Here is a 72,089-nt window from a genome sequence, read left to right on the forward strand (position 1 = left end):
TTGGTCGTTTCTGTTCTTTTCCATCCCCCTCCTCCCTGCTTTGCACTCTGAATGATTAATGAAGTTACCAAATTCCAATTAGGTTAATTAAGACACATCAGCTACAAAAATCATAATTCACCCCCAAAGAAAAGAAGACTTGCCTTGTCTTCTTCCAGCACTCTAACATATTGGATGAGAAAATAAATAATTACTGAGTCAGAGGGATTTCTGAATGGTATCAGTAAATAATATCGTCCTGGATCAATAGTTATGGTTTGCACATGAGACTTTCGTCGATACTAACTTAATGTAAGTTTAGTATCGTTAGAAGGACACAGATTAAGATAGTTGAATAATTCAGCTTTGACCAGTTAAGCCAATTTTTAGGCTGTCCAGAGTTAACGTGGTTAGATTAAGCCACATGGTTTCATTGAACCAGGATTCCTATTACAAGTAGTCAAATCCCTTCAAATGCCTCCCGTCAAAAGACCACTTCGTGTATATTGGGGTGACCTTTATATTCATTATTCCTTCCAGAGGTGGAAAAAAAAAAGGAACACGAGTTGGCTTAGTCATTTTGCTTTCCTTTGCAGTGAGCTGGAGACATCTGACTCTGTCACACAGAAGCCAGGCGGGGCAGGGCCTGCGTAAGTGAGAGTGTGGAGATTAGTGAGGGATTTTTAAAAGCATAGGAGAGGTGTTATTAATCCTTTGAAAGTGTGAGCTTTTCTGATATGGCAGCCGGACTCCTGGGAGAAATCTCACAGGGCTCTGTGTACTTGATAAGGAGGGTGTAAAGTAAAATGCAATGAACTTAATGACCCAGAAATGATTATTAGAGGAAATTAATACCATCTTCAGGAGATTTGTGGCACTTAACATAGCATTTGAAAGAAGTAAAGGTTCCTTTATATGAAGCTGCCTTTCATTTTAAGTACAAACACGTGCATTTGCATTCTGTCACATGAAGATTAAAGATTTGGCTTTGAATGAGCAAAGGCTATTTAGCTTTGGAACAGGAGCCCCCATGGCAATGGTGGGGTGGGTTCTGCGAGATGTGCTTCTTCTCGAGACCTTCCTTGGTTCTCGTTGCTACATCCATTTTATATTTTGGGCTACAATTTTCATCATTTCCAAAGACCTTCTCAGAATTGCACACTTTTCATAGAGAAGTTTCTGTTGATATCCCGTTTTACACCACTAGGCCTAAACAACACACACAAGCACATCTCCGTCCCTAAAGCCCACTTCCTGTCCACTTATCTCCAGCTTATCTCCTGGGAGACAGTGACATGAGGGGAGATGATCTGCAGAAGATGTGATTTCTCCCAGGAAGTCCTCCTTGTCAATTTCATCCTCCCTGGGGCCCTGGGGTGGCCACCTGCACCTTCAGCAAGAGCTGAGACATGAGATTGCCTGGGCTTCACTTCTTTTTCTGAGTTTCCTCACTGTGGAGTGAGGCACGGCCCTGCTGCGCCTCCCCAGGGAGTGCTCACCAGCCAGGGTTGGGCAGCCTTTCCCAGCAAACAGTCCTCCTTACTCAGTGGAATCGTAAAACTTTAGACCTAGGAAGAACCTAAAGCAGTATTTAATGGAAGCCCTTTCTTGTTATAAAAGTGACCCAACCAAGAGAGATTAGGAGAGCTAATCAAAGCCACACACCTAGTTAGCGTTAGAAAAAGAAGGAGAAACCAGCCTTTTCTCATTATTATATTAAGCTTCATTATTATCATTTTTCTGTTTTTAATTTTTTTTCTGGAACTCTTACTCAAGTTTTGTTAACCTTTCCTGGCAGGTGAGAGTGTGGAGATTGCAATTATTTTTGAATGATAAAATTATGTTAGGTAACTATTTTCACTTGCAGAAAATAATCTTCTATTCCTTCACTCAGAAGGGACAAAATGGCAGTCAAGATCCACACCCAAGAAGCAACCCCAAAGGTTCTGAAACTCTTCCCAGGCCACCCGAAAGACCCAAGCGCCTTGTGTTTTGAAATCCACCACCTACCCCGTTTTCTAGAGGCCTCATTCAGAAGGGAGATTAACAAACCCCAGTGATTCTTCATACTCTTTATTTTAAGACAGCCTAGAACTACAATCTGCTGAAAGGATATTGGGTCTATTTATTATACAAATTAGTTAATTTCTTTTTCATGGAATTTTGTAGATTCTAGGAGTGAACCCATATGGAATAGAACCAAGTTTCTTGCTAAGGCGTCTGAAGAGTGTCTTTGTCAAACAAAATTAAGCCAACATATAATTGTCATTTGCTTTATTCTTATGGAAATTGAACATTAGCATGTGTATAATTGATCTGAAGTCCAGACACATCAAAGACACAAATCTATGTATCTATGTGTTTTTAATCTAATTATAGGGACCTCTATATGTTATTACTCAAAACTTGTTTTTGCTTTAATTTTTTTTTTTTTTAATTAAAGGAAATGTCTTTTATTCCATGCCCCTGACCCTGGCTTTTAAAAATCTCTTTCCTTTTTCCCTCAAATGACCGGAGCTACAGTCACAGACTCTCTAGGGCCCTTGAACTGAACACTTATTCTTTTAAAAATCATCAACATGGGATCGGTTGCCAAGTGGAGAAGCCAATTCTTGTCTCCATGCTCGAGGAAGTGTTTTCTTTGTAATACTGTTGGCATGGAGGTGAGGGGCCTGGAAGCTCAATATTGAAATCTCAGTTAAGAGAGCTGCCATTGGATACAGTTTATTTTGGAATGAAAGCAAATTCATCCAGAAACTGGACTCAGAATATTCACATAGAAGCGCATAGAATGTTGTAAATGTGACCACGTGACTGTCTCTTACGGGAGAACCACAGGAAAGTCAAACATACACACTTGTTTTGCTATGGCCGGCACACCCAGATTTGCTATTGATAATTTGCTATTAATAATTGCAAATAATTATTTGCAATAATTATCAATAATAATATTGATAATTTGCTATTAATAATTTTACCAAAGTAGGAAAGTAAATTTAGAAATTAGAACAAAATATTGTAATTGACAATATTTTGGTTTAAAATATTTTAAACCAACAAAAATGCACATATTTATCAGATCTGGCTAGATACTTGGTTTCTATTTCTTCTGACAATTACAGAATAAATAAGAATATTTGTTTTAAAAAGGCGATCATAAAAGGAGATTTCTGAAAGAGGGACTGAATTGAGTTCTGGTTCAACGTGAAGTCTGTGTCCTTTCCGTGCATTTGCTGGGATGCAGCTCTGTGTTTTGTGTATAATGTAGAGAAAGTACAACGTGTATGTCTCTGCTATTGCCTGTTCGTGCTCAGCAAAACATAATATGCTATGAAATATGGCAAGATATTCTTTTGTACGTATAATTCTGTGAAAGGGGAACAGATGCTTGTTTTCATAGTTTTTTTTTTCCCCTGCTTTTGATGTTTCTAGAGGGATTAGTCTAACCTGCTTTTTATTAGGTGTTACTAAAGCTTTTTGAGATAAGTGAATTAGTATTTTCTCTTTCCATGCTGATGCTTAAAATCATTTCATTTGGAAAGAAAGGTTCATAGAGTCGTGTTGCTGACCTTCCAGATGAAGTGTTTTAGGCCACGTTTACGTGGATGTGAACAGACTGCGTGTCGCTTTGCCACCTGAGTGACGCTGAGTGTGGAGCACGTGCACGTCTGCTCCTGTGTGCATGTGTGTTTGTGCACGCTTGTGTGTGTGTGTGAGAACAAAAGGTGTTTTCCTCTGAGATTGTATGCCCAAACTACTTGAATAATAGCTTTTATATGAACATTTTCCATTCTTACAATTAATTTTAAAAATCTATCTTTAATCTCCAAGCGTATAACACTGAATATAGACGTCTTTTTGTAAATTATTTTTCATTTTAAGCCAATTGCTACCAAAAAAAGTCTGTCCATCCAACTATCTTTTAATAGTTCTTACACTACAATTTTAAAATGTCTGAAGTAGAACACTTGATTCCAGTCCTCGTAATCTCAGGAGTGACACCAGTGAGCTGTTAATATGCATTTTTCAATATAAATTTTATGTGCGTTTAAAGGAGGGTGATCTGATGCATAGCTGGGTGTTTACCATAATGTGGACACATCTTTCTCTATCAAGTTCTTCCAAAGGCAGTTCTTCACCCACAGGGTACTAAAAAGTTTTCTTGAACATTTGTGCTGACTGCACATACTTTAGGGTAATCACAGGTACACTAATATTTACTGAGTGCCTACTAAGTTCCTGACACTCTTTCAAGTGTTGGGAATATATCCGTCAATTGATGAGTCCTGAGGAGACCAAACTGAAGGAATGACTGAACATAATCTCATTTTAGTTAACCCTACTAGAATAGTCTCCTGTAGAGGATGCACCAACATATTGTGAAATTCCTTTCTATCATTTAGAATGTTTTATTTTAGATAGAACAAATTGAGAAGTTGAAAGACTCCAAAATAATCCAAAGCAACCTATGAGCAAATAGGAGCTTTGATGGTTATACAAGGATATATACGCATCAGGAATTCAGAGTAAGGGAAAGAACATGCAAGTTGACAGTCAAGCTTTAAGCACTGAGAACTGGTTTTATATGTTGTACGTGTTTGGTATGTTTGCCCATCCGACATAGTCATGATTGTTCCTTGTTTCTGTCACCTAGCACATGTTTATGGAGCGCCTGCTCCATGGTCGGCCTGGGCCAGGTGCTGGGAAGGAAGTCTGGGTCACGCACTTCCTAGCTTCGTGCAGGGGACCCTGAGCTGTGCAGTCTCAGGGCTGCAGCCCTCGCTGTGAAGGTTTAGGCGTCCTCTTCTGCACAACAAAGAATGGAAGGAATCTTAGGGATCAGTAGGTTCCTTTTAACTCACATGTCCTCGCTCTCTCTCCAAAGAAGAGAAAGGAGGCCCCAGCCCTGGGAAGCTGGGATTGTCTGTGGAGTCTTGGAGTTAGGGGTTTGTTTCCAGGGCTCCCTGCTAGGTGCAAGTACCTGCCACATGCCCATGATGAGAAGAGTTCTGATATTTTTGCCAAAATCCTTTGACACCTCACTGTTCTTAGGCAATGAGATGTTCTGCCTAGTTTCATCGTGGAAATGTTGGAGCAAGAAGAGATCTTAGCGAACATTCGCCACTTATTTGATGGATGGAAAACTTAAGTCTGAAGGGACTTAGGAGAGCCTAGCACTCTTGGCTACCAACCAATCCTACCACATGGATTTTCTAAATTTGAAGTAATAAGCTAAAGTTTTTGCTTATTTGTTTTTAAGACACAGAGTCTCTCTCTGTCACCTAGGCTAGAGTGCCATGGCACAATCACGGTTAGCTCCAGCCTCAAACTCCTGCACTCAATCCTCCTGCCTCAGCCTCCCAAGTAGCTGGGACTCCATGCATGTATTGCCACATCCTATTGATTTTTAATTTTTTTTTTTTTTTTTTTTATAGACAAAGTTCTCACTAAGTTTCTCAGGTTGGGCTCAAATTCCTGGCCTCAAGTGGGTCTTTTGCCTTGGTGTCCCAAAGTGCTAGGATTATAGGAAGGAGCTACCACACCTGGCCCAAGGCTAGGATTTTTAAATCATGAAATAATTGAGAGTAACACTTTCAAAGATTTTTATCTCTCTCTTGTTCTTAGATCATAAAGTAAAAGATTTGCCTATTTTTGATAACTGAGGGATATTCTGTTATGAACTCCATGTAGTCATTAATTGTGGGGTCGCTGGAGAGAGCTGGGCTCAGGTTGTGGCAGTGTCATTTATCAGGTGGATGATGGGGGGCACAAAGTTAACCTTCCTGTGCTCTGTGTCCTTACTGAAAAGTGGCAGTAATAACCGTTAGTACCAATCTCACTGGGAAGCAGTGAGAATCAAGTAACATACTGGGTCTGCAAAACACTCCACAGAGGGCTTGACAAGCAGCAAGTGGGATCACTGTTGGAGGTTGTTAGTATTACAGTTATTGCTATTATAATTTGGATGCCATTTGGAACTTCTCTGCCACTTGGGGGTTTAGTTTGAATCTTTAACAGCTGGCTGGCAGAAACCGAAGTTTTCCCATCATTTCTGTTATATTCTCAGCAACACATTCCTTCTTTATGGTGCCTCTGTTTCCGCTCTTCTGAGGTGGATGGCATCTTGTTTGGCTTGACGTCTACCTTCCACACATGCACACTGAGCTTTAATAAAGGTGTCCCTTTACTGAAGATGCCAGGGTCACAGCAGAGGGATTACGTGGCACTCTGCGTAGGTCCCGACTTTAGTCCTTCCCTGCTCATGTTCTGCTCCTTCCAGAGCCAATGCACCAACATGTGCTGTAAGTGCTTTCATGTACCACCTGACTGGGTAATTTATTCCCTCTGAACAGACCATCTTTTCTCTTGCAGAGTGGACCCTGCTAGAGGACTTCCTTGCTTGTCCTCCTGGAGCGCTGGTGCATAAACATTCCTATTTCCTTCAGCTCCATTCCTGGACCACACTGGATGCGAGTGGACTACTTTACTGCTCACACATAGTGCAATCAGTGTTTGCCCCACTCCAAAGCAACTCACCCCGCTCTTGCTTTGGGAATTTTCTTCATGCCTTGTTGCTACCAGGCAGGCTACTTCTTGTTGACTTGAGTGTGCCATCGCTGGGTGTGACACCCTCCATCTAACACGATGCTCTCAGCCTTGGCACAGTGGAGGCCGAGAGCATCCCACGTGTGTGTGTGGGTTATGCAGAGGTGCTTCCACTCTCTCCTACGGAAAGAAGGCAAGCCTTAGTACCTCAGCTTTGTGCAAGTCTCTTGGTGACTGAAGAACTGGTTTTTGCTTATTCTTGATTTTCTATATCATACTACCTAGCCAGGATTGACAGATCAAAGTGATAGTAAAAACTTGTAGCAATATTTTTTGGGCATCATTGGAAAATGAAGTGTTTCCTATAAATTCATTTTTCAAATAATAGAAGCTTATTGCTTTAGGTAGTGAAATGTTTAAACACCTTAGGAATACTTGGTAGAATACTATTAATAATATACAATATGGTTTAAAACCTAGAAAATGATGGACTCATACAAATAGGAAGGCAGAATAGCAGTGGTTGATGATACAAACGAGTCAAATTTGGTCCACATTTCTGGATCTTCCTTCCCTCTCAGACGAGAGGCCTCACCTTGAGTCCAGTCCTCTGGTTCATATTTGGGACTTGAGAAATGTGCCCCCCTTGGAAAGTCCTTAGGACAGTGCCAGGCACTTCTGGGAATGCTTAATAACCAGCTCTTTCCGCTCTTATTGTTGCTAAAAACAATTATATTTTTATAAATCAACAACAAAAAGCATGTATGCAAACAACCTGCTGGGCAAATGATAAAATCTAGTAATTCAGAAAAGAAATAAAAAGTAATAATCATCTAAAAATATATTTAACCCTACAAATAATGAAATAACTTTAAATTCAGATAAAATGATAGGTGATGTTCCACCCGTGAGATTTAAAATTTCAGATGGAATTGACAATAGATGAACTCTTGGCTGGGATGATGGCAAATTTGGCAGCATTGGTAAAATGCTCACAATTCAAGCACTAGGAAACTATTCTAAAAGTTTTCCTGTACAAATATGTGAAAGTATGTGTAAAATATTCTAACTGCCAGACAGTTTGTAATTATAAAATATTCTAGGTCATTTCAAAGTTATAAGGAAGGCGCTACTGGAATGCTTTAGGTTTCTCTATGCATTGTGATATTATGCAACAATAAAAAGGACTGGAAGTATATGAACTCCATATATATGTGGCCATAATATAATAAATTAAAGAAAGTAAATTGTGAGGACCACTAATATTAAGTACGAATGAGAATTTGGGGAAGGTTTAACCCTGATCTAACCCCATTAGGGGTCACTGTCGGGGGTGGGCATGAGGGCTTAAATAGAAGATAGGTATTTCATTTCACTTTAGATACTCTTATTTTGAATTCTTCAGTTCTTCAAAAAACCACAGGTACTTATTCCTTTTCAATGACCAAATTTATAATTTATTAGAAATAAATCTCTTTATTGCCTTGAAAAGATTCAATATTTAAAAGTTAGTCATTTCTGGTATTGTGTATTAATATAAAAAATACACAACTCTTTACTTTTACCCTAAGCCAGTGTTTTTTCAGGTCATTCACATCCCACAGATAGTTATTGGGGAGTGGTCATCTTGGTGACAACACATCACATTTAGTTAAGTATTTAGGAAAATAGTGTTCAAAATTAAATAGAATGTTTAAAAATCAAAATCCATATTATGATAATGTCATAGATTGTATTGTAGGAAATCTTTCACTTGGTCACTGCATCTCTTTTGCTGATAGCCGGTATGGTTTCTAAATATACCTCCTTACCTAACTGTGTTCCATGTTCACGCTTTGTGCCTGTTGAACCGTGTCGTGTTGACTCACATTACAGTTGTCCAGAGCTGGTGGTAAGGGTTTGTTGGTTCCTTATGATGGTTTTGGGTATTTGGACCGAAAATGGACACTGGATTTTCACTAACGCCACTTTAACACTGAGAGACGTTGGGCCGGGGAGCAGGTCACATTCACAACTGGAAGGTTTAGAGTTGACGATGATTATGAACAGGGTGTGAATCAGCTCCGTGCATTTGGCCCTGAAAAGTGGTTCTTCATATTCATTCTTGAAGTTCTAAAAAACACACGCCAATAATATAGGATTAATTTACTTCATTAGTAAATCATGACATTTGATGTCTCCCCAAAGAGCATGACTCTTGGCCATCGGGATCTTTGTACCACAGCTAAATCTTCAGGAATCTTGACATTACAGCCTCGACTTATAATATTTGCCATATTTTCACACTGAATGGGGAGTTCAGGCTACTCCAGATACTGAATACATTAGTGTAATGTAATGTTAAGTAAATACTTGACATCATAGAAAAGATCATGAAAAAAATGTTTTCATTTCATTCTTCATGTAAAAGATCTGTGTGAGTACCTTGAATGCACACAGAAAATGCTCTTAAAAGCAGAATTTTATGTTGCTTATTTATTCATGTAGTAGAAGGCAAAGAAAAATTGTGTATTGAGTAGCTAGATTGTATTTTGTTTCTTATTGTTTTCTCTAGCATTGCGATTTATTTTTAGATCACTATCGGTCCTTTGAGAATAGGAAATACCTCATACATTAGCATTTAGTCCAAAACTTTTATTCATGAAACAATGATTTTCCTTACACATTTATATTTGGGGTTTATTTGTAGTAATCATAGTGTATTTTTTCTAATTTATACCTTGGACAACAAGTAGTCATTAGCTAAAGGAAATATCTCTTCTCATATACTGTGAGCACTCAATGAAAAGGAGAATGAAAGCTTTGAGCACTTTTCCCCCATATACTTAGCACATGTAGGCCCTGACCTAATTCCTATTTGACACATCAGTGTGTTTTCCCAAATGTGAAGCAGAACTCACACAAGCGCGTCCTGAGAAGTTCTTGTACTTTTGCCTTCAATGCTGTTGACATCACATGACTTTCAACAATAGCATCTAAATGAGAAAATGGGTTTTCTCTTTAAACATACTAGTCATCATCTTTGCTACTGATTCTTCCTGTTTCTCTTCAGTTGCGTGGATTTTTCTGTCTTTCTGAAAAAAGTAAGAATTCAATGTCTAGAATTTGGTCTCTTTTCTACTGTTAGCAAATTGGTCAGTTTCATGCAGAAACATATCATTTTATATTGGTTCTGCAAAATCTTGATTGACTTACCCAAATGTCACTCTGAATTTTTTTTTCTTTTGAACATAACAAAAGTTTCACTGATTTCATGGCTTTATTGGAAATACTCCTTGGTAGATAACGTACCAAACAGCAGGGGAAAGATAGGATTCCGCAGAAATTCCCCAGCCTTATTCTTTTGTTTTCAACTGTTTTATAAAATATCACCTGTAGTTTCAATTGCCCTAGTGCATAACAATTTATATTTCGTATTCCCACTGGACTCTATTCACTTTTTATGCTTATGACATTCATTTTAGTTATTATCTTTATGTTTCAGCTTCTATTACTACTGGTACATGCTAGTTTAAACCACTTACATACTCAATAAGTATGTTTCCATGATAGTAATTAAATGAAAATCTGAAAAATATGAAATGTGATGTATGAGCGATTTGAGATGTTGAGATGAGATGCCATGCTTTATGGTAATGTGACGTTAGTTGAGTTAATCTAAGTAAAGCCATTTTTGTAGTGTGTATGTACAACTTTTAAAAATTTACTGATTCTAATACATTTAAAAAGATTTTGAGAGAATCCTAATCACTGTTACATCTAGATTTGGGAAGTTTATGTGTATAAAACAGGCTTTTCTTCTGCATCTACCAAGCCTGTTTGCAGAGACGGAGCTCATCTGTTGCTAGCTGGCCCAAAGCAGCCACCAATACCGTTTTCTGATCATTGCCAGCTATCATTTTCTGTCATTTTCATTTAAACACTCTCCACACTGATTCCTTTACTTCTGATCCAGCCTTTATCACTGAGTTAAAACTCAAGGGAAAGTTAGATACGTGAACTCATAACCTTATTTTATACAATAAAAGACAGTAGGTTATAAACTAACCAGTGTGGCCCCTCTCAGGAGGCAGCCTTGCGTGTGTGGTGTGTCTGCCCTTTCATGATGCTCAGAAGCTGCCTAACGGTATGTTAACTGCCTGATTCAGTTCCAGTTACCTTAGCTGGAAATCTAATTCCCAGGACTTGGCGTGATACTCTCTAATACCTAACATCCAACTGTTCCTCTGCTAAAATTACAATTTATTCAAGTATTTACTTGTCAAGCTTACTATGGATTTGTAAGTATTAGCTCATTTAATTCCCAGAACAAGCCTACAAGGTAGGTTCTGTTCTGTTATGCATTTTACAGATGAGGAAACTAAGGCACAATGTTTTAATTTACTTGCCCAAGTTCAAACATCTAGTAAGTATAGGAACAAAGACTTGAACCCAGACACTCTGGCAGTACGTGGTTTGAACCCTTATTTCGTGGTATAGTCAGTCAACAGACTTTTGGGGAGGCTATAGATGATATGCAAGAAAATGAGTGACGCTGAAGGAAATCATATAAATGCCTAGTTACTAAAATTCATTGAAGCCTGAAATATGAATCATGACAAATATTTGCACAAGTGACTTAGGGAATTCTGCATTGGAAAGGAGTGAAAGGATTAGAGAAAACTGGATCTGAGGGGGCCTTTGCAATCTGAGTTGCCTGGTACAAAAGTCTTATGCAAAGATGAAGGGAAAGCGAAGAGACACTGTTTGGACATGTATTAGATCATCTTATTTCCTCTAGTTTTTCATTAATAAAATAATTATCTGCTTAGAGGTGATTACCAGCACATACAAGAACAGTTCCTAAACTAACAAGCAGGAAATCTGTTCTTGGCCCGCTGCTGCCTTATTTGACCTGTTAAAAGCATCATACCCTCATCTGGGGGTCCAGAGCATGACGGTACAGGGCTTTACCCCCAATATTTGAAATAGCCTTATAACAATAAAAGGAGGCCTCATTTTTAAAAATGCTTAAAAATTCACTTCAGAATTATTAAATTGACAAAATTTCTCTTTTGGTAGAAGTCCTCTATGGAAATACATGTTTGTAGAGCTGTACACATTGCCTCTGGGTGGATATGTGTACATGTTAATTGTAGGAATATTCTGAAAGAAGCTATTGGGGAAAAAGTTAACCCAAGAAATCTATTATTAAAAACATCTTTGAGTATAATAAAATCACATTAATTAAAACCCTAGAAGATAATTTTAATTTTGCTAGCTTGATTTTTTTTTACATGAAATTCAAATCAGGTTATTATTTTCATATAGATTAGTTTCAAAATGATTCTAAGAAATGATACTAAGTAAATCAGCACATCATTGGATGCATAGAAATTCAGAAAAGAAGTCTGGGCTAGAAATATGAAATTAGTTCTTGGTATCCAAATGTTTTTTGAGCACATGAATGGAATTAGATAACTTGGAAGGAATGTTCTACAGACTCAGTAAGTGACTCCACTTAATGAATCATATGGAACAAATCATTCAGTATTCAGGGGACTGACTTAGAAATAGTCTTTAAGGAACTATTACTGACATTAACTTCAAAATGTGTAATTTTCATCACAACTTAATAAAAATCTTAGAGAATATTCAATAGTTTGATAAATGTTTTACAACATTCTGAGAATGGCTAATGTTTACAGTGTTCCTAAAAGCTGCATTTGTTGGTAACAAGTAGCTGATCATCAGAAACTCACTTGTCATTTTTAAAAACACATTGCCAATAAAATCAACAATACAAATGATGTTTAAAATCATCAGGTCAGTTCTATAAACGAGTTAAAAACTTCTAAATGTGTCTCTGTATTGTATAACATTTGTGACATTATTTGTATGTAACAGGAGAAGGAAGCTTAGACTTGACCTACAATTGCAACGGAATTTGTGAAGGTCTCTGAGCTGACAGAGCCCTGTGCCAAGGTATAAATTCCTTCCCCCCACAAGATATTATTCTTACTTGCACTTTGCACATGCTGTGGAGAATCTCCCTGAAACCACTTGTGAGGAGTCCTACTGATTATTCATATTAAAATGTCCCCCTGTGGTAGGCGGTGTGTCATCTGCTGACTGTTCGATATAAGCAGTGTGCTTGTATAGAGTTCTTTGTAGCAAGTGGGGGGAAGAAAGGATCACTTATCTAAAGAGTACTTGGTCCCTGCTGAGTAAAAAATAAAAAACAGGGGCAACCTTGCTGTTCCCAGAGCAGCAGGTGGGGGAAGAAGGCACAGGCTTGCGTTGGAAGTGAGGTGCGCGCAGATCTTGGAGCAGGAGGCAGTGGTGGCTCAGCCCCTGCCACACACTCCCTGCAGTGGCTTTGCTCGGCACCTGCCTTGGCAGTCAGCTCTCCTGGAAGTGGCAGGGGCCTGGTGGAGTCCCTGATGTCTATGACTGGCTTGACCTGGGGTCTGAACTCTGGAGTTCCAGCCTAGATTTTGATGTGTGAAAGACAAATCAACTCCCTTCTTTTCGTGTCTCTGCTGCACCTTTGTTCAAGGCAGAAATGCTTTGGGGAGGGAATACAGGTTAGTCACTTGTCCCAGAATACTGGAAAGATAATCCTTCATTCCTCCTGAACTGGGGAAAAAAGTCTGACCTTTGCATAAATGTGTGCCTAAAAGGGAGGTCAGCTTAGTAGGAGGGTTGAAATAATGATAGAATAAAAATAGGTATTTCTCAAGTGACAAGGCTGAGGAGTGGCTAGGCTCTGCTGACTGGACAGGGACATCCGGAGCTGAGGACACAGAACAATGTGCCTGGAGACACCCAGAACCCACTGCATACTTGCTTTTCTGCATCAGGATGTGGGAAAGTCTTAGGACTAAGGAGGGGTTTGATGGAGATTCAGATGTAATTTCTCTTGCTCCCAGGAAGGTGGCGGAAAGATACCTGCCAGGTGGTGGCAGGAAGTGAAGAAAGCCTGAGATTTGGTCAAACCACTGAGAAATTCTTGTGTCTACCAGGGAGTGTTAAAAAATGCCGCAGAGGCCAACTCACTCCACCAGCTAAATCAGTTTGGAGGCCCTGAAATCTAACGAGAAGCACACCAGAGTCTCCAACCCTAGATCCACTGCCAGGACAAGAGAGACCTCGGTAAGCTCTCCTCTATTACCCCTCAATTTTCTAATGTAACACGGGAGTAATACCCATTCCTTCTTACGTTATGAACATGTTGTGTAGATTAACATGATGGAGTTTGAAAGGTGTTATTTAAATATAATATGTTATTAAAGTATTATCATTCTAGTTGCTAGTGATTATCTAGAAAGCTTTAAATCACCTGGTTATTTCCGGGATTCAGTTTTCATTGTCGGGTGCTAGTTCTCCTTTCAAAGACATAACATTTCTTTGTCACATAGCATAGACTTGCTAGTTTTGCGTTTTGGAGTTGCAGTCACAAGTCTGTGTTTCACCCAAGTGCATTCAGAATTGTGGTGACAAAGTCTTTAGATGCAGGTTGCTGTGATAATTTAAAACAGGGAACTGAGTATCTTAAAATGAGTTTTCACTTTGTCTGAAAATTTTTTGGGGGGGAAGGATATGGTGAAACATTTGGTTGAGGCTAGTTTAAAATATCACATCATTGTTTAGCTAGAGGTACAATGAGCTTTGAAAATCCACAGAATTCTGACATTGCAATTCCATGTGCCTGGCAAATGTCTGTGTACATTTGGCCCAACGGCCTATTTATTTTCCAACTTTTACTATTACAAGCATTTCTCAGAAGCTGTCTTTTCTTTGCTGTTTTCTTTACAGATATTTCTCATTCAACAATGCTGATTCAGATCTTCCCCCACACCAGCAGAAGTACATCTCTAGTAGCTCAAAGTTCTTACGGCCCCACTTTCCCTAAACTTCTTCTGCCTTTTGACCCCTGTATAATCAGTCTTGGATTGTTTCCACTTTAACTTATTTGGTGGCTGAAGGGAACGTGATTGAATGTCTGTTTACTTCCTGGCCCAGGTTCTTTCTAGCCTGTTATACGATCAGTGGTTAATGGAACAGACGGAACCTGGGGACACGAAATGATAGCACAGCCCTTACTGGGAGTTTCAGAAAGTGTTTTTGATACTACATCTTTAGAATAGCTTTTAAATTTTTTCCCCATTAATCTCTCTGCATTTACATACTTGACAAAGAATCAGGAGAACAACTCATATTTCTGGACTTGTATTTGCTCTTACATAGATAGCTACAGTGGTTTTTCCTAAAAGTAGCAGCGTACATACCCCAAAAATGCAGACTACTTCCCCCCTCCTGGAGTCTTTACTAAGACTTGAAACTCTTGTCACTGTCTTTTTGTTCGTAGTGACTTGGTTAGCTGCTTCGTGAATGTATAAAAGAGCACATTTTATGAGCTTGGAGAGAGCTCCAGGTGGAAAGTGCTCCTTTTGTGCTTCCGCTGCTGTGTCTGTGCAACGGTTGACAATTTACAACTAATGAGTTTACTTAAAATGCGGTGAACCTAAAAACTGATTACGTTTCATTCTTATAGACTTCTGTTTTTTCACTTTTCTCCATATTATGCACCTTTCTTTACCAGAACTCTCATTCTATTAATAACTCTACATACAAATCAGTCAGCAAAAACTTCCCAGTGTAAGCTTTCTGCTAAAAAAATTAGTCTTCTGTGCTAAGTAGAATAAAAGAAATAGAGGGTAGTTTTTTTAGTAGCTATGGAGATTGCTATTATTTATACAATGGTGGAGACACACCATGCCCCACACAGACAGGACAAACGGGGATGCAGTGTGCAAGTTCTGCTCTCTCGCTCTCTCTTTTTTTTTTTCTTTTTGCATTTTATGGCTGGGGTTGGGTTGGAACCTGCCACCTCTGGCATATGGGGCCCGTGCTCTATCCCTCTGAGGCACAGGCACTGCCCAAGTTCTGCTGTCTTAACTACTGAGCGCTGGTCAGGCAGGAGGCAGGCCCTTCTGTCAGGCTCAGGTGAGGGCAGGTCACCAGGTGGGGTGTTACCCACTCTTGGTTTCTCACGTGAGGATGGGAGCTGCATGCCTCTCCTTCTGTAGCTCATTCTTGTCTGTGACACAATCAAGTTCTTACCAGGCCACTGTTGTCAGCTCCTACTGAGAGCAGGGAAGAAGGAAGCCCGTATCACAGCTATTGCTGAAAGGTTTAATGTGCTCATAGAGATCAATTTGAAATGACACTGTAGAGCCCAACAGTTCCTGGTGGCTATTTTCATGTATTTGATGATTCTGCATGCTCCTTGCATAGAAAGCCTTTCTTGGGAAATGACCCTGTGTTATTGGTTGTTATTCTAAATGAAATGACAAGTGGACCGTAAGTGTAGAGCACTGTGCAAGGTACCCTTTCGGTAATGACTGGGGGATGGTCACGCAGAGAATGAACCATGCCACGGTCCATCAGCCCATAGTTTATTATTTCTCTGCAAACTTTTTCCTTTGTGAGTGGAAATACCACGCCAGGGAAGGAACACTCGCTATGTGATTTAACTAGCATGCTCACTTACCAACTGGTGCCCGTAAGTTAGGATTCATGGACTATTTCTAAAAGCCTGCCACAGGCTCCATTTTTAACAGGTCGGAGTTTATCTGGATGACGGAAGCTCAGTTTACTGCGCGGGAGACTCTGGAAGCTGGTGAAGTGTCACTGCAGCTGCCGCGAGCTGCTAGTTATTAGACAATTTTTAGAATATGTGTGCTTCTAAAACTGTCTTTTCTCTTTTCAAAGTATACTGTTGTTTAAAAAAGAAGTAGTTTATACCTTCCGTGTGAATGCTTTGTCATCTTAATGTGTGACAGCCCATGAAATGACTAAACCCCGTGTCCTTGAATCTCACCTCACTCTTTCCTCTCCCACATTCTCTATTCAAAATACGGCTCCCAAAGCAGCTTAATTATCTACTGTTTTATCACGCAATCACGCCAATAAGTTATGTTTCATTTGTTCCTTCTGTCTGAAATTATAAAATCTAAGTAAAAAGTAAAAAAAAAAAAAAAAAAAGTGAGTCATCCAATGTTTCTTTTTTCCACTTAATGCCAAATATCCACATACCTGATGTAAGATATATAATTTGAATGAGTTACCCAATTTTTCTTTTCATCTGGACATCAAGATTAGAGGGAAGGGGTGAGGAAGACGACAGAGGAGAGAGACAGAGAGAGAGAGAGAGAGAGAGAGAGAGAGAGAGAGAGAGAGAGAGAGAGAGAGAGAGAGAAAGAACACGAATGTGCATGCCAGCCCTCTGCTTGTTATTCTTAGAGGCCCTCATCTTGTTCAAGCAAATTACCCCATCCCCTCCTTGGCTTCCCATCTGTTCTTTTCTATCTCTTCGATGTGTTTTATTATTATTATTTTTTTCTGGAATCACTGAGTGATCAATCAATTAACAAATTCCAATTGCTTATTCAACCTCTACAGAATGCATAGCAGAGTACAAATTGGTAAAAGAGGGGAATCTTGACCAAGAAGGATTTACATTTTTAGGGTATGATTATTGAAACACCAAGTGACTCAATAACATGCAAATATTGAATATTTATGAATGTAAAAAAGTATAATTTAAGCTAAATATATAAACACAGATATGGAAGAAGTTTGGTGTAAGATTTTTTTAAAGTTGCAAATTATAGTAACGGTTGGCAAAAAGTGAGCAGTTAGAGTGAAACTGAATTTTTCAATCCCTAGAAATTGGAATGAATGATTGTTATTCAGAGGGAAGGGGACTAAAGTATTTTTAATTCATTTTTTTCTTGAAGCATGTAACTATTACAATTCTATAAAGTAATTTATTGTGCATATTGTCTAATCCAGTAATACAGAAATCATTTGCGAGTTTACTTGATGTGTGTGGTCATGGACTTGGATAGAATTATCAGTACTTTCCTCTTGCTACTATCACTGCCCACTAGGAGACCAGAAATAAGAATGACTTTGCTGTTACTGTTGTTATGTGTTCTGGGAATCTTGACACACCAGAATGCCGTGGAGGACGCCATGTTTTAGGGTTCATTTTCTTTTTTCTTTTTTTTTTTTTTGTGGTTTTTGGCTGGGGCTAGGTTTGAACCCGCCACCTCTGGCATACGGGACTGGCGCCCTACTCCTTGAGCCACAGGCACCGCCCTAGGGTTTGTTTTCAGTATAAGACTTCATGAAGCTCCTCCCTCTCTCTTTTCCTTCTATCTTATTTCTTCTCTCCCACCTTCTTTGTCTCTCTCCCTGTTTTCCTCTCTTCCATTCGTTTATTTCACAAATGAGGTGGGGCAGTACTCGGTCACTCAGACTCATCGCTGCACCCCACCTTTAGCCCCTCTCTCCTCATCCCTCAGCCAATTTCCCAATCAATTTCAGTAGGAACAAAAGCATCGACAAGTTGCCAATTGGGTATTTATTTTAAGTGAGGAACATTTTGCAATGATTTTATGCTCTCAGTTCAATAGGAAGTATTCACTTTATCTTGCCTACTGTGTATGATGTCTTAAGTCTGAAAAATGTATCTCATATGACTGTGGTACTTGTTTTGCAATTGGAAAACATTTTATGGTTCAGTCTTTCCTCAAAGGATAGAGAAAGTTATTTTTAGCTGTCAGTAGCAATCCAGATTGTAATACTTTCAGATATAGCCATCTCAGCTCTTTCCTAACCTTTCTTATCATTGTGGTAGGAGCTGTGAGGTGCTGAGTGCACGGCTGGCGGGATTTCCTTCCCTGGTGACATCAACAATCAGCAGGATTGTCACCTCACCTCATTACCTGGATGTAGGAAAATGTCCTGGATGAAAATCTAAGGGGGTCTTATCTCCAACTTTGGGTGCAGATCTACAAAGGAAAATGGAACACAGTCGGAACTTACACTTACGACAGTCTGTCTGGTTCATGTGAAACTGTTCAGAGATTTACATTTTGGGCAAATCATGCTGAGAAGGGAAAACGTAAATCCATTCTGTACTCTCACGCGGTCCAGTCCCTGTCACATCCAGCCCTGTGAGCCTGGACACCTTAGCTGAGAGATGAGCTTCTTGTAGAAAAGTATGTTTTCAGACATATCAGAGTCTGTTACAGGATGCCTCATGTTGAAGACCCTGAAACAGCGATTCTCAACCTGTGGCTGGCAACCCACAGGAACTGTATTAAAGGGCCGTGGCATTAGGATGGTTGAGAAGCACTGCCCTAAAACATCTCGGTGACTTTTTTTCCTTTCCAGTGGTCTCTCACCCAAAAGCATCGTTAACTTCTGGAAGATTTACTAAAGCCGATGGTTTTACCAGTGTTGAAAATCCTTAAATTAATGTATTTTCTTTGAATGTAATTATATATATAAATATTTTATACATGCACATATATATGCACACACGCACCTATGAACTATGTTTGTAAAATGTGAATGTGTCCAACTGTTCTGATTGAAGCAAAAATAAAGTAGAAACATGTCACAAAGACACAGATAACGTATTTTTATTTTCCTGCGAATTAAATGTATATATTTCTTCCTCTACAAAAGGAGAAATAAATCCTCCAAATTATATTATTCTCTCTGATGCTGTGAAATGTGAGCTTAACTTACTCCTTGAGGAAAATGATGTATTGTTAGGACAATAACTTTCACAGTTTAGATTTGATTATGTGCGACCACAGGATAAGTGTCCAGTCTTGTCCTGTCTTTGCTACATTTTTCATTCAAAGTGGCGGAGTTGTTGGCTGGTGGATTATGGCACAAATAGAAGCATATCACCTGTGGATTAACAGATCTCAGGCAACAGGCGGTTAACTCTGCGGTGACTTTCCCTGTCTCTCTTCTGACTTCTCCTCTCACCACGTATGCCAGGAGGGCAAGCCCATCCAGAGGGCACACATCCATACAGTTTCACGAAATGAATGGGCTTGAAAGGGGATGTACAAGGGCTTTTCACCAGCAAAGGGTGACTCCTCCCACAGCACAGCATTTTCAGTCTTCCTTGAGTTAAAAGACTACAGAGAAGAGCAGATAATCTTTGTTTTAAAAAACTGTGGGATTTCCCATTTAGCTAAAGGAAAATAATGTGTGCAATTCTTTAGAATCTCATCCTCAACATTTTAAGACAGAGTAAGTATATTTATATTTGAGGAATGTTATCTTTTCAGCTTATGATACCTTAAAGTTTAGATTATGCGAAAATGAAAAATTTATTATTTCTTCTCAGTATTTTCTAAAATGCAAATAGGTTACAGGGTGGGGAGTTATTCATAAAAGAAGGCATTCATAAACTCCAAAAGTGACGCCCCCCATTTGATGTCATCCAGCAGTATGTGGCCTTCAAGAACGTTGCCCCGGTTCATATCATAAGGAATTGACCCAGGATTCATAAATTTTTATTATTATGATACTGATTGTCCCATTCATTTTTACTTAATTTTCTATGACAACATCTCTCTCTCTAAATAGGTAGATGTTGGAATATATATATTCCATAAGAACTTTTTGACCTCTATTATTACTTTTCATTGAATTTACAGTATTAGATAACACTGTTGATTGGTACCTATTTCATTTTACTACTGCAGGAAATCCAAACAACTCTCAGGCTCACCAGGAAAGCCCTAGTTTAATGTTTATTGTTAATGAATGCTCCTGAGCACCTGGTTTTATGGTTGGTAAGAAATCATTTCTTTTAATGGTCCAATTTCTGTAAATTGCCTTTAAACTAGTAAGAGGATGGTGTATAGACAAAACTCAAGTTACTCCAAATATTTGGTCTAGAATTTGCTTTTGAAATCCAGTGGATATTAGAAGCAAGAATTTGAAATCCTCCATTACAATAGGTTACTATTAAATCTGTGAAGGTCAGATAAAAATGCTTAATTTGTAAGTTGGTACCATAGACTTAGCCCTGAAATGTTGACTCAACTATGTGACAATTTCCCTGATCATTTGAAAATAAATGTGTGTGTTTTTTTTTAAAGTTTTTTAGTAAATAAAGTTTAGTAATGATCACATCTACTATTTGGAGTAGGGATTATAAAAAGTGATATTTTGGATTTACTCTAGAGCTTTATTTTCTCAGTTTGATTAAGAAGGGCTTTTTATAGTGGCCAACATAACTCAACTGGACAAACAAAGAAGAGAAAATGGCTCTTGGCCCAGTATGTCCGAGAACCAGTTGTTAGCACTTTAAAAGGTAGTTCTGTGGTCTTTGGTTCAAATTAATGTTCCATACATAGGGGTTTACATTTGGTTTATTTTTGGTTAAATGCAACTATCGAGTTTGCAGTACAAAATGTTTCCTGAGAAAAGCTCGTAAAAATCCTTTGTGCCTCGCTGTTCAAGTGAATCAGAAACATATGGGTTCAAATTTCTCTGAAAACACATGCTTCTATGTGTTTGAGAGGACAATTTTAGGGTTTTGCTAAGCACAAAGCTTGAGATATGTGGCTTCAGGAAAGAATTTCACATGTGTGAGAGGTTTGTCTGCAGAGCTGTGTTCATTCTTCCCTCCCAGAGACCTGCACTGGGAAGGTCTGGTTAATATTTCTGTGTTTGAGGGGAAAATCATGGTGTGAATTGATTTTTCGAGCCGCAAGTGGCCTTGGTGACCACCACAAAAATTTTAGTTTAACCAATATTGTTCCCTGTCTTTGCAATGGTGAACTATTTCCTACTACATCGAGCCATTTGGTTGAGAGGACTTTGCAGTTGGCAAAATAAAAGATAAAATTTGCTCCCTGGGTTTCAGCTTCCTGTTCTGTCGTGTAAGGAAGGAGCCATGGCCTGGGTTCAGAGATGGGTGAGAATAATGCTTCAGATTCAAAAAGGTTGTTCGGAACATGTTTTACTATCAACTCAGTAAACCAGGATCACAGAAGCAAATACAGTCATGGACCAAAGTGAGTGTGTGTGACGGTAAAATGTTGTCTTCTCTCTTAGTTTTTTAGTGGATATGAAACTTATGGTTCCGGTAGCTTTTGAGGAGTTAAAGCCCCAGAGCAGAGGAACCAGCGCTTTGCTGCTCTTTTGTAGAGTTACTTATTTGGCGAGGGAGGTAACAGAGCCCACATCAGCAGTCAGTGGTCCACGCTGTTCCCGTGTATGAACATTCTCGCTGTGTCACAGACACCTGCTTCACAACTTATTTCTTCCCATGTTAGGGAGTCCACCCAAAGTCTCTGTGGAGCAGATCTTCCTTTGTTTACCAGAGTTTATTTTAAAATGCAGAAAATGAAAATAAGGCCCAAGCTAGATTTAAATGCCTGCTATACCTGCAAGTGTACATTCTGTGTCCACTGAGACATGCCACTGAGAACTTCTGACTCAAATATCTTGACATCCACTTACATAGAAGCAGGAAAACATGTCCCAGGAGCAAATGACATTTACAGTTCTAAGTAAGCTGGCAAAATGTGATTCACTGAATTCTCAGTCTGTTTGGGACTGTCTCATTTGAAGGATGACAACACTTGATTAATTCGGCATGGCAGGGAGATGAAGGGGCTCCATAGAAGAAATTCTCCAGATTCAGAAAGAACATTCAAGTACCAACGCCCTGACTATCTTTAGAAAATATTTTGTCTGAATGTATCCAATGCCTCCCTACTCTCTTTATTAGATGGAGAGCAACTTGATCTTTCCACCAGTCAGGGTCACTGTTACAAATACAGACACCCCGCCCCCGAACATCCATTGAAATTATTCGCTCATTTCACTAGTGTGAGGACATGAATACTACTTTCCCAACTTTTGCAGAAAAGTAGAACTAAGGTTCCTAGTGGTCGGATAACCTGCGTATCATTACATGTTAGCCTGGGTCTACTGGCCCTGGAACCGAGGCTCACCCTTCCATTCCACACATGCCTCTTCTTGGTGCTAACAAATTAATATATATAGCAGAATACAGAAACTGAAATTGAGCTTTTCTTTGCAGCTTGAGCAAACTTTCTTTAGCCAATTTTTTGAATAGAATGACTCATTCGGAAGAATGAAAATATTTCTTTTTTTGTGTTTGCTGTAGTTTAAAGGCTGGTCCCCTTAAACCTCAAATTGAAATTTGATCCCCAGGGTGGGAGGGAGGGCTTGCTGGGAGGTGTTAGGGTCTGGTTGGCAGACTTTTCCTGAATAGATTAACACCCTCCTTGAAAGGAGGCCACGGAGTTCTCATTCTATTAGTTCCCACTAGAGTTCCCCAAAAGCTGATTATTGAAAACTACACGCAACTAGACTTTACCTTATAAATGCAAACAATGCAATGTAATTGTATGTACCCTCCTAGTCATGTAAAATTAAAAATGAAATGAAAAGAGGCACCTCATGCCTATAACCATAGCATTTTAGGGGGATGAGGCTGGAGGACCACTCGAGCCCAGGAGTTTGAGGTTGCAGAGAGCTATGGTGACTCCATAGCACTCCAGTCTGGGCAACAGAGTGAGATTCTGTCTCAAAAAACTAAATAAAATGAAAAGAAAATTAAAGAACCTGGATGTCCCTGCCTTGCTTCCTCTTTCACCACATGCTTTGTGTCCCTGTCACCCCTTCCCCTTCCCCCAGGAGTGGAAGCTGCTCCAGGCTCTCACCAGATGCTCAGTCTTTCCGCCAGCAGAATTGCAAGCCAGACCTTTTTTCTTTATGTATTACCAGTCTCAAGTATTCCTTTATGCCAACACAATGGGCTAAGGCCGTTTCTAAGATTTCGGGGCTCCACTGTCCTGGGCTCTCAAATTCGTTCTGATGATCATTAAAAATAATTTTAGACAGGAAAAATTGTCTAAGAGTTTCTTTCTTTAAGGGCCTGAAAAGAAAAGGCAGATGTTTAGAGGAGGCCAGGGATGGGGACATTGATGGCGAGAGATGAACCTGGTGCTGCCTGCTGGGAGCCTGTGTCAGTTTGCTAGTGCTGGGAGCTGGGTGGTTCACACCTGTAATCCTAGCACTCTGGGTCCAGGAGGCAGGTGCTGGGAGCTGGGTGGCTCACGCCTGTAATGCTAGCACTCTGGGTCCAGGAGGCAGGTGCTGGGAGCCGGGTGGTGCACGCCTGTAATGCTAGCACTCTGGGTCCAGGAGGCAGGTCCTGGGAGCCGGGTGGCTCACGCCTGTAATGCTAGCACTCTGGGTCCAGGAGGCAGGTGCTGGGAGCCGGGTGGCTCACAACTGTAATCCTAGCACTCTGGGTCCAGGAGGCAGGTGCCGGGAGCCGGGTGGCTCACGCCTGTAATGCTAGCACTCTGGGTCCAGGAGGCAGGTGCTGGGAGCCGGGTGGCTCACGCCTGTAATGCTAGCACTCTGGATCCAGGAGGCAGGTGCTGGGAGCCGGGTGGCTCACGCCTGTAATCCCAGCACTCTGGGTCCAGGAGGCAGGTGCTGGGAGCCGGGTGGCTCACGCTTGTAATGCCAGCACTCTGGGTCCAGGAGGCAGGTGCTGGGAGCCGGGTGGCTCACGCCTGTAATGCCAGCACTCTGGGTCCAGGAGGCAGGTGCTGGGAGCCGGGTGGCTCACGCCTGTAATGCTAGCACTCTGGGTCCAGGAGGCAGGTGCTGGGAGCCGGGTGGCTCACGCCTGTAATGCTAGCACTCTGGGTCCAGGAGGCAGGTGCTGGGAGCCGGGTGGCTCACGCCTGTAATGCTAGCACTCTGGGTCCAGGAGGCAGGTGCTGGGAGCCGGGTGGCTCACGCCTGTAATGCTAGCACTCTGGGTCCAGGAGGCAGGTGCTGGGAGCCGGGTGGCTCACGCCTGTAATGCTAGCACTCTGGGTCCAGGAGGCAGGTGCTGGGAGCCGGGTGGCTCACGCCTGTAATGCTAGCACTCTGGGTCCAGGAGGCAGGTGCTGGGAGCTGGGTGGCTCACGCCTGTAATGCTAGCACTCTGGGTCCAGGAGGCAGGTGCTGGGAGCCGGGTGGCTCACGCCTGTAATCCTAGCACTCTGGGTCCAGGAGGCAGGTGCTGGGAGCCAGGTGGCTCATGCCTATAACGCTAGCACTCTGGGTCCAGGAGGCAGGTGCTGGGAGCCAGGTGGCTCACGCCTGTAATGCTAGCACTCTGGGTCCAGGAGGCAGGTGCTGGGAGCCGGGTGGCTCACACCTGTAATCCTAGCACTCTGGGTCCAGGAGGCAGGTGCTGGGAGCCGGGTGGCTCACACCTGTAATCCCAGCACTCTGGGTGAGGAGGCAGGTGCTGGGAGCCGGGTGGCTTATGCCTGTAATCCCAGCACTCTGGGGCAAGGAGGCAGGTAGATTACCTGAGCTCAGGAGTTCGAGACCAGCCTGAGAAAGAATGAGACCTCGTCTGTACTAAAAATAAGAAAAAGTAGCCAAGTGTTATGGCAAACACCTGTAGTCCCAGCTACTCAGGGGGCTGAGACAAGAGGATCACTTGAGCCTAAGAGTTTGAGGTTGTTGTGAGCTATGAGGCCACAGCATTCTACTCAGGGCTACAGACTGAGGCTAAAATATTGCTAGTGTTGCCCAAACAGTATATCACAGACTGGCGGTTTACGCAACAGAAATTTGTTTTCCTCCAGTTCCAGACACTGGAAGCCTGAGGCCGGAAGCCCGAGACCAGGCTGCTGCAGGAGTGGTTCTAGCAAGGGCTCTTTACCGGCTTGCAGATGGCTACCCTGCTCTGACTGTGCCCTCACATGGCCTTCTGTGCTCGTGCCCCTTGGGGGTCTCTTTTTCTTCATAGTATAAGGGCTCCATTTCTATTAGATAAGGGCCTCACACTTACAACTTCATTCTTTACCTCCTAAAGTGCCCTTTTCCTAACTACTGTCACATTGGGGATGAGGGCTTCAACATATGGGTATGTGGGGGCAGCTCCTAACAGCACTGCCCTCGGAGAGTGGGGTTGCAGAGACTGAGTGTGCTGGCAGCTTGGCTCCTGCCTGCACATAACAAAAGACCACTCCACGGTGCAAGGCACAGGTCACAGGTCTGGCAGTCATGGTGGGTGAAAGGAAGCTAATCATCTGTGGCGACTAGCTGCCAGGTGCACAAATTGGTATAACCCCAAAGGTCTGCAACAGCCAATGCCTTGCATGTGTGGAACCAGAGTGCTGGTCACCCTTTGAGTCTCAGGGCCAAAGTGTGTGGGCACCTTTCTTGTGTGCCGCTCCGCAGCACTCCGAGGTATTTATGGGAGAGAAGATTTTCTGTACCTGTATCCTGGAAAGGTGTTAGATACTGTACCACATCTAAATGTACTGTGTACCTTTAAATGTCTGTCCACAAAGGACTGTCATTTGAATGGTGAGCTAAAAACTCTTCACTACATTCTCCTGCTTCTGTTACTCCACTTTGTTCTACACAAAATTGCTCCAAGTTCAAAAATAGTTCTTTTTTTTTTCAGATTTTACTAATATAACTTTTATTTTTATCATTATTTTTTGAGACAGAGTCTCACTATGTTGCCCTTGGTAGAGTGCTGTGGTATTATAGCTCATAGCAACCTCAAACTCCTGGGCTTAAGTGATTCTTTTGCCTCCCAAGTGGCTGGGACTACAGGCACCAGCCACAATGCCTGGCTATTTTTTGTTGTTATTGCAATTGTCATTGTTTACCTGGCCGGGCAGGTTTGAACCTTCCAGCTTGGGTGCTTGTGGCCGGCGCTCTAGCCATTGACGCCACCTTTTTTTTTTGTTGCACTTGTCATTGTTGTCTAGCTGGCCCAGGCTGGGGTCAAACCCACCTGCCTCAGTGTATGTGGCCAGCTCGCCACCCATGGAGCTATGGGCACTGCCACTAATATAATTTTTAAGGACTAAATGAATGAGCGAACAGTAGCACATCAACTGATTGAAAAATTAAATCTTTTTCCCAAATACATTGACAACTCCTCATTTTCTTTACTCTAATTAAAAGAATGGTGGTGTCCCCAGTGGTTCTTTGGTTTGGGGAATGTCCTCCCTCTGCTTCTTTCACATTCAGTCCCAATTCCCAACCATCCAAATGCATGTTCTATTGCAGAATCAAGTTGAAAAGGCACTGTCTCTTCAACTGGCTTGAGAGCTATGACGTAGGCTGTTTCTTCTTCCACTTTGTCCTATTGTGGGTTTTCTGGTGCCCAATAAGGTGTGAGCTCTGGGTGAATGCCTTTCCACATTTGTGGCACACATATGGGCGCTCCCCAGTGTGAGTCCTCTGATGCCGAATGAGGTGGGAGCTCTGGCGGAAGGCTTTTCCACAGTCCTGACATGGGTAGGTTAGCTCCAGTGTGAGTTCTCAGGTGCTGGGAGATGGCTGAGCGATCATTGAAGGTCCTCCCACACTCTTGACATTCAAATGGTCTCTCTCCAGAATGAACTCTCTGATGCTGAGTGACCGGAATGATCCCCAAGGAATACTAACCAGTCCTAGTTCTCAGCCCAGAGAAGGGAAAACCCCAACTCGGAGTCCCTAAGGCAGATCAGCCCTAGGACAGGGAAAGGGAGGGTTTGGCCTTACCCATAGAGACCAGGTGCTCGAATGTCTCCAGCATCACATAATGGTACTCAGTCCTTTGTGTTGGGCCCAGCAGCCCCCACTCCTCCCGGGTAAAGTCCATAGCAACATCCTGGAAAGTCACTGGTTCCTCAGGCAGGGCCATCTCTGGCTGGATGGCTGTAGCCTGCTGCTGCTGCTTCTTTTCCTGCTGGGCAGGGACTTTGAGACAGCAGGTGGGGTCCTGTGAAGGCTGGGCAGGTGGTGCTTCCTCCTCAGATATCCAAGTGACATCCTCCCCCAAGGCTGCCACCTCTTTGCAGTCCTTTGGGTGCTGTGATTCCACCCACGTCTGGAGGTTCCCAGGTAGTGCACCCAGGAACTGCTCTAGCACCACAGCACTTCAGCATCTGCTCCTTGGAGTGAATGTCAGGCTCCAGCCACTGGTGACACAGTTCACGAAGGTAGGTGAGGGCTTCTCGGGGACCTACCACATTCCCATAATGAAATTGCCGAAATTTCTGACGAGCAGCCTCAGGATCAGCTGGATGCTTGCCCAGCTGTTATACTGGCTCCTTGAGAATGTCAGGACTCAGGACCCCATCTTCAGCATAGACAGCACAAATCTGGGCATTCCAGGCACCAGCCACCTCCTGGTTCAGTGTGAGGACCTCAACAACCTCAATGTTCATCAGGGGATTCACAGCAGGATGACAACCCAGCTGAATTTTGATTTGAGGCCCAAGATATTCTGGAAAGCTATCTTGAGGGATTCCTCTCTCCAACGGCCAGAATTCTTCTGCTTCCTCTAACTGAGATACCACATCTGGCTTGGAAAGCTGATATTCCACTGATACCAGGTTGCTATAGTTCTCTAGCATCACTTCCCTGTACAGATATTTTTGTTCCAGGTCCAGCAGTCCCTACACTTCCCCAGTAAAACCCAGTGTAACATCTTCAAAAGTCACTGGTTCCCAGGACCAGGTCGTCGGAAGCCTGAAGGCCATACTTTTCTCCCTCTCAATCTGTCTGTCTCGGGAATGGGTGAAGTCCCGGTGCACGCCTCACAATGGCGCCTCTCTTTTTTTTTTTATGTCAAGTAAACCAGGTGGATTTAAGTACTGAACAATTTTTTTTCATTCAGGTTTTCAAAAAATGTAATATTTGGCACTAATTTGCAAAAATTGCTGGAAAGCAAATCTAGCTAATCTCTTAACAATTTAGGAGTTAGTGAACATTTTCTCTTTATAAAACAAATCTTAAAGCATCTATGTTTTGAATATTTTGGTGCAATAGCTAAGCTGAGCTATTGGGCTGAGCATGTGTGACATTTGCACATAGATTTTCACCAACTGCCAATTGTAAGTAAATTTGTCTTCAAACTGGAGGGAGGAGGGGAGAGTGGGAGCTGTCAGTTAAGAAGAAATACTGTCTTGTTATTCTAACCACCTCTGTTGACGTGGAACGTTTCATACCTCAGTGTCTAACATTGATCCCAAGGCCTATTCCTTGTATTTTAAAAATCTGTTAAAAAAAAAAAACAACACTGACTTTTCTGTGGTCTTTTCACAGAAATTACACAGAAGCTTAGGGAAGAGAGAATCTAGAAATGCAAACATGAATAAAAGTAATGCTAAATAGATGCATAATATGTAGATCACTACAAAAGATTTGAGACAGATTGTGTTATGGTCCAGTATTTTGCTTCCGAGAAACCCTGTTGACAGCCTCCTTCCTGATTCACTGATGCAGTTTCAACTTCAGCTTATCAGTGTTGCTGGGAGGGCTTCATTTTTTTCTATGTGAGAGGATTTTATGTTTCTTGATTTTTGCTTATCTCAAAGCTTTCATAATGACACAAATATTTTTGCAATGGTAGCTCTCCTAACAGACCACCACACCATTTTTCTACTCAAGGGTAGTGAGTCACTCCATACTTGGCCCCTGTGCACTCCAATCTTACTGGTCCAGCCCATTTCTCCTTACCAAGAACCAACTGCTCTTTGTTTTCCCCCAAACTTGGTAAAGCCTAATTATACTTGGTTTGTGATTAAACAAATAAATGAGTGGGAGATCAGATGATAAAAAAGGGCACAAAGCACATTGTTTTCATTAAAATCAAATTGAATTATTTAGTAAAAACTCATCACTAAAGACAATTGCTGCCAGTTAATTATAGGCAAGTTTACCAAGGAAAGAAAATCATTAAAGTCTATAAAGACCCTGTATTCAGTTACTTTCACAACTATCTTTGTAATCTCACTTCACTTTAAAGACATAGAAACCTCAGAATCCCAAGTGATGTGTTTAAGGTGTTCTAAGTGAGAAAAATGACACTGAATTCCAAGTAGGCGACCCACATCAGAGAAAGAGCTTTGGTCCTACATCCATTGACTGTCAAGTGAATACGCATTTCCAGGCTTTTAGTTAACATGTTTAGAAAAGACATGTCATTTTAATCAACTTTTTCAATTAATTCACCAAGTGCAGGTGCCAATCATATTAGGTAGGGATGCTTCTTCTGTATAAAACATACCTATGTTGTTTAATCAGGGGGGATGGGATTTTGTGTTAGAGCACAGGAGGAACATTTAAAACTATAGCTAGGCTGGAATCATTGGCTAAGATTTATTAACCTTACAAAAACAATGGTACAATGTCAGGATAAGGAAGACTGGCTTCTTATTTCTGCTGGTGAAGATGGCAGGGAGATGGGATCTTGGCTAAGAGGAGTTATGTATAAAGAGGATGAAAAGTATATGGTAGTTCTGGGGAACAAGAATTTTTGGTCAAGATGTAGCCACTGTCTATTTGATAAGCACAATGAATATTTAGAGCTATATGATACAAAAATGGGGTGATCTTAATTGATGACAAAGTACCAGGAACTGCTAAGTTTTCTTTGGTCTGTTGCTACATCCATCACTGAAGGAAGTGAAACAGAAGGTATAATTTTATTTTTCTGCCATGAAGTTTTATTAATTTCTTGAATTCCATTCATGGTGTAGAATAGATTGGGGCCTACATGATTTTGTAAGTATCATGAAAATTTTTATGTGACAATGGCTAATTAGAAGTATTCAGGACTCTCAATAACATATAGAGAGATAATACTGTATGGATTTTCTGTCCCGAGGTTGTCAGAGACTCGCAAGAGAGGCTTTGTGTTTCTACATTACCATTTTACATTGGTAAAATGTGGGGATTTTTACAATGAGCATGTATTATTAGTTTAAGAAGAAATATAAGGTGAAAAGTAAGTTTAAAGGTATTTTTTATAGCCAAAAAGAAAGAAAACACAAGACAAAAGAGACTACCGTTCCCTTCCCACTAGGGAAGTGGTTCACTAGATTACAATAGCTACTACCTGTAGAATACTCAGTGTCTCTAGTAAGATTCTATTTTCGTGGGCTTGTCCAATTTTAATGATGCATACATAATAAATGAGCACAGCAATTAATATTTTTGTGCTTTATCACGTATAAGTTATACCATAATAAAAAAGTTAAAAACAAGTAATCAAACTTTGATAGAAAAAAAAATTCACAGAGAAGCAATCAGGTTTTAGGGCATCTGGAATTGATCCCACACATAAAGGCATGGAAGAACTAGAGATACTTGATTAGAAGGGGAGAAGAATTAGGCATTACAGGGTAGTTTATGAAAATAGTTGGCAGGTTGTCATGCAAAAAGGGTTGAAAAAAATGAATGTTGAAGACCCCGGCAAATTATATTGCAATGAAATAACAGCAATTTATGATAAGTTAGTTTCCTACCAAAGTAAGTATGCTATAGTGGATTCTTAGAAGTACATCTTTGGTCTTTGTTCCTGGCACATACCTCCGAAAACCCTTATAACATCTGTGCTGCGGTGTGTTAGGAACATCTTTTCCTGCAACATTTGATCTTAGTTTCCAGTTCCTCCCATGAGAGCCTCTAAGCCCTTTGGAACCTCAGTAGTGATAAATGTCTCCATGTGCTGATGAGATAGATGCCTGGTGACTGGGGCCCCCCAGATAGCATTAAGATGGGGGCTAGTTGTTAAAGAAACAAACTGTGATCGTAGGGTTAAAATTCTCATCCCCATGCCTGAACCTTTGGGAAGGACAGAGGAACTGGAAATTGAATTCGATCACTAAAGCAATGATTTAATCAATCATTTCTACTGAATAGAATCTCCATAAAAAGGATGAAAAGACAGGGTCTGGAGAGCTTCCCGGTTGGTGCTGGGAAGGTGGTGCCCCTGGAAAGGACATGGAAGTTATGCGCCACTTTCCCACATAACTTTCCCTGTGCTTCTCTTCTTTTGATGTTCCTGAGTTGTAGCCTTTATAATAAATAGTAAATGTAAGTAAAGTATTTCCTGAGTTTTGTGACTTATTATAGCAAATTATTGAGCCTGAGGAGGCAGCTGTGGGAACTCCCAGCATCTACATTACCAGTGGCCCAGACTTGCAATTAGCATCTGAAGTTGGAAACAGTCTGGTGGGACTGAGCTTTTAACTTGTGGGGTCTGTGCTAACTCCAGGTAGTTAGTGTCAGAATTGACTTACATCTTTAGATACCCAAGGTAGTGTATGCAGAGTTACAGAATTGGTCTTTGGTGTGCAAAAACCTCACGTATCAGATGTGGGAAGTGTTGTGAGTATAAACATGGGATGGTAGTCACCAGTATTCAGGAAGAGCCCAGAAACTAAGAGTAACAGGTTTCTGACAATCCTCTCAGATTCTCATTCTTTGGTGATCAGTGAGGACTATAAGAATTTTAAGGTTATTCTAAGCTTTGATCTTGAAAAGCCTCAAGGTACTCTGTATATCCAAACTTCAGATTGACAGGTGTGAAAGAGCTCACATGTCTGCAAGCCGCAATAGACAACTACCTCTGACTCCCAGGATTGGAGAGAAAGTCAAAGGTAGTTGACTATTGCTGCACATAGCAGTCTTTAGCCAAATATGTGTTAAAGTGTAGATACAAAATAAATATTTAAAATTTGATGAAATTCAATAACATTTGATGGTCCTAGTTGTGCATTTAGGAATTGCCAATCACTGTTCATATGTTTTATTAATTAATACAAATCTAGTGTTAAAATCAATGTATCATAAAATGAATTATATTTGAAGGCTGAAAATATTACCTGCATTCTCATACTAACAAAAAATTTCCAAAATCTTAGGCTAGCAATATACCATAGACATGTAATCATTTGATGTAGTTGTTAAATTGGTTTGACTGATTTGAACTCTTTAACATCAGTTATATTGTATAAGAGTTGGAATAAGTTTAGATAGTCAAATACTCAGTCAAACATAGAATTAATATATTACCTAGGGTTGAAAAACTGGGTAATCAAGTCTTTGATGACTTGATTATAGGTCTAGACACAAGAGTGATTTATTTGGGCCAGCTATGTTATTTTTATTAGAAAATAACATAAAATTTTAAAATTCTATAGTAACATAGTATTATGTCAATAGCAGTATTTGGATGACATCAAATGCAGGTCAAAGAGTAAGGTCACATTGATGAGATTCAAAATTTGTCAGATGTAAAGCCATCAGGAATTTGGGAAAGATGAACGGACCAGACTTTTGATGTGACCTGATGTAACTGAGTAACTCACAAAGTCACAAGGCAGTTTCTGACTATAAAAGAGACATCTGATCAGATTGTCATGCTCTGTGTTTAATGGGGTGTTGCAAGGACTTTGACACAAACCATTACCCACTATTTATTTATTCAAAGCAGAAACCTACTAGAAAATTGAGTGAAATTATCCATACTTTAACGGCTTTGAACAGATTGCATGATGATCAAAATTTCTAAAACACACCCTTCTGAACACAGAGGTATTAAATGCTATTGAGTCCTGTTATAGTACTTTAATCATTATGTTTTACAAGATTATTTCTATCTGCAGAATATAAAGTAACACTGTGTAATTGTGGGGGAATGTAATACCTACAGCTGGATCTGTGATTTGTCAGTAGCTATGTTACTTGGAGGAGTACTTATAGCCTATAGAGTAGTTTAATTTTCACACTCTTCTTTTCTCGACAGTCCTGTTTTATTTCCAAATTCCCAACACTTGTTCTTAATGTGGGTTCCTTGGACATTTACTTAGTAAACTAAACCTGAACTTCCTTGTGTTTTAGGCTAATTAAAAGAAACCTTTACAATAAGAGAAAATAGAGCTCTGAAACCCAGTGAATAGTTCAGGCATTATTATTTCTTTTAATCAGACGTTAACATTATAGCGGAATGGGCTTTGCTGGTGGCTATTGGTGCCATTGAAAATAGAGTGATGTTTAAATCATCTTTTCAAACCCTGCACTGTCATAATGAGCAACTACAATGAGAGAAATTGCCAATGAAATTAATATGAAATTGTAAGAGGAATAAAAAACATTAAATATATTCCAAAGTATCTATATTTAAATAAATTTTTATCATTTTTATTTTATTTTTAGCTAATATATGTGTACATACTTAGGGTGTACAGAGTGATAGTTTGATACATGTGTAATGATGAAATCGAGGTAATTAGGAAATCTATCAACTCAAACATGTATTATTTCTTTGTGTTGGAAATATTCAAAAGCTTCTCTTACAGTTTTTTGAACCTACACAGTAAATTATTATTAACCATATTCAACCTGCAGTGCTTTGGAACACTGGAACTTATTCTCATCTAGCTGTAATTTTGTTCTATTGCCTAACCTATCACAGTCCTCTTCTCATCCCACTCCTCCTAACTGCTGACAATCATACTTCTGCTCTTTACTTCTGTGAGCTAACTTTAATCCCACAAATGAGTGAGAATATGTGATACTTGTTCTGTGCCTGACTTGTTTTACTTAACATCATGTCCTACAGGTTCATCCATGTTGTCCCAAAGGATAAGATTTTATTCTTTTTTTTTTTTACCGCTGAATAGTATTCCATTGTGTATATGTATCATTTTTAAAATTCATTCATCCATTAGTGAACATTTGGATGGATTCATATCTTGGCTGGAGTAAACAAAGGAATGCATACATGTCTTCAACATGCTGATTTTCTTTCCTTCGGATATATACTTAGTGGTGAGATTGCCTGATTATTTGTTAGTCCTATTTTTAATTTTTGGGGGAGCCTCCATACTGTTTTCCACAGTGGCTGTAGTAATATTCAATTCCAACGATAGTGTGTGTGTGTTTCCTTTTCACTACATTTTCATGAACAACTGTTTTCTTTTGTCTTTTTGGTAATAACCATTCTAACCAGAGTAAATGGTCATCTGAAAATATATTTGATAGGATCTCTATCTTCTTAAATTTATTGACTTGTTTTGTGGCCTAACATCTGATCTATCCTGGAGAATATTCCATGTGCAGTTGAGAAGAATGTGTATTTTGCAGCTATTGCATGGAATGTTCCAAAAATGTCTATGGGGTCCATTTGGCCTATGGTTAATGGGGTCTAAGTTTAAGTCTAATGTTACTTTGTTGATTTTCTGTCTTTGTTGATCTGTCCATTGTTGAAAGTGGAGCATTGAAATACTCTACAATCATTGTCTTGTAATCTATCATACCTGTCTCTTTAAATCTAATAATATTTGCTTTATATATTTGGGTGTTTAGGATTTGGGTTTATATGCATTTATAGTTGTTTTACTCTCTTATTGAGCTGGTTCCTTTATCATCACATAATGACATTTTTGGTTTCTTTTTAAAGATTTTGACTTAAAGTCTATTTTATCTGATATAAATATGGCTACTTCCATTTGGTTTTGGTTTTCATTTGCTTGGTCTATATTTTCTTGTCATTTCACTTTCAACCTGTTTGTCTTCAACAATGTGGTGAATACAAATACAATACAGTATGGTGAATTCTGGTAGATAGCATATAGTTGGGTCTTTTTTATTTTTTAATCTATTCAACCAGTCTATGTACTTTAATTGGAGAATTTAATCCATTTACATTCAGTTTTATTTTTGATAGGTAGTATCCTATGCCTGCTCTTTTGTTAATTACTTTTTCATTGTTTTGGAATTTTTTTTCTTCTTTTCTTTCTTGTTGTTTACCTCTGGTGCTTTTCTATGGTGCTAAGGTGTGTTTCCTTTCCCTTTCTTTCATATGTATCTACTGTAATAGTTTTTGTGTGTGTGATTACCAGCGGTGTAGCCTAAAGAGCTTTGTAGTTATAACAGGTTGTTTTAAGCTGATAACAACTTTGGTCATATAAAAATATTCCACACTTTTCTTTACCTTCTCTCTTCCACAATTTGCTGTTTGGTTGCCTTAATTTACATCTTTATATTTTTTGTGCTCCATAGCCATTAATTATAGCTTTTAATGATTTTGATATTTTTGTCTTTAAATCATTATACTAGAGGATTGAAAGATTTATATATAGTCATTATATCAGTAGGGTATTCTGAGTATGATTATGGATTTACCTGTACTAATGAGTATTATACTTTCATTTGTGTTCATAGTAGTAATTATTGTCCTTTTTATTTCCAGTTCTATTATTTCCATAATCATTTTTCATAAGAGCTTTTGCTTGACTGATAAGAACTTTATTTTTTCTTCATTTCTGAAGGATAGCTTTGCTGGATATAGAATTCTTGGCTGACAGCTTTCTTCCCTCTGTACTTTGAATATATTATCACATTTTCTCCTGGTCTGCAGGTTTTTCCAGAAAAACCTAATGACAATCTAATGGGAGTTCCCTTATATTTCTAGATAGAAATATATATTATAGAAAAATATGTTGATATATTTCTATCTCTGCTTTTAGAATTCCCTCTTCATCTTTGACTTTTGACAGTTTGATCATGATGTGTCTCAGAGAGGATTTTTTTTGCAGGGGGGCAGGGTACAATACATTGCAAACTTTTGGGCTTGCTGGATGTTGATGTCCAAATCTATCCCAAGATTTAAGACATTTTCAGCTATTTGTTAAATAAGTTTTCTGACCTTAGCCATTTCTTCATTTCTTCTCCCTATGACTCCTATAATATGAATATTTGTTTGATTAATAATGTCACATTAATCTCATTGGCTCTGTTAATTCTTTTTTACTTTCATTTTTTTCCCTCTCTGGCTGTGTTATTTCAAAAGACTTGTCTTTATGTTCAGAAATTCTTTCTTCTGCATGACCTAGCTTATTTTTAAACTCTCAATTGTATTTTTTATTCAATTCATTAAATTCTTCAGCTTCAAGATCTCAGTTTGGTTCTTTTTCATATCTATTACTTTGTTAAATTTTTCATTTAGTTCATGAATTTTTTTTTTCTGATTTTATTGAATTGTCTGTATTCTTTTGTATCTCACTAAGTTTCTCTAAGATCACTATTTTGACTTATTTTTCAGGCATTTCATTGAACATTCTTTTCTTCAATAAGAGACTTACTGTGGACTTACTGTATTCCTTTGGAGTTGTTATGCTTTTGGGTTTTTTTTTTTTTTTTTTTTTTTGAGACAGAGTCTCATTATGTCACCCTTGGTAGAGTGCTGTGGCATCACAGCTCATAGCAACCTCCAACTCTCGGGCTTAAGTGATTCTCTTGCTTCAGCCTCTTGAGTAGCTGGGTTTGAGCCCGTCAACTTTGATGTATATGGCTGGTACTGTAACCACCGTACTACTGGCACTGACCCTTAGGTGTGTTTCTTGACCCTATGTTGATATTACCATATCTAGCAAGTAGTCACTTCTTTCAATTTAGTGGAGTAGCATTTGTAGAAAGGGGCTTTTACCTCTACATAGGTCCTAGGATGTTGATTGGGAAAAGTGTGTTGTTTTGGGTAAGTAGACTAAGTAGGGTGGTTTCCACATAGATTTTCCAGCTATAAACTTGTGTATAAGAGTTTAAAATTATCTCAGAAACCTAGGTTGCAGGAGTTTGTAATAATGGTAGAGTGGTCTAAAGCTTATTTAGACACTCTTTTCTAAATTTGGACCAATTTAGAAAAATTAAATTGGTTAACTGATTAATGTTGTATATGCATTATATTATATTATCTTTTAATTAATAAGTACAATAGTATGTTTTGATAAAATTTTTGTTTTTATTATTGCATATTTCGAATGATATATGTTTTTATTTGACTTAAAGTATTTTCAAAAAAGTATTTGAGAAAATGAACTAATTTAATAATAAAGAATTTCCCAGGAATCAAATTTAATCACAGATCTTTGCACTGGAACAATTCTTTCATTCTAGTTTTCTTATTAGTTGAAAGTCTGGCACACACTGCAAGGTAAAACTAATTTTTTCATAATACAGTCTAGTGGCATCAAGATGGGGCCTAAGGTTAATCACATCAGTCAAATACTCAACTTGAGAAAAATTACTCTGGAAAGCTCTTCAAATATCAGCAATGACATTTGAAATTATTGCAAAGCTGAAGCTTCAGTTTAAATGAAAGTCTACCCCCTTCTAATCACACGTTGAGTATTATAATGTTAAAATCACCAATGTAACTATAAGGTGATTTTATAGCCATAGTATTTTGTTGATTACCTATATGTTCACTGGAGATTCTATTTTCAACCTAGTGATTTTATGGAAAAACTATTTTTGAATTGCATGGTATGCAAAATTTTGACAGTTATTGCTTTAAAAAGTAAAAAAATTGCTCCTGAAAGGGCAGTAAATTCTGAAAGTCCCTTAGGTGTTGTTTAAGCCATATATTCTGGTTCTAAAATTATAGTCATAACAAAATTGCACAGATAATGCCACCTAATGAGGCTTCAAATAATCATTAAAGCCATATTGCAATTTCAGTGTCTGTTCAATAAATTAAACATTAAACACCACCAAAGTAAACTCACTTTGAAATTCTTGACCCAAACTCATTATCCACAGTGGTGAAAAGATTCAAATGCATATTGGACTTTCAAAAAACTTGACACCCAAAATACTACCAAACTTATCAATACCCTTAAATCAATACCCTTATTTTAGAAGAGTGCACATGAATGAATGGGAAGGAACTAATTATAATATAACTTATGGAGGGAGGCAAGATGGCTGACTGAAGCCAGCATTCAACAGAGGTTCTTGTTCAGAGGAAGAAATAATGGCCAGAAATAACCCAATAAAGTGGAAGATTGGGAGATGAGCTAAGAAAAGGGATCAATAGGTTCACATCACCCCTGCTGCAACATGCTGGAACTCCAAGGAGACAAATTTCAGCTTCTCTAACCAAATGGTGAAAAATAATTATGAGGCGGAATCAGTGGAAAAACTCTGGCAACATGAATAATCAGAGTAGGAATGACAAAGGAGACACAACAGAAGATCCCATTCATAAACAAATGGCTGAGATGTCAGAAATCAAATTCAGAATTTTAATTGCAAATAAGATTAACAGAATGGAGGTAAAGACGTAATTAGAAATTCAAAGAGCAATTCAAAAGTTGTCTCAAGCATTCAACGAATTCAAAGACAAAAATCACCAAAGACTTTGACACATTGAGGCAAGAACTTGCTGCCTTCAAAGATCTGAGAAATACAGTAGAATCCCTCAGTAACAGAATGGAGCAGGCAGAAGAAAGGATCTCTGCCTTTGAAGACAAAGCTTTTGAACACTCTCAAAAGCTCAAAGAGGAAGAGAAACGGAAAGCAAAAATGAATTATTCCCTGAGAGAATTGTGGGACCACTCAAAAAGAGCAAACATTAGCCTCATAGGAATCCCTGAAGGAGAAGAGGATGGTCCAAAAGGCACAGATACTCTACTCCAAGAGATAATTGAGGAGAACTTCCCAAGCATGGCAAGATATACTTAAATTCAAATAACAGTTTCAGAACCCCAGCATGACTCAACCCAAATAAAGCATCTTCTAGACACATTGTAATCAACTGCACCAGAGTTAATATGAAGGAGATAATTCAGCAAGCAGCCAGATGTAAGAAAATCATAACCTACAAGGGGAAGAATATTAGAATGACTACAGATCTTTCTGCTGAAACTTTTCCTTTTTTTTTTTTTATTGCTGGGGATTCATTGAGGGTACAATAAGCCAGTTACACTGATTACAATTGTTAGGTAAAGTCCCTCTTGCAATCATGTCTTGCCCCCATAAAGTGTGACACACACTAAGGCCCCACCCCCTCCCTCCATCCCTCTTTCTGCTTCCCCCCCCATAACCTTAATTGTCATTAATTGTCCTCATATCAAGATTGAGTACATAGGATTCATGCTTCTCCATTCTTGCGATGCTTTACTAAGAATAATGTCTTCCACGTCCATCCAGGTTAATACGAAGGATGTAAAGTGTCCATTTTTTTTAATGGCTGAATAGTATTCCATGGTATACATATACCACAGCTTGTTAATCCATTCCTGGGTTGGTGGGCATTTAGGCTGTTTCCACATTTTGGCGATTGTAAATTGAGCTGCAATAAACAGTCTAGTACAAGTGTCCTTATGATAAAAGGATTTGCAACAACAACAAAAATAAACAAATGGGACTTCATTAAACTGAAAAGCTTCTGTACAGCTAAGGAGACAATAACCAAAGCAAAGAGACAACCCACACAATGGGAAAAGATATTTGCATATTTTCAATCAGACAAAAGCTTGATAACCAGGATCTATAGAGAACTCAAATTAATCCACATGAAAAAAGCCAACAATCCCTTATATCAATGGGCAAGAGACATGAATAGAACTTTCTCTAAAGGCGACAGATGAATGGCTAACAAACACATGAAAAGATGTTCATCATCTCTATATATTAGAGAAATGCAAATCAAAACAACCCTGAGATATCATCTAACCCCAGTGAGAATGGCCCACATCACAAAATCTCAAAACTACAGATGCTGGCGTGGATGTGGAGAGAAGGGAACACTTTTACACTGCTGGTGGGACTGCAAACTAGTACAACCTTTCTGGAAGGAAGTATGGAGAAACCTCAAAGCACTCAACCTAGACCTCCCATTCAATCCTGCAATCCCATTACTGGGCATCTACCCAGAAGGAAAAAAATCCTTTTATCATCTGCTGAAACTTTTCAAGCCAGAATAGGATGGTCATCGACCTTCAATCGCCTAAAAATAACAACTTTCAGCCCAGGATCCTGTATCCAGCTAAATTGAGCTTCATTTATGATGGAGAAGTTAAATACTTTAACAACATACACACACTGATGAAATTTGCCATAACCAAACCAGCTCTTCAGGACATCCTCAGATCTATCCTCCATAATGACCAGCACGATGCTCTACCATCAAAGTAAACTCACTTTGAAATTCTTGACCCAAACTCATTTTCCACAGTGGTGAAAAGATTCAAATGCATACTGGACTTTCAAAAAACTTGACACCCAAAATACTACCAGACTTATCAATACACTTAATTAATGTGAACAGCTTAAACTATCGTCTTAAGAGGCACAGGTTGGCTGACTGGATACAAAAATTCAGGCTGGATATCTGCTGTATAAAAGAATCTCATCTTAATTTACAGGATTAATATGGACTCAGGGTGAAGGGATGGTCATCTGTAATCCAGGCAAATGGAAATCAGAAAAAAAGCAGGGGTGGAAAATTTATTTGCAGATACACTAGGCTTAAAACCAACAAAAGTAAGGAAAGACAAGGATGGTCACTTCATATTTGTAAGGGAAACACTCAACATCATGAGATGTCATTAACATTTATGTGCCCAACCAGAATGCTCCTCGATTTATAAGGGAGACCCTAACAGACACGAGCAATTTAATACCTTCCAAGACCATAATAGTTGGAGATTTTAACACCCCTTTAGCAGTGTTGGATAGATCTTCCAATAATAAACTAAGCAATGAAATTTTGGACTTAAACATCATCATACAACAATAGAATTTAACAGACATTTACGGAACATTTCATCCTAACAAAACTGAATACTTCTCATCGGCCCATGGAACGTCCTCCAAAATTGATCACATCTTAGGTCACAAGTCTAACCTCAGCAAATTTAAAAGTATAGAAATTATTCTTTGTATTTTCTCAAATCATCATGCAATAAAAGTTGAACTTACCAATAACAGGTATCTGCATACTCATACAAAGGCATGGAAACTAAATAACCTTTATGCTGGATGAAAGCTGGGTCATAGATGAGATTAAAAGGAAATTTCCAATTTTTTGGAACAAAACAATAATGAAGACATGAATTATCAGAACCTGTGGGATACTGCAAAGGCAGTCCTAAGAGGGAAATTTATAGCGTTGCAAGCCTTCCTCAAGAGAACGGAAAGAGAGGAAGTCAATAACTTAATGGGACATCTTAAGCAACTGGAAAAGGAAGAACATTCCAACCCCAAACGCAGCAGGAGAAAGGAAATAACTAAAATTAGAGCAGAATTAAATGAAATAAAAAACAGAAGAATTATTCAAAAGATTAATGAATCAAAAGTTGGTTTTTTGAAAAATTCAACAAAATTGATAAACCTTTGGGCAACCTAACCAAAAATAGAAAATTAAAGTCCATAGTATCATCAATCAGAAATACAAAGGCAAAATAACAACAGACACCTCAGAAATTAAAAAAATCCTTAATGAATACTACAAAAGTTCATTCTCAGAAATATGAAAATCTGAAAGAAATTGACCAATACTTAGAATCATGCCAACTTCCTAGACTTAATCAGAAAGAACTGGACATGCTGAACAGAGCTATATCAAGTACTGAAATAGAATCAACTATACAAAATCTCCTAAAAAAGAAGAGTCCGGGACCAGATGGCTTCATATCAGAATTCTACCAAACCTTTAAAGAGGGATTGGTACCTATATTACTTAACCTTTTCTGAAGCATTAAAAAAGAAGGAATACCCTCCCCCCCTTTCTATGAAGCAAATATTACCCTGATCCCCAAACCAGGAACAGACCCAACAAGAAAGGAAAACTTCAGACTAATATATTTAATGAACATAGATGCAAAAATATTCAATAATATCCTATCAAACAGAATCCAGCATCATATCAAACAAATTATATGACATGACCAAATAGGTTTTATCCCAGGGACTCAAGATTGGTTCAATACATAAATCTATAAATATAATACATCACATAAACAAACTAAAAAGCAAAGACCATATGATTCTCTTCATAGATGCAGAAAAAGCTTTTGACAATATCCAGCATGCTTTTATGATGAGAACATTTAAGAAAATAGGCATAGAAGGGACTTTTCTTAAACTGATAGAGGCCATCTATAGCAAACCCACAGCCAATATCATTTTGAATGGGGTAAAATGCAAAACATTTCCACTCAGATCAGGAACCAGTCAAGGTTGCCCATTGTCTCCACTGCTTTTTAACATTGTATTGGAAGTCTTAGCCATCACAATTAGGCCAAGAGAAGGTGATAAAGGGTATACAAATAGGGTCAGAGGAGGTCAAATTTTCACTCTTTCCATATGATATGATCTCAAACCTGGAAAACCCCAGGGACTCAACCACAAAACTCTTAGAAGTGATCTAGGAATACAGTAGCATCTCAGGATACGAAATCAATACTCACAAATGGGTAGCTTTTATATATAACATTAATAGTCAAACTAAAAAAAAAAAAAACAAAACATTCAAGGACTCTATTCCCCATATAGTTGTGCCAAAGAAAATGAAACATTTCGGAATTTGCCTAACAAAGGATGTGAAAGATCTCTATAAAGAGAATTATGAAACTGAGAAAAGAAATAGCTGAGGATGTTAACAAATGGAAAAACATACTATGTTCATGGCTAGGAAGAATCAACATTGTTAAAATGTCCATATTACCCAAAGCAATTTTCAAATTTAATGCAATCCCTATGAAAGCACCACTATCATACTTTAAAGATCTTGAAAAAATAGTACTTTGTTTTATATGGAACCAGAAAAAATTGACTCTCACTGGATAAAAGACTTAAATTTAAGATATGAAACTATCAAGATTCTTGTGGAGAGCGCAGGAGAAGCATTTGAAGAAATTGGCCTGGGAGAATACTTTATGAGGAGGACCCCCTGGGCAACACCAAAAATACATTACTGGTATTGATCAAAGTAAAAGGCTTCTGCACAGCCAAGAACATAGTAAGTAAAGCAAGCAGACAACCCTCAGAATGGGAGAGGATATTTGCAGGTTATGCTTCTGACAAAGGTTTGATAACTAGAACGCAGAGAGAACTCAAACTTATTAATAAGAAAAGAACAAGTAATCCCATTTCATTGCAGGCAAAGGGATTTGAACAGAAGCTTCTCTGAAGAAGATAGGCGCATGGCCTACAGACACATGAAAAAATGCTCATCATCTTTAATCATTAGAGAAATGCAAATTAAAACCATTTTGAGATATCATCTAACTCCTGTAAGAGTGGCTCATATAACAAAATCCCCAAACTACAGATGTTGGTGTGGATGTGGAGCAAAGGGAACACTCCTGCACTGCTGGTGGGAGTGCAAGCTAATATGTCCCTTTTGGAAAGAAGTGTGGAGAATATGCAGGGATATAAAAGTAGACATGCCATTTGATCCTGCAATTCCTCTACTGGGTATATATCCAAAAGACCAAAAATCAATTTGTAACAAAGATATTTGCACCGAATTATTCATTTCAGCTCAGTTCATAATAGCCAAGTCATGGAAGAAGCCTAAGTGCCCATCGACCCATGAATGGATTAATAAATTGTGGTATATGTATACAATGGAATATTATGCAGCCTTAAAAAAAATGGAGACTTTACCTCTTTTACGTGTACATGGATGGAGCTGGAACATATCCTACTTAATAAAGTATCTTAAGAATGGAAGAAAAAAGTATCCCATGTACTCAGTACTATTATGAAACCAATTTACAATCACTCATACTTTCATATGAAGAATAGATCACAGCTATGGCCCAAGATGAAGGAGGGAGGAGGGGGATTAGGAGGGAAGGGGAGTGGTCAGATCGAGTGACAGCGAATGGTGGGATCATACCTATGGTGCATAGTGCAAGGGTACATGTCAGATCTATTAGTATAAAGTATAAATGTCTTAACACAATAAGTAAATGAGATGAGGTTAATATATTAACCAGTGTGATATAAGCATTCCTATTTCTATATGAAACTAGCACATTGTACCCCATAAATGCACTAATGTATACATGATCTATTTGTTTATGATTTAATAAAGAAATGAAATATAATTTATATTGGCAAGGTAAGACTTTTCACCTGGAACAATTTGAAAGGTGTTTAAGAGATACAACACTTTATAATGACAAAATGAAGTATTTTTAATCTTTTAATATATTAATAGGCTCCAGTTAGGGTTTGTATAGAATTTGATACATTGATGAGTGAGAATGAGACATAGATGAAGAAAGAAAGACAATCTCAAATAAGAAGTAAAACAATGAAACAGAGAGGAGGAAGAGTGAGAAGCAAAGCTTTAACGCTGAGGTTGTCCCTGGGAATGTGCTGGGTAAACATTCACCTGTCATCTTTGTTGTATCTTGAATTCCTATCTTAACCAGAAGCTGGGAAAACACGCTCAGTTAAGGTTTGCTGACTGGTTCCACTTTGTTTTTGTTTCTTCATTGGTGTTGAAAGGATGATGTGGAAACTGTACTTTTATTTTGTAAATAGTATTTATCCCATTTTATGATTATACAAGTGGTATGTTCTGAGAATACAACAAATTAAAAATGTAAGAATGCATAAAGGAAGTCAAATGCAGTCATTCGTATACTACTAAGGTTTTCATCTTCCTATATATGTATAATTTTACATGAAATAGTTCTGTTAAGAATGTACTTTGATTCTAGTTTACAAAAAGTGTCTTGTATCTTTAGAACAATAATGAGGGCAGCAAGGGGACTTTAATATATGGGATACCATCTTGTTTCTTCCCCGTTCTTCCAACGTGGCCAGCTCTCTGACAAATCCTCTAGAAACTGGGCCTGATCCCCTTGGGGTGAGTTTTGTTTTTCTACGTAGGTTGCTGTGCGTCAGTGAAGATGCTCTCCACTGCAACTATAATACTCATCAAAGGAAGCCCAGACAAAGCTTTCCTGTCTTCACATAGAGGGGGTCAGCCATTCATCTTTACATGGAGAGTTTCAGGTCCTGATTCTTCTTGCAGTCTTCTCTTGATGGTCTCAAAAAGGCAGTTGCTACAAAAATCATGAACTCTCACAACCATATCTAAAGGCTGAAAAGGATTGGGATTTAGAGGAAGGATGTTCCTGGCATGGGATGGCCAAGTCCCTTTCCTTGTGACTTTTTTTTCATCAGGGAGGAGCATCTTTCAGTAATATGTCCAGATGTCACTTTCTTGAGTTGATCAACATGGGGTCACATGATCCTAAACCAATCAATGGTTAAATAATAGTTATCAAGACTATTGGGTTACTTTGGGTTACTTTTTCTTTATGCCTTGAGGATATGAGGAAATACCCCAACAAATCAGATTGTTTTAAACTAAGGAAGAAAGAGCACGGGGGCTTATAGAAAAGGGACAGTCACCTGTCACAGCTCACTATTTCAGATCAGCAAATATCCACCAAAATCATGTCAGTCCTGTCCCCCTAATTCTATCTAATCAAAAAGCTCACATTTTTTGGTTGATTTTTCTTTAACAAATTGAAAAGATCTTCTGAAACTTAAAATGGTAAAAATATTTCTCCTAGTCTTTTACAGCTCTACATTTTATACTATCTGACTTACTATAAAAATACTTTTGAAAAAAGAATGATTGAAAGAGTGAAAGGAAGGCTGGACACGGTGGCTCCATGTGTAATCCTAGTACTCTGGGAAGCTCAGGTGGGAGGATTGCTTGATGCCAGGAATTAAGACCAGCCTGACCCAGCTACTCAGAAGGCTGAGGCAGGAGGATTTCTTGAGCATAGAAGTTTGAGATTGCAATGAATTAGGATGCCACTGTACTCCAGCTTAGGTGACAGAGTAAGACTCTGTCTCAAAAAAAGAAAACTCTTGTTACAAAATAGATTTAGGGTGTTTTTTAAATTTACCTGTGTATAATATGAAAATAAAAATTAAGATGACAGGCAATGGAAATTTAAGAGTTAAAAAGGAAAGTACTATGCACGTATTAGACACACAGATAACATAAGAATACAAAGTGCATGACGTACACTCTGTGTTTGACTGTCCCATAAATTTTTCTCTAAATTTCTTAGAAATTGATGCCTAGAGCCTTGTCCTATCAGTGTAAGATGCATTATGCACATAGTTATATAATTAATACTTTGATACTGAGATTGGTTATATTTCTTCCATGAATTCTTACATGATCACACTGTGTATAATGAACTTCATTCCTGGTAACATTCATAGAATGACTGCTAGTATAAGCTCCTTTTTTAAGATATCTCCTTCTATTAGGGTTACCATATCCTCCAAATGGGGACCCTATTGAAAGAGAACCAGTGATACCAACACAATAGGACTAAGCCTGGGCCATGCTGAGTAAATCAGGAGCCATGGCCACCCTCCTGGGCTTGGTGATGACACGGCTTTAAAGGATACATCTCTACTCAGTTTTTTCTCTCACTCCCCACAATAGCTATTTCAACCCTTTAGTATTTTTTTTTTAATTTGTAGCTCTTCACCCACCTTGTCATTTTTGGCCAATAGCCTCCTTGCTAACTTCTAGTGTGAAACTAAATTTACTTCCTTCTACCTGCTTCCTTTGGGCTGTCTCATTCAAGTCTTCTTGTGTCCCTCTCTTCTGTCACATGTGAATGGGCTTTCGACTACTGTCACCTCTTTCTGGAAACTTGGCTGTGAAGGGAAAGACAGTTTTCTATGCTTGTCATCTTCATCTCCTCACCTCCATTCCCTGCTCTGTCTACTTTCTCTGACTCTTGCCTCTAATTCTCCATAGAAAACACAGGCAGAACCGACCAATCACTGCTTAGGGTCATTTTTTAGCCTTGTCAACCATGGCCCCTTCTTTGTCATATAGCATTCTTGAAACCCACCCCTTCTTTGTCTCCTGCGATGTCACACCCTCTGCCTTTTGGCTCTCTGATCTTTTCTTTGGATTTCCTCGCTTGCTTTCTCTTCCTCCTCTCCCTTACTCGTGTATGGTATTCTACACACATGAGGGATGGTACATGCTGGTGGTTAGAGGTCAGACTCTGAGTCCTGATCACACGAGTTCAATAACTGACCCTGCCATTTACTAACGCTTATCTGTCCTCAGTTTCTTCAACTGTAAAAAAGGTGACAAAGGTGTATCATTAGCTTGATGTGGAAATTAAGCACATTAAAATACACAAAGCACACAGAGCTGTCAACCTAAGAACAAAACAAACAAAAACTAGGTTTTCCCCCTTGTTTCTGTTTTCTGTTTTCCTTGTTGCTAGTCTTTGTAGGTGAACTACTTTTCTGAAATGTTTCTTCTATTAACTACACACGGATGCACTGGACCACATCTTGCCAGCCCACCTCCTTCTCTGGAGCAAGAGATTCAGGCTGATAAATGGATATCCCCAGTCACTTCAGACTCAGTCATCCAAAATGAACTCATCACCTTCCTCACTGGTGCTGTTACCCTTCCTTTCTTTTCTTTCTTGGAGAAAGACTTCCAAATGAACAAGCTGAGATCCAGGGAGTCATTTTTCACTCTTCCTCCTCCCCACATCCAATTAGTCATCAAGTCCCATCAAATTCACTGGCATAATATATCTTGTACTTTTCACCTTCCCTCCATTCCCTGGGCCCTTCCTGAACCGGGACATTCACCATGACATGCCTGGCTTACTGGGTCAGACCCTCATCAGTCTTCTGGCCTCCCATCTTACTCCTATGCAATCTGCTCTCCACAGTGTGGGGATTTAATTCGATCAGGTTACTCCTCCTCTTAACATGATTCATAGATTCCTGATAGTCTTCAGGATAAAGTCCAAAGCCATTAGCGTGGCTTTAATTTTTGACACTTCTTCCTTTGAAATGCATACATCAGGCAAATTGACATACATGTGGAATCAATATGTTCTAATCCTACTGAGTTAACCTCAAGATGATTTTTATTGAGAGAATGTTTTCTCTACTTGACAGAGTAAATCAAATTATTACTTGTCTAGGTGTGTATATAGCACAATTGAATTGTGTGGAGTCTATTTTGTATTTTCTAATTTTATTGAAATCTCATTGGAAAAATTATCTTGTGCGTTGATTTTATGCTTATATTTGATTTATTAATCAAGCGTCTCTTTATCATATTACTTAACATGAAATTATTTTGCAAAATTAACATTTTAAATTCAATTTTATTTCATTGCAAGAAAGATTTGCGTTGTTCCTGTCACTTGTGCCACTTCTGTTTTTTTTTTCTTGGGTAATATTTTTGAGATTAAAATTTACCTGGTCCAGTTTTGTCCTTTCCTGAAGTTTTTTATTTTGTTCACCATAATTTTAAATACAATATTACTTACTATGACTTGGGTGAAAAACTGATCTCATACATCTTCATTTGATTTATGAGATTATAATAAACAATTCTATGAGGTGTACAAGGATTGTCAGAATGCTCAGAAAGACCCTCGTGTTGACAGCCTATTACTTTTTTATATGTCTTATATTTTCTATCACATACTTGCAGTCTGCACTTTGACAATGTGGAGCAAGCAATGAGGTTAAAATAGCCGCACTGAAATATCCAACCCATAGGCTGAAGTGGTAGTTGGAACGGTAGGGCACAGATGTCTCCCCTTCATAGTACTGTACCCTGAAAGCTCGTGCCATTACAACTGTTCTCTTCCTACAATGCCTCTGTATTAGTCAGGACTCATTTGATTGCAAGTGAACAAAACCCCATGTAAATAAAATTGAGAAAAATGTACATTTGTTCGCTATCCCTGGGTTTTTTCTCACTCAGCATATGTAGTGAAAAATCTCAAGAACTAGTTATTAATCTAGACTCAACTTACTTACCCTGGACCAATCATGGTGGCCAGGAGGGTGAGGAATTGTGGCTGGCCCACCTTGGGTCATGTGTTCAACCTGGAGGAATCACTTTAGCCAGTAGGATGGGGCATTGTGATCAGCCCACCTTAGATCACGAGCTCACCCTGGACAAATCACTCTGGCCTGGGGAATGGGCATTGTGAATGGCCGCCTTGGGTCACGTGTTCACGCTGGAGGAATCACTCTGGCCAGGAGGATGGGGCTTTGAGATTAGTCATTCTTTTGGGAGGGAGGAGGGCAGGAGAGTGGTGGTAGAGCTCTCCAAGCAGAGAAGATGCTACCTTCATAAGAGAGAAGGGATAGCTGAGACATAGCAACAATTTGCTATTTATTATGTTTGTCTCTCTGATCTGCTCCCAAACACATTATTTCTTTTTCTTTTTGCTATTGTATCAAAATACTGTGGTTCCTTTTAAACTTGATTGTCCCTTTCATGAGATAGAAACCTCTTTAATATTGGGGAGAATGTCTTCTCACTTTTATGTACCACTATTTTACCTGATGCCCGACAAAGAGTAAATGATAAATAATTTGTGGAGAGAGTGAATGAAGTTGAGATAGTTTCAAATTCAGTGTTTCATATTAGTTTACATCTGACCACATAACTGTATAAAAACCCAACTCCACTTTGGAGGGATTATTTTGTTCTTGGCATTTTTATCATCTCAAACTCATGTGGTCCATTTGCATTTAATTTCAATGTGGGGATTAAATCTGATCATGAAATGACTCAAAAGGGAGAAAAATCGAAGAGTAAAGAAAAGCCCTAAATTTAGTAGTTTTTGAGCCATAGAAGAAAAGTATCAAAAAGAAATGCTGCAATGGAGAGAATAGAATATAAATTGTTTTTCTTTCCAGTTGTTTGCGATGTTCCGTACCATGGGGACACAATCTTTTTGAAAGATAGTCTGGTAAAATGTTAAATTTGGGGAATAAATACAGATAAGTTATCACAGGGTTGATAAAATGCAAGGATTATCAGCCATTTTAGACAGAGATAGCATTTTTGCAACCATTTTAAGTCCATGCCACACATGAGGTGAAGCCTCTTATGGAAATCACAGATAAAGGAATAAACCTGCCACAGTATAAGATTTACAACACTGCCAAGCAAGGAACTCAAAGGTCACTCCTGAATTAAGTTACCTTTGTATGACTTTCTGTTCTGGGTGTGAAAATACACAGAATGGTGAAATCCATTAAGCTACAGCTGACAGCAAGAGGGGTTCATTAATTCAGGAGTGGGAGTAAGTTTGCCTTTCTGCAGAACCTCGTGGGAATTCTATGGGCATGGTTTGGGTCTTAGAGCCAAATGGAGCATTAAAATAGAAGACAGCTGTGGGAATAAAACTAGAGACTAGAACCTCTGCCTAAAAACAGTCATTGCCTGAACAGGCCATGTGGTAGCCAGGGAGAAATCACATTTGTCACAGTGCATGAAGGCTTTGTGATAATTACATGACAAGAGAAACTGGCAAACTTCTCCCAGTGGACATTGGAGAGAGACCCGGGATAAACACAACATAATGACGCTGGTACAGTCACTCTGGGCAGTCAACGGGCACCTAGTGGGAGCTGGTGTGGCTTTGTCATGAGACAGAGGACAGAATTCCTGGCACTAATACACTTTCATTATTCCTTGAAGCCAGAGATTTAGTAATAAATAGCACAAATACTTTATTTTACCCCAAAGTCAAATTAGACTGTGATGCCTCTATGATCGAGTGATTTAAGAAATGGTTTTAAGTGATAGGTCACTAAGATAAAGGAACTTGTTGGTGACAAAACTGACCCAGAACGAGAAGACCTGGTCTGCTCTTTTCTCTCGGAGTTGTACCTGTTCTATGATTTTTTGTTTGTTTGTTTTTAATTTTTCATCTAAAATTTTTATTCTTTATAAGATGGACTGGCAGCTGATGGCTCTGGTCGGCCATCGCAAATCTAGCTGCTCCATCTGCCCTTGTTCATGGAGCAGACCTTCTTCCCTGTAGGATGCCTCTGATTCTCGGTGAAGGCAAACGTCTGTGCCTGAACATGAAAGGAGCACTGGTTAGGAGTGAGGGCTCATCTTCCAGAGACAACTTCTTGTGAAGACTTAAGCCTCAACATGAAGCCCCATTTTGTAGTAGGAGGCAGTTTAAGTCAGTTAGAACTTCAAGGTTACCACCCTGTCACTGGGATAACCCCAGCTTGCAGAAGTCACTCCTTGGGTATCCATCACCACCCCACACATATACCTGTTGGCTACCAGGGGTGTGGACAAGGGGAAATAGTGGAGACCTACAATCTGGAGGATGACCAAGGAGACCTAGGGGAGGAAGTTATTTTGCTTATCTCATATTATCTAAATTAAGTAAGGCTATATAGCTCAGGTAAACTTTATCTGTAAATATTTTCCCTTAACCTCGTGAGCCTATTTGTAATGGAGAAAGTGGAAGGAATGAGGAGGACAAAGCAGATCTGCCGATTTTTGGATCTTCTGGGCTTCTGTTGGCTTCTGAGGCCGTGGCCACTGTCACAGGCATGGCCAGCACCTCTCTGGGGGCTCCAAATCCCATTGCCTCCTAATCTGGAGTGTCTCCAGCAACTTTACCACTTCCTGGACCCTCTAGGTCCTTCTGCTCAGCACTCAAACAAGTTTCATTACCTCTGCCTTGCAAGAATCTGCCCTTCATACTACTTTCCTTATCCGCTCCTGCTGCCCACACAATGACCTTTGTGTGTGTATTGGAGTCGTAGCATTTTGAAATCTCAAGGATGATCTTTAACTATCTGCTTGTGGTAACTGTACATGTACCCTTCATCTTCCAATATTGCCTGCTCCTTATCCATAGTTGGTCATGTTTAGTGTGAATCATTCTGGACTTTTTCTTTCATGTATACATGCAAATATATGACATGTATGTAAATACACACACTTAAAAATACCAGACATTGGATAATCTTAGACATATTGGTCTGAAACTTTTTTACTTAAAAATGGATCATGAATATGCTTTCATGTCATGTAATCACCTCATTCTTTTAAATCTTTATGTAGTGTGGGGGTTTAATTACTTACTAATTACTAACTGATAAAGTTGAGGTTGTTTTCAATTTGAATTATTACAAATAATGCTACAAGGCACATTTTTGTTCATTAATATGTATTTGCATGTATTTGTGAGTGTGTGAGTAGACAAGTATTTCCCAGGAGTAGATTTGCTAGATGTAAGGTTATATGAATTACATTTAAAGATCCCACAGATTTTTTTCCATAAGTGTATACCAATTATACTGCCATTCTTAGTTGGTAAAGGTATTGATTTCCCCAAACATTCACTGAAATTAGATTTATTCATCATTTTAAATTTTGCTGATCAGATGGAAGAAAACAGTTGTCTCATTATTGTTTTAATTTGTATTTCTATAATAGCTTGAGAGCATGTTTTTATAGATTTGTTTATTATTCATATTTTTTCCTCTGAATTGCCTCTTTATATTCCTTGCCTATTATTTTGTATTGAGTTCTTTTTCTTATTGACTTGTAACATCTATCTATATATTACAGCTATTAATTCTTTGTGTTATGTACACACACACATATGTATGTGTCTATATATATGAACAAATATATTTCCATCTGTCTGTTGGGTAACAAACTACCCCCTGGCATAGAGGTGTCAGTTGACAAGGTATCATCTCACAAAGTCTGAAGGCTATTGGGCACCTTAGATGTGAGGCTCGGGAAGTTACACTCCAGTAGCCACTGGGTAGAGTCATCTGAAGGCTTCGATTGGTCACATCCAAGAGGGTTCCCACACAGGGTACCTGTGGTCTTTCTGTGGGAGCTCTGCTGGGGCTCTGGTGGTGCTGCCCGCCGGAGTGTCTGCGCTTGGCCTCTCCAGGTAGTGCAAGCTCTCACAGAGTGGTAGCTAGTTACTAAGAGCCAGTGTTCCAAGAGGCAGGATTCAGAAGCTGCTAGTCTCTTAAATCCTGGGTGTGAGAAGTGCCCCAGCATACTTCTGCCACCACCTGTTACTCAAAGCAGTCAGAGAGCCCACTCAAATTTAATGAATGAAATAGGACAAATATTAGAAACAAAAATTGGCCCTCTTTATTTCACCCCACTTCATCCTCTTACCACAAATTATTTGCAATTTCTCACAAACGGAATTTGCATTGCGTTCCCCCCTTCTCAACACCCCTTTATCTTAAATCTCATTCTATTATACTTTCAAATTCATGTTCTAGGTTCAGGGTTTGTAGAAGCCCCTCAGGTGGAGATCCTCTATATTTGAAAACTTGCAATCCAAAGGGACAATTTATCTGTATGCACACACTTGACGTACAATGTTGGGCAGCCATAGAAAAACCCCAAATGACATCCCGTTCAAGAGTGAAACAGAAGACACATTGTGTTCCTGGTCCACGGCAATCAGGAAACCCAGCTGAGCACGGACTGCTGATTCTTTGCATGGTGCTGTCCCCGGGAAAGGTTTTCTGTGGTTCTGGGCTTTGTGCCCTGGTTTCTGGTTTCTTTCTTCAAGTCCTGTTTCTTTTTCTATAAAATACCTACTGTTTGATCTGAAAGATTTCCCTGTTTTCTTATAGCCTATAAGTTTGTGAAGTGAGTGAGGATCCAAAACCCTTTCCATTTTGTACTATCCCTGATCCTTTCAGTCTATGCTAACATAATTCTTTGAGGAACTTTATACATTACTTTGTATCATATTATAACATATTTCATTAGATAAGAGACATGCATATTTTACCAGTATAGACTCTCTATTTGAGCCAAGAGTCAGAGTGCTGTGGCACAATACTGTTAGGATTCTGAGGAGCCTTTTTGTTTAGTTGGAAGGGTCTTTGAAGCACACCTTAAGATTCTTATAGTACCTATTATCTAAGAAAGAAGATCTCAAGGTAATGATCTTAAGATTCTTTGAAGCTCTACACATGTAAAACTTTCTGAGGGGCATCAAAAGTTTGTACAATCACACACTTAAACTCATCACCCCCAAACCATGCTTTACTGATAGTTGATAGTGCTTTGGGTTTGACATTTGTCCTGAAGCCATTTCTTATTTTCCCTACCCTTGGCCACCTGTAGTAACTGGGGATGAGAAATAGTTCAATCTTCTGTCCCAGTGAGTATTGCCTTCAACATGCTTTTATGCTTTTTTGAAATTCAACTTGAAAACTAAACTGTTCATTCTGGTTTTGTTAATAGCTGAGCTATCCATCTTTTCCATACAGACTAGAAAAAAGAAACAGTTGGCATGATTGACATTCTAGGCCAAATGGGCAAAAAATGAGCAGACAAATAATTCCAGAAGAAACAGAAAGAGCCAATAAGCAAACATATTAAAGGATGCTCATATCAGGTGAGGAATTTACACACGTTCAAACAATGAAGCATCTTTTTTTTCATATAGGAGGGGAAAAATGAAAAACATGATCACCCTGGATCTGCAACGGTACATGTAAGCAGTTATATCTTTACACAGTTGATGGTGATATGTATGTCGTACAACATTTTTAGAGGACTATTTGACAATGCATATCAATCTTTAAGTATGATTCATTAATCCCTTCTAGAATTTTATCTTTAGGAAATGATCCAACAGCTTTATACACAAGGGTATATACAATGCCAACCTGGTGATAAAACTTAAAAATGACAATAAGTAAGAAAAAAAGAACATAAAATCCAATAATAAAAATTGGATTAAATATATTTTAGTTTGTGCGTTAAATTTTCTTAAAAGATGAAATAAAGTGACATATATCAACTAGGAAGATGAATATCATAAAAGAATTGAGGATTTCTATAAAACACAACAATGATGGTGGTTATTTTGGATAGTTGGAGTAAGAAAAAAAATTTACTTCTTATTCTATTTACTTCTTACCACTTCTATTTCCTTCCACTTGCTATATGTCAGTAAGCTTACATTGTTTCATAATCAGGAGAGTAATCTATTTTGATTAAAAACTTAATACAAGCTTAAAAATGTTGAAAAAAATACATATAAATGCAAAAAGGAAAGTGAAAAATAACCCATAATTCAATATTCTGACACATCCTCTCTTAATAGCTTAGCACTTTACTTTCTGATGCATAAACACAAAAATATATTTTTACTAGAAGGACACTTACTGAGCACACCTTTCTTAGTTTTTTTTTTAACCTATGTTTCACTTAGCAGTATGCTATTCATCTTTCCGTGTCAATAAAGGTATATTTGCATTCCTATAAGCATAAACACACTGTCATCACCATCTTTGAGGACTGCATATTTTTGTCATATTTCACAACAGTTTGCGGTCCTTACATGAGCACTTTCCATCTTCTCGTGCATTTTCTGCTGGCCTTCTGCCTCCATGCGGGAGTCACCACGTCTCACCCCTCCCTGTCTCCTCCTCCAGTCCCGAGGGCAGTGCCTGACACGTCATGGATTCTCAAAATTTCCTGCTGAATGAATGAGTGAATGAGCAAATGAGCAAATGAATGAATGAGTGCCTCAATCAATCAAAGCCCATTTTACTGAGCTCAGGCAGCCCCCATGTGCCTTTGGAAAGATCATACATTTCTCTGTGGTTAGTTGTCCATCTGGAAGCTGAGAGTAATAAATGCCACATCACAGGAAGTTTAAAAGGATGAAAGAGATAATATTTATAAAATACTTAACTTCTTTAGACAGAAAATCCCTGCCAAGTCCAATGTGTATACTATTATCATTGATTCTGCCCAACCCCATCCATCACATGGGGACTGTGGGCTTGAGTAGGCCTCTCAGCAGCTGCGTCTCCAGCACTTCTCTCCCTTACAGGGTTCCAGGAAGTTGACATGAATGCAATTCCGTGTGAGTATCGCGCTTTCCCACCTTCCTTCAAATTGCAGAGTGTTCTGCACTAATTAGAAAGGTGATACTTTCTAATCCTCCCAACATCTCCCTGAGATAGGGGAGGGAAGTTATTAAACCCTGATTTTGCAGCTAGGGAAACTGACATGGAGAGACACTCACTCAGCATGAGATCAGAGGAGATAAGGGGGCAGAGCTCTGGGTTTCCATCCTCCAGGGGAGGAAACCACCTGAGAACGCAGTGAAATTTTCACAGCTGTGGAAGAAGAAACCCACTTACTGCTCTTGAAAAGGATATTAAATTTTAGAAATAAAATAATTGACCAACTGTTTAGACAGTAATTTGCATGGATGAAAATGTCTTCAGGTTACACTGCCTTTTATAGAGTATGTGGAAGAAGACGAGGGTTCTGGTACCTCCCTGATCTTTGAGGTTTCTGGCATGATGTTAATTCTCAACACATGCATGGTGCTTGTGGTGAATGTGTAAAACTGAAATCATAGTTGCTCAAAATGCTGACACTGAAGCACTTTTCTATCACACTGGCAAATAATTTTGCTTTATTTTTCTCAGTAATTAAAACAAATTGCCTAGTGAGAACAGATTAATAGAGGATGGCTGGTTTCTCCAATAATTATTCCAATATTTACTGGATGTTGGAGATACCAGAGTAAGAAAAGCCAAGTGTCTTCTTCCCTCATGGAACTCACATTGCAGGAGGAATGACAATGAGCAAATAGCAAAAAGAATTATTAAAAATCCAATTCCTCGAGTGTCGAACGCCATGGAGAAGGCAGATGGGGGGTTGGGGGAGGAGTTCACAGGGGACCCAGGGAATGCCTCTCTGATGGGGGCCACTTGAGCAGAGACCTGAGTCTTACAGAGAAGACGCTGCCATCCAAGACCAGGGACAATATCCAAGCAGAGGGCACAGCCAATGTCATCCTGTCTGTTTCGTCTGCCTGAAGTCAGTTGTTGAGCACGGAAGCATGAGTGCTTCCAGGGCAGGGGCTCAGAGTCTGTTTCTTGTGCCCATCCGAAAGCCTGACACACAGGAGCTGCTCGGTCAAGTTTTCGGAAGAACACATCCTTGTATCTGTGCGCAAGCTTTCTGCATCCTTCCTGATTCCGAGGCCATTATGTGCCTCATAAAAGGCTCGATAACAGATGAGCTGTCTAGCTGTCGGAATCAAGCATTCCAACAGCTTCCATAGTTCTTATCTTGTTTTATTTGTCTAGTTTCTGTTTGGCACCAAGCTGGGGATGGGACACCGGCAGCACCTTACCAAACAGTGATGTCTTCCTGAAACGTCACTCATTTCTGGAACAAGCTCTTGGCACCGCCAGGGACATTTGAACTCTGGGAGGTAGATAAATTATATTTTATGCTCTCAGGACACATCCACCCCTTTCTGGGCCTCAGACACCTAAAAAAAAAGAATTAAATTGCAGTTATCTCTTTTTGTGCCAAACATCAGTTGCTGAACCACAAAGTCAGCCAAACTCTCTCCTAAGGCTACTCCTCATTTCTGCACCTCCCTTTACCATTCTGCTCTTGTTTGCAGAGTAAAGTTCCTAAATATTTGGAACACTGGCATCTTTTGTGGCATTCTGTGTCTTCTCTCCTTTCACAAACCAGAAAATAACACATAACTGTTTGCCTGTCTAACCCTTTCTCTCTTATATACATGCAGCAGGATGGAGCGCCATTCAAGTCGCTTCTCTCCAGCTTCTGTCATAATCTTTTTGATGTGAATGTTCAGAATTGCTGTAAGAGACACCCATTTAAATGGAGTCAACCCAGATGAGTTATCTCAAAAGGGTTGGCCTAATGTTCAAGTTAGACAAGGTACAATTAGGAGCTCACTCACTTGCCTCCTACGACGGTAATAAGGTATTCCTGGTAAATGATAATTAAGTCCCAGCTTTGTGGCACTGCAGAGCCACTCTCGCAAATGGGCCAACTAAGTTTTGTCAAAATCATATCCAAATGACTCTTTGATCCCACCTGGAAGCCACACCTGCTGCTCCCTGGCTCAGCAGCCTGCTGGTGGAGGGGGGAGGGTGCAGGCCTTTTCTCCTCCCACCCCTCCTGGAACCTGGGCTCACATACACCTGTTGCCCTAGCCGTGTCCCCTGGCTTTGATCTTTAGGCTTTGTGGAAACCATCAGCTGTGACAGAATTTTGGTTAGGCCTCATTGCCTTGGAATGCAATTCTCAAGGGTCTACCCCTGGAAATTTGATAATGAGGTAGGACACGTTCCTGGAGGCTAAGCTGGTATGTTGGTATGTTGGGATATTTCAAAGAAACTGTTCCATAACTTCATTCTTCTGGGGTGGGGGGAGCCGGTTGTGATGAGTAGCCCATACATCTAGAGGTCAAAGAGTCTTCCAAAGAATAGCATGAACTCATTCCCACGCCCAGAGCCATTACTGTCTGTAGACAGTCACACTTTGCAAGAGTGGTCCTGTGTGATTCTCCTGTGGGTTTTCTGTACCAGTGGGCTTACCTCCCTCCCTGCAGGCAGGTGGAGATCTATATAAAAGTGAAGGCGTCAGGCTTTGTAAGGATCTGGGAATGTTTTTTACAAGGAGAAAAATAACACGGTTGACCCTTATTTAAATTGAAATCTCTCTCAGCATAAAAGGCAAAGGCTTTTTTATTTTTTTAAAAGGGCCACCTAAAATCTAAGAGTCATTTGCCAAAAGCCACATCTGACTCAAATAAGCAAATCTGTTGTCTATAGCCTGCGCGTGTAAAACAAAATCCACATGCGAGCACGCGTGCTTTTATGTTACTCAGCGACAGCAGCCCGTATCTTATTTGAGTGTATCTTTGATGTCTATTATGTTATGTCGTCTGACGTGATTACATTGCTTTTATTTAATAATTTTTTTTAAGTAAGTTGTTTTATGTCTCTGAGGGAAAGACTGAAAAAAAAGAAAAGGAGAGAGAGAGAACTGAATTTTTATTTGCTGCCTGCATCTTAGCTTTTATGTTGGGAGCAGCTGATGTTGAAGTTGCTAGTCTAAACAATTTACGATTTTCTGGATTAAGATCACGTGGAAGAAAGATGAAAATCTTAAAAGCAACGTTACATAAATGCTCCTGGACCTCATGGGCAAGTTGGACATTCGTGAACTCTGGCTGCTGGGAACAATGGGAATTTTCTGAAGTGGGTAGAAGGTAAAAGTATTTGGGAGACTTACTGGAGGCAGAGAGATTGAATCTGCTCCCCAAACCTGAATGCCCAAAAATGCAAATGTGCTCCTGTACTGAAAACAACCGGGAGCACAAAGCTTTCAAGTTGTTTAAGGGAAACAAACTCCTTCATGTCCATCTGCTGACAGGGATGGTAGGAAGGGCCTGCGCTGCTGACAGAGCAGTTCCCCACAAATTTGACTATTATTTCAGGTTTCTATTTTTTCCTCTTTGGTAGGAAGATATTAAAAATAAGTTTCTGGCAACAAGTACAGAAAAACACAGAGTCTCTGAAATTGCAACGAGTACAAATTCCCGGCCAACAACTTGAATTTCTAGTGCTTGTCATCAGTGAGCTGTTTGCAGAATTTCCTTTCTTCAAGTCCTGGGCGGCACTGGACTTGTGGAACGCTTTAGGAACATGTTAGGATCCTAAGAATTCCATTTGGGCTTTGCATACCAGGGATTACTGCACACATACAGAACTACCCGTAGTGTACAGAGAAGCCACTGGGACATTTTTTAGAACAATTACTGTTAGCAGATTTATTTCTGGGAGGATTTACAGATTTTGGTCCATACGCTGAGTGCCTTAGCTCAAGAAGCTACCTCTTTGAATGTATCTCATCTGTGTGACATGTGTTTATTCCTACAGAAAGATAAGTTAACAGCTTGGGAAAAAAGGTAGATCTAGCCAATTCGAGGTACGGAAGACCAATAAGAAACACAATTAACTTTTTGCTCCCACCAAAACATTTCATCTGTCAGGGCTTTATTTGGGAGATGAGCAGGTAGTCACAGAGAAACACCTGGGGAGTTCAAACTCCTTGCTTTACCAGGAGTTAAAATCAAGATATCAAGGTAGTCAATCTTACTTAATGCAATGAATAAGAGAAATATTGTTATTTTGCCCTTTTTTTTGTTCTGCTCTTATTTATTAAAAAATACTCAGCTGGCGGCGCCTGTGTCTCAAAGGAGTAGGGTGCCGGCCCCATATGCCAGAGGTGGCGGGTTCAAACCCAGCCCCGGCCAAAAACTGCAAAAAAAAAAAAAAAAAAAATAGCCATTGCTTTCATCCTTTTTTACCTGAATGATGAAACTGCATCCAAATAGGTCTTCTTTTTAGTCTAATTGCTCCAAATGCTTTAAAATTTTGCTTATTTGCCCCCCCGCCCCCTCCCCCAGCCCCGCATTCATATGCCTTTGTTACAAACAAAATCTGATTATGTTTTGCTTTTGAAAGGAAAAAAGAGTTTCATGGTTTCCCTGCAGTGCAGGAATGTGCAAATGCGCGGGCTGTGAGGCCTCATGGCAAGGGCCCTAGCCCTCCCTCTGCAGGGCTCAGCCTGGCTCTGCTCTTCCACCATGTTGAACCACCTGTGGAAAGCTCTCCCATCCTTGTATCCAAGGTTGCTTTCTTTTTCTGGGACAACGTTCTCCAGACCTCTGCTAAGTCCTCATGTTCCTTCAGGGCTGGGCAGGTTGTCACCATCATCCTTTGCCTGTCCCCATCCTCTCCCTGCAAAGCCTCCTGATCTTCTTGCCTAGACTGGAGTGACTCTGTGCTCACCTGACACTCTGGGCATGACATATCGCCAATTGTGTGGTACTACATGTGCCCGTTTTCTCACTGGAGTCCTGCCCTGGACTGGAGCATCCACATGAGCAAGTACCAGAGATTTTATCCTTGTGTCTAGTATTTAGCATCAGCCTGGCCCACAGTTGGTGTTCAGTAAATATTTGCTGAACAAATACAGAACATGAGTATAGAGATATTTGTACCAAGCTCTGTATTTCATCTTTTCAAGAATTAGGGACTTTGATAGAAGAGCACTCTAATTTTATTGTACATCCACTCTTATTTACTCTTTTGAAGCAAGACATTGGGCAGTTTAAGAAACTGCTTGTATTTTTGAACATGCTTGCAGGTCTCACCAAGATCCTGCTATGACCCATTGGTTTTTCCTGCAGAGAGAATGCTCAGGTAGTGTTTGGTTCTGTTGGGCTCCCTTTAGGAGGGAACTGGAATGTCCTCAAGTGAACCATGTACTTCAGTCAACCTCAGCATGGAAGGTAAGAGGCCGCACCCAAAGACTGGCTAGGAGCTTAGACTCTGAACCCTGAATATTTGTGTTGAAAACTTGCTTCTATTATTTTCCAACCTTGAATGAGTTATTTAATATTTAGTGCATAGTCTCTGCATTTATAAAGTGGGATCAATAGTAGTTCCTGCTACACAGAGTTGCTGAGACTAATATGTAATCCCTTGGGTGCCTGATGCAGTTAGCCCTCAGCAGGTGTGAGCTGTCACTGTCACCGCCATCACTTTTGAGTCTCCTTTATCCCTGTCCAGTAAGGCTCTTGCCCATTAGGGCAAAAATCTACATCTCCCAGGTGCCCGAGTGTCTTTCCTGGTCTGACATAGATCCTCCTGAAAAGCCTGCACCCCTGTCACTCTCTGATGGTTGACACCCTGGTGCCTCCTGCTCAGCAGCCTTCTGGGCACCTTTCCCGACTTGATTTTGGGTGTGTAAATATTCTGGATGGTGCTCAGTCAAGGGTGCTTGGGAAGAGGCTGAGATTAGGTGAGGCATTACTTTTTGGCTTTATATCTAAACACAAATGCCTGCTTTGCTCAAAGGAAGAGGAAAAGCCAGGTTTGCATCATGGGAACTTCATCATCTACAAACTCGTAACCAGCCTGGAGAACTTTCTGTAGAATCTGTGGATTGATGTGAGTTTCCTGTATCATTTTCTCCAGGGGATGTTAATGGGACTAAGTAGTTCCCATGAAGGAAGTTCCCATAGGGGATGTCAGATGAGACTCTTGAAAACCACATTTTTTACACAGAAACTAACTCTTGTAATGTTCTCTCCACAGGGGATCTCTCTGTATTGTAGAATTATTTGTCCCAGCAGCCATGTGGAGACAAAGAATAAAATGGGACCAAGATTTATATACAGAGTCTTATTTTATTTAATTTTCCTATCACAAACATTCAGAAAAAAACTGGCATTATGGTTTTGATTGTGCAAAACAACTTTGTTTTACAATTTAGAAAAGTATGTAATTTCAGTGAAACAAAATTCTATAATTAATATATATAAAATCCTTAGAACATTTATATATATATAAAACACATAATTTATATGATAAATAAATGAGGTATGGATGTATGAGATTTAAAAAGTAATAACCCACTACTAAAAATTTCATTATGAAGATATATTTTACAATCTCATAAAACCATGAGCTCTGTTAGATGGTAGAGTTTAACAAGAGAGGGTATTGCTTGTATTTTCTTCTTTCTAAGTCCAAAAAGAAGTTAGCCTAGTTATTGAAGTTATCCTAGCTTGAGATTTTCTTCTGGAAATTACTTAGCAAAATGGGAGTGTCACCAACTCCTGAAATCCATGCCAGCTTAGCCCTCAGGTAATGCCAGGCTGTCCATGGCAGATGGCAGGCCTGCTGCCCGGCGAAGGCACCAGGCCTGGGGAAAATGGGAAATTTAGTTAGGGAGTGGTGGGTCTGAAGTGTCCTTGAAAGGTGTGAATAGGAATGTCTAGTAAGACTCTGAACATCACTGGCTGCAGGTGGAAATCTCCGTGTGTGGATGGTTGAGGAAGCACATGGATGGGGAGGAGAGTTCAAAATGAGAAGAGGAGCCGGACCAAGAGTCGTCTCTCAGTATCCGAAGTCTTTCTAATGTGAGCTATTCGCACTGGCACTGGGCTTAAGGGAGGTCTCAGAGTGGTTTTGATTTGCATTTCCCCCACCATTAGGGACAATGAGCATTTTTTCATGTGTTTGTTGGCCATTCATCTGTCTTCTTAAGAGCAGTTTTTGTTCAAGTATCTTGCCCACTTATAAATGGGATTGGTTGCTCTTTTCTTATTAATTAATTTGAGATCTCTGTAGATTCTAATTATCTGCCCTTTGTCCAATTCATAGCATGCAAATATCTTGAAAGTTGTCTGTTTGCTTTAGTTGTTGTACACTTAGCTGTGAAAAAGCTTGATCAACACCATTTATTTTTGGTGTTGCTGAAATTGCCAAGGGTGGGGGGGATCCCAAAGCTACAAATGCTGACATAGATGTGGAGAGAAGGGTACACTTTTGTACTGCTGGTGAGATTGCAAACTAATACAACATCTATGGAAAGAAGTATGGAGAATCCTCAAAGAGATAAAAGTAGACCTTCCATTTGATCCTGAAATGTAAGTGTTCTACACAGAAGAAAAAAATCATTTTATCCCAAGGACATTTTGCACTGGAATGTTTATTACAGCTCAATTCATAATTGCCAAGATGTGGAAGCAACCTGAGTGCCCAACAGCCCATGAATGGATTAATAAACTATGGCATATTTATACATAGAATACTGTTCAGCTATAAACAAGATGGGGCCATTACATGTTTTGTATTTACCTGGATGAAGTTGAAGCACATTCTTCTTGGTAAAGTGTCACAAGAATGGAAAAGCAAGTATGTAATGTACTCGATACTAATATGTAACTAATAGAAAAACAACTACATGTTCACACAAAAGAAAAAAGAAAAATTATATTCAAATGGGGGGAAGCCTAGGAAGGGAGGAAGGTTTGGTAAGCCCTCACCTAATGGGCTCAATATGAGGATTCACACCACCCCCTGGATGAAGTGTCAACTACAACTTGAACTTTATCTTAAAATGCAAACAATGCAGCGCAGTCATTTGTACCCTCATAATAATCTGAAATTTTGAAAAAGGAATAAGCTTCCATCTTCCTTTAAGAAAAAAGAATAAAAGAAATTCCACATTGAGAAAACAAGCTGGTCAATGAAAGTAAAGAAGTGGTCAGACAAGGAGGTTTTTTTTCAGAACGAAGGATAAGAGTGTTTCACAGATGATGGGAAAGTTCACCATAATGAAATATTGGATAGGGCCCATTCAACTGAGAGGCATGGAGGTTGCTGGATGTCTCAGGGAAATATGTATGTAGGATAAGGTCTGAATTTAGACCTTATCATTGTTGTAGCTGACTTTCTAAATGAATGTTTATAACAGGCAAGGTGCCTGCATAGTCCTATGCAGGCCTTGAAATGCTATAGTGCAGCATAGATGTTGAGTTAAAATGAAATAATAATTTTGTGAATGTAGCTTCAACCACAGTGGCACATCTCAAAGAGACATGGGATCTGGGTTTTTTTTGGTATGATGGTTTCTAAAGCCTTTAAGTATGAATCTAATAGTAACATGTTTACTATTTTCTTGGGAACAAAATGCATTATTGCAGTAAAATCCATGACTACACCATGATTTATAGCTAAAGTATGTTTTCTAATGGATAATATCTGTTAGACAATGTGTAAGAATAGCATAAAAATGATGTGAGTAGGAGGTAACATTAGCAAATGCAGCCAGGTAATGAAGATTTAAGTGGACTAAATATAATTTAGGTGGACTAATTATTATCATTTTTTATTTAAAAAGCTATAAAGCTTGCTAATTAACACATAACACATTGCACTCCAGTGTTAACTGCTTACCTAATGGATAAATACAGACCACAAGGCCAAACTTTGAATTCCTGCTCTGTGAATTACTCTGTGACCTTGTGCAAACTACTTTCATTTCTGTGCCTCAGTTTCCTCATCTATAAGATACAGATAATGATAAAACTTCTGTCACAGAATTCTTGCTAGGATTAAATGAGATAATCTGTATATGATTTAGGACATGGCACATAGCAAGTACATTGTAAACCTAGCTATAATCATCATGCCATTATTATTCCACCATCAACATACTTCCACGAGTCTGCCAATTTTTTGTAACTAGATACACAGCATTGGAATTATTAGGTCAGAGGGTAAAATCATCCTTTTATTTTTATGGTTTTTGCAATTCATTTCTTTAAATAAAGTAATACTTGAACTGATTTCCAGCCATCCCACGTTAGCATGGTCAGATTCATTGTTGAAATATCAAAATACTTCTGGGAAGGGCTTCCAGGTACACCCCTCTTCCCATGTCCCAGGCCGCCTGGTTTCTTTCTTGAAACCCTCGGACTTGCACATGACCAAGACCTGAACTCACAATCCCAGTCCTGGGACCTTTCTTCCACCTCTGTGGCCTGCGCCCACTCTGATCAGTCAGCCTGATCCGAAGCTAGTTATTAATTACCCTGGACTCAAGGAACATGCATTCTGACCAATAATGCCCTGACATATACTTTTCAGTAAATATTCACCCGAGTGGGTTAGCGTCATTATCCAACAACTCCTTGCTTATTTGCTGCCTATTGAAACACGCGTTGCATTGAATTCCCCTTTCTCTGACGTTGGTGAGCTGAACACGGGTTTGTGCATGCTTCTCATCCATTCGCACGGCCTCCTGTGTGGCTTCGTGTTTGTAACTGTGCCTGTTTTTCCACGGGCGGTCTTACTGCTCTTCCTTGTGATTTATTCCTGTTCTTTAAAAATACAAGATATTGACCCATTTGTGTCTATTTATTGTGCATGAAGTTTCTAGCTTGCTTGTCTTTTCATTTTGTCAGTGATTTTTTTTTGAAGTCTACTTTTAAATGTCAAAATATTCTCATTTATACCAATGTCTTTGTCCTTAGAAACTTTCCTCCTTCTATAATTGAGGTCAGAACAATATGAAATTATGTCTTTAAAATATATATAATATTTTAAAAGTTTTTAAAAAATATGTAATATATGTCAAATTCTTCAATCCATCTGGAATTAGTTTTACTGTATGGTGGGAGATAAGGAGCTCAATGTGTATTTTTTCCAAATAGTCCCTCCAATTTTATTGATTTTGATGCCTCCTTTATTTTATGTGGCTTTTGGCTTATGTGTCTATTTTTTAAACTTTTTGGAAAAAGAAGGGCTGTCCTATGTCAGTATTTTTCCTTTTAAATATTACTTAGCGAATTCTGTCACTGAACAAACACCAAGCCTGTGTCCTGTGAATGTCTGCAGCTCTAGTGCAGGACCTGCGAATGTCTGCGGGTCCCTCTCATGGTCTAGTGCAGGACCTGCGAATGTCTGCGGGTCCCTCTCACCGTCTGAGTGCAGGACCTGTGGACGTCTGTGGGTCCCTCTCACCGTCTGAGTGCAGGACCTCTGGACGTCTGCGGGTCCCTCTCACCGTCTGAGTGCAGGACCTGTGGACGTCTGCGGGTCCCTCTCACCGTCTGAGTGCAGGACCTGTGGACGTCTGCGGGTCCCTCTCACCGTCTGAGTGCAGGACCTGTGGACGTCTGCGGGTCCCTCTCACCGTCTGAGTGCAGGACCTGTGGACGTCTGCGGGTCCCTCTCACCGTCTGAGTGCAGGACAGAAACAGAACTCTCAGGTACAGTGGGGTCTGCTCTCCTAGGACTGGATCACAGCATCAGAACTTCCTAAAAGAGTGAAAATTTGCCAGAACTTTCTGTTATGGCCTTTTGGATTAGGACCGGAAAGCCTTCTGAGAGAATATGAAGCCAGAATTCTCCGACAGCTCTGGCCTCCCAGACATTTGGATGGCACACAGTCTAATCTGGACTGTGAAGTCATGCTTTCATATAGTAAGTTCATAAAAGAACAAAAAAGAATATGAATTGTCAAGGATTTATTTTCATTGACTTCAGAAAAGAATGACCCTCTGAATGAAAAGGATTCTTGGATCAAAAAAGAAATCCAGTTACTTCATCAAAGCTCTAATGACAGTACTTTTCTGTAATTTAAAAAAATACTTTGGGTGAAAGTTCCTTTTTGCTTCACTAGCAAAGTGAGGGCAGGGAGCAAAGATTGTCCCCTGGAGAAACAAGTATTGCTTTGTTAATTTTTGACCCCTCTGTAATTCCAGGTGAGCTGTTCCTAAGGTTACAAAATCTCTTCCCTGGCTTCATCACATATTGAGGTTACAGCAGCCCTGAAATATGTATTTACAATTAATTATCTTTTAACTTATCATTTGACAGTGGAAAGTCTACACAATAATTTATTTTTCCTGCATCATAGCACTGGTTCTCCAGCTGAGACAACGCTGATGAGCATGTTTCAAAGAAACTTAGAGGTATGTATAGTAAAAGAATATGCAAAGTTATTCTGTCCAAACATTTAAAGAAAATTTTATGAGTATCTTTGGAACTTTATTGCCATGCAGGCTTCTAATGACAATAGACACAGGAGTATATTTTACAAGGTAACTTGGTATATATTATTGGAAAAAGGTCTTAGTCCAGAGAACTTAAAAGAAATACATTTTATTTTATTTCTTGTGTGTGGGAGAGAAGAATTAATAATAGCACAGCTTGTATCACTGATAGCTTATTTTCTATCTTGTGGATGTGAAGTTACATAAAAAAAGCTAACATTTAAATTTCAAACTTTATTTTAGGATTGATTGTGAAATATGTTATACTGTCACAGGGTATTTTTCTTTTTTTGTATTATGGTTTTTGTTAGCGTATCATTTTTAAAGAAACTTCAAGCAAATAGCATTTAGAACTAATACATAAATCTGTCAGTAGCTTCAAAAGTGCTATAGTATTTCAAAGAAAAAAGCATTGTTCTTTACCTTGCCTGATACAGCAGTGAAAGTGGGGCAGTCTGATTTACTGCAAGTTTCCAAAGCAGCAAGTCATGTCACTAATACTAAAAGCCCTTCATTTACATTTTTAGAAAGAAAATGATAGAATTAAATATCTTTGAACCAGCAAGACTGTTCATTACAGGAAGTTATTATTTTGATCAGGCAGTTGGTTTCTGAAGTCTCTTGGCAACAATACAAAAATAGCTTTCCCTCGTTAATAAAGAGCAATCTGCAAAAACAAATTAGAAATGTGTTAAGAACAAAATAAACAGACATTTTATTTTTTTAAGCTGAGGGGAGCCTCTGAATTTCACAGACTTCTGGAATCTGGGGAGCTCCACCCAACTGCTACACATTTTATTGCCCCGTTACAGGTTTGGCAGGAGAGGAGTAGTTTTCCGACTGCTAGAACAATGTGGATTCACATTTTTCCAGAAGGGGGGAAAAACCCCTCTATCTTACATATTAAATTCCAAATAGAGAAACAGTGTCTGTATCACTCTTCCCATTTTATGATGGAATTTGAGAACTAAGAGGAAAATTTATATCTATGAAAATGGTATATTTAGCTGTAGCTGAAGCCTACATCTGGTGAAAGGATTTTTAAATCAGTGTAGAAAAGTCAGTTCGCAGAGCAAAGCTCCCATGTTGTGAAATCTCACTTACAGCAGTCACTCGAGGCCAGTCACCTGGGATCTGTTGAAATAACTCCTGTTTAGTTCTTACTGTTACATGTTATACACGCATTGCTGGCTGCTAAAGAGGGTTTGGTGTAAGTCTGGCTGAGAAGACTTGGAACCCTCGGTTGGTCTGCTGGTGCTCAGCCTGTCTTTGTATTAACTTCACTGCCCTTACAACCAACACAGCTATCTGGGTGCAGTGGGGAGAGGTTTTTAAAAAGTATACAATTGCCATTTTTCGTGTTTATGTAAAAGGATGATATAATAAAAACCATGTAACAGAAAGCGATTATTCCATGTTGTCCCCATTCTGTACGATGAATGGGAAAAAAACTTAGAGCTGTTCGTAGATTGGTGTGAACCAATTTTCTCAAGTGGAATTTAATCATGGCTTTAGGTACCGCAAGTAAAGCCAGTCATATTTTGCCTTCCTAGATTGCAGGCCTGGTGCTGGAGCAAAATGCAAAAAACAAGGGGACAGAGAAGCTGGACGGGTTGCTCAGGTTTACCTGGTCAGTTGGTAACATCACCACACCGAGCTGCATAAAGCATGCAGGTGTTTGCTGCAGTGAAAGAATCATGCCAAGAAGAACAGTGTGTGAGTTTTGGATGGTTCTTATCTCTTTTGCTCAGACACCACTCACCAAGCTCCCTTTTATTACAGCCGTCCTGTTCCCGGGCAGAGATGACACGCTTGCTGGAATGTCAGCCCAGAAAACTGTGTTATCTCTGGCCTGGCCTCCCTCTTCCTGACCGGCTGCATGGGTCTGGTCCCAGGACTGCGCCTTTGCCTCTGCTCTCTGCGCTCCCTCTCCGTGGCCTCCACCCTCCCTCAGGGCTGACTCCACCTCCCTGGCTCCCATCCGCTTCTGCATCTGGTGGATAGCCTGCGGGAAGCGCTGGGCTAGGGGTCTCCACACCTCCAGGCTCTCTGATGTGGCCCCTGACAGGTTGCAGAGGCCAGTGGGTGGCAAGTGAAGGTCAGAGAAGTTCAGTAGGAACTTGGACGCCTGCCGCTGGAGAGGCAGGTGAAGCTAATGCCACAGCGCCGAGAGCTGAAGTGTCCAGGGTCCCAGCTAGTCTGGCCTCGGCTTTCAGGTGGGCAAGGTATCATTACACCCAAGAGGCAGCCGGGGTCTTGAAATGTTAAGTGATCTGCCCCAAAGCTGGCTGCTAACGTGCTAATGAACGGAATGGTGGAAGGCTCTGTGTGTGTGTGAATAGGACAGAGAGACTAGAATGGTGGTTGCTTTCTTCTAGTAGATTTTCCTCATTTGGAGGAATTTGAAAAATATATAGCATTATAAAGAATAACATAACAATCAACTAAACTCTCACCATACACATTTGAAACTGATATACCCTTTGTAATATTTACTTACCTCTTTCCTCTGTCTATATTCTTTCTTTCTTTCTTTCTTTCTTTCTTTCTTTCTTTCTTTCTTTCTTTCTTTCTTTCTTTCTTTCTTTCTTTCTTTCTTTCTCTCTCTCTTTCTCTCTCTCTCTCTCCCTCTCTCTCTCTCTCTCTTTCTTTTTTTGTAAGACAGAGTCTCACTTTGTCACCCTCAGTAGAGTGCTGTGGCATCACAGCTCACAGCAACCTCAAACTCTTCGGCTCTAGTGATTCTCTTACCTCAGCCTCCTAAGTAGCTGGGACTACAGGTGTCCGCCACAATGTTAGGCTATTTTTAAAGTCGGAGGTCTTGGGATTGCTCAGGCTGATCTCCAACCTGTAAACTCAGGTAATCCACCTGCCTTGGCTTCCCAGAGTGCTAGGATCACAGGCGTGAGCCACTGTGCCTGGCCTCTGTCTATATTCTTTAAAAACCAACACTGGAGAAGTATATGTTCATGCTTTTGGAGAAAAAGAATGAACCCCCCCACAAAAAAAAGGAACCAAGAAAAAATAACATGCATTATTTCTCTTAAAAAAAAAAAGGCAGAATAGACAAAGTAAGCCCTGAAGATAAAACCAAGCTCCTTTAGACCACTTATTCCCTTCCTTTCCTCTGAGGAACAAAAACCACCACCACTTTGAGTCAATTTGACTTACGCATCAATATCTATAAACCATGTACAATATGGTTTTATGTGTGTTCCAGTGTCTTATTTCATGGGAATCCTGACACTTGGTGTCTTCACTTACCATCATATGATGAAATGAAACACGCTTATATTTAGTTTGGTCATTTTAACTGTCACACAGTGAGACTCTATGTGCACAGTAAAAATTTCACCCAAATATTCCCTTCTCAAATGTGCATTCATGATTTTGCTATTTCAGCCAGTACCACAGTAAACATCCGTGTGTATTTTCTGAGTGTTTTTGTAGAGACAAAACTCGTGATCTTCAGTCACACACATTCAAGTGTCCTAAATATTTCAGATTGCTGTCAAAGTGGCTGTAATTAACATACTCCTCTCAGCTTATACACGGGTTTCTGTAAATCTTTTCCAGTACTCAATAGTGTTACTCATTTTAATTTTCCTAGAGTTGATCTAACTATACCTTATTATTTTTCATTGTAAGTAAAAATTAAGAGCCAAGGTGGGTGTTCAGGGTACTTTAACGTGTATGATGATACAGCTATGATGAGATCTTAGGGCAGCATAATGTAACTCGACCAAATGCCGACAGCCCAGAAGACTGGGTTTTTACCACCTGTGTCGCCTTTGTATAATTTTTTTCAGGCACATTGATAACTTAGCTGTTGTATGTTACTGGCAATGATATGGACAGAGATTAGCCTTGTACCAAAAATTGACAAATACAATTCTGTATAGCCCATGTTTGAATGTTCCCCCCCACCACCCAACAAGTCAAGTGCTCGATTATACAGGTAAGAAAAACCAAAGCCCAGAGAGTGTAAATGACTTATCTAAGATATGACACAGAAGCTTCTATTTAGGAAAATAAATTGTTGAACAATTGTCAGAGAAACACTGAAGTAAAAATAAATGACATTTGTGGGGCTCAGCCTATAGAGCCTCCTGGTGCTTTCCAGGTAGGACATCTACCTGTCAGCAGTCCCCAGGTCTGCTGATGACTTCCACTGGCTTTTGTCATATACAGAGCAGGACAGCAATGTTGTGGCAAAGACCAGTAAGTGATGATGATGAAATGCTGCATAAACATTTTTCATATGACACATCAATGCTATATAATGAAAAAGAAATCTTCTAGCAAGGTACAAGGGGACCCTGTGCCCACAGAGGCATTGCCCGTGAGCTGAGTAATAACCATTATTGGGGAAACCTCCAGCTCCTCTGAGAGCGATTGTGTCATCCTGCCACATTTCTTAGCTCCAAATATGGAAAGTTATTCCTTATGTCCTCTTTCAAAGCCTGACAAGGTTTGATTGAGAATAGCAGTGTGAATTCTTGCTCCCTTATAGTCCCTGTGAATCACAGCCAGAGAAATCTCAGGAGTTAAGGCCAATTGTCTCCTCTCTTGTATTAAACCAGAGAACCATGACGCGGGACACTGGTTCTCATGCCTCACAACACGCCTCTTTTTCTTAGAGTCTATCTATTCATTGTTTATTAGCTTGATATTCATTTACATCTTTTTTTTGTTTTTGAAATAACCTATTGTCCTAAGTAAGTCTCATGAAATAACTGCCTTTAAAGTCACATTAACTCTCATAAGCTGTCATCTCTTCCCAAACTCACGAATAATAGTGCTCTTAGGCTTCAACATTTCATCTGAAAAAGTTCTTTTTTTATATCAAGACAGTTTATCATTTATCCCTAGCAGTATTATCTCTCTTTGATTTTATACAACAAAACTATGGGACATGGATGTGGTTTTGCCTAATGGTCTAGATTTTGTCTCATTGAGTAGTTATTAAAAAAGCCATTGATCCCCTATCTTTACATACGTATAACTTAATGTCATTCGTCCTGTGAT

General features: G+C 39.5%; 2 pseudogenes; both read right to left on the reverse strand.

The window, feature by feature from the left end:
• Nucleotides 1-26,345: 26,345 nt before the first annotated feature.
• On the reverse strand, nt 26,346-26,851 carry LOC128566983 (neurotrophin receptor-interacting factor homolog; annotated as a pseudogene).
• Nucleotides 26,852-26,920: 69 nt separating this feature from the next.
• On the reverse strand, nt 26,921-27,935 carry LOC128566984 (neurotrophin receptor-interacting factor homolog; annotated as a pseudogene).
• Between the last annotated feature and the right edge of the window lie 44,154 nt (nt 27,936-72,089).

Source organism: Nycticebus coucang, chromosome 15, assembly GCF_027406575.1.
Source record: "Nycticebus coucang isolate mNycCou1 chromosome 15, mNycCou1.pri, whole genome shotgun sequence".
Lineage (NCBI taxonomy): Eukaryota > Metazoa > Chordata > Mammalia > Primates > Lorisidae > Nycticebus > Nycticebus coucang.